Source organism: Anolis carolinensis, chromosome X, assembly GCF_035594765.1.
Source record: "Anolis carolinensis isolate JA03-04 chromosome X, rAnoCar3.1.pri, whole genome shotgun sequence".
Lineage (NCBI taxonomy): Eukaryota > Metazoa > Chordata > Lepidosauria > Squamata > Dactyloidae > Anolis > Anolis carolinensis.
Genome location: NC_085847.1, coordinates 3574221 through 3641974, shown reverse-complemented (window position 1 = coordinate 3641974; position 67754 = coordinate 3574221). Strand labels below are relative to the sequence as shown.

The window sequence follows — 67754 nt, the reverse complement described above, 5'->3', positions numbered from 1 at the left end:
CCCTTGCCGTTTGGGCTCCTTTTCTTTCCCTTTGGCTTCTCCTTCCTCCCTTCCTTAGGCTGTAAATTATAATCTTTTATGATTTATAATAGTCTTTTAGAGTTTATTGAAAAACCGCGAAACTGTGAATCCGCGAAAAGTGAACCGTGAAGTAGTGAGGGAACACTGTACATACATTTCGGAGATGAGACCCAAACCCTCCAGTTTAGTTCTATGCTACCCTTCCAGCTCAAATATATAAAAATATAACATGGTTTTAGGTATCTGTCAGGGGTCCTGGAATGTATCCCTCATGGATACAGGGTGGGGTGGGGGTGTCGCATGGAAATGGATTTGTTTTCAAAATGAGATGAAAATTCTCCCCCGTCTCCAGTTATCAGGACTAAGAAACGGCCATTAAATGGGTTCCAGGAGCACTTCCGAGTTTCAGCACCACTACTGACCTGGCAGAAAGAAAGAAAATGGCCTGTACCTGTCGGAAAAGAGCCGAGAGTGGCGGCGATGACAGCTAAATTACAGCATAGAGGTCAGTCTCCCTCCTCCCAGCGAGTGAGTGGCTGTGAATGAACCTGCCATTAGGGGACCTGAGGAAACGCCTTGGCATTCCAAAATTAATCGATATAAATCTTGAGCGCTCGCATTTGTCCACCAATTACATGGGATATTTATCACAGCCGAAAGGGACACTGATCTTTGACCCGGGGACGTTTCCCGCAAATGAATCAATTAGTTCCGAAGCCCTTGAGCCAACCGGGAGGGCTGCAAGCGAGGAAAAGCTCTCATTGGGGAGCAAAGGGAGGCCTGGGATTCATAGTCTTCCAAACTGGACTAGAAAGGCACCAACGCTGGACCCTCTCGCTCCAGAATCCACCAGGAAAACCCACAGACATCCTTTGCCCGAAATTAAATTGTGTGCCCATCAAGTTGTTAAGCATTGTTTGAATGCTTAACTTAGCTTCTTGATCATTTTTTAAAAATGTATTTGCAATGTATTACCTCACAACCTCTGAGGATGCCTGCCATATATGTGGGCGAAACATCAGGAGAGAATACTTCTGGAACATGGCCACACAGCCCGAAAGACATACAACAACTCAATGTATTTGCACCGTTATACACAAAAAGCCATTTGGTTCTAGGAGACAAAAGCAGGATAGGAACTCAGAATGGACTAATGAACATTTTTCCTAGCAAAATGTTCATTTCACTGCTGAAAAGTCACTGGTACAGTAGTCTCACTTATCCAAGCTAAACGGGCCGGCAGAAGCTTGGATAAGCGAATATTTTGGATAATAAGGAGGCATTAAGGAAAAGCCTATTAAACATCAAATTAGGTTATGATTTTACAAATTAAGCACCAAAACATCATGTTATACAACAAATTTGACAGAAAATGTAGTTCAATACACAGTAATGTTACGTTGTAATTACTGTATTTACAAATTTAGCACCAAAATATAATGATATATTGAAAACATTGACTACAAAAATGGCTTGGATAATCCAGAACCTTGGATAAGCGAGGCTTGGACAAGTGAGACTCTACTGTAATATTAATTACATATTATATATTAAATGTAATATTACTAATAATATTACCATATAATGATATAGTGCAATATAGTAATTTAATGTTTATACTGTATTATTTTATGTTTGTGAGCCACTGTGGCATAGTGAACCACAACTCCGGAGACCAGGGTTCGAATTGCCACTCAGCCATGGAAATCTACTGGGTGATCTTTGTCAAGTCACACACTCTCAGCCTCAAAGAATGGCAATGACAACCCCCCCCCCCCGAACAAAACGTGTGAAAAAAAACCCATAACAGTTTCATCTCAGGGTCCGTTTAAGTTGGAATCGACTTGATGGCAAACAACAACAACAACAACAACAACAATTGTGTCTAGAGTAGTGCAGCGGAGTTAATTTCCCCCCTCCTATCAGAGGCGAATATAAATCCAAGTTCATTCTCCTTTGAATTAAAATGGCTTCAAATATACTCACTTCACATTGTGCATGGCTTTTTGTGTTTCTTCTGTTATGGCGATTTGGAAAAAATCTCACACAGTCTAAACCCATTTTTTATTTTAAAAATCCCTCCTGGATAACCTAATGGGGGCAATATGGTAGTGTGTGGTCAATGGGAACTTTTCCAGCCATTACATCAAATGCACACAGCGAGGAAAATAAAACCCTGTTTGGACACCTCTAAACTTGCCTGTGTTTGGAGATTCGTCTGAAATGCTGGGGCAATGAGGCTGTTTTCATTTACATTCATATTTTTTTAAGAGTCATATACTTTTACACTTGCAACCCAATTAAAGAATTCCTGCATTCCAACTTGCCTTTGGCAGGTTTTGGTTTTTATTAAAGGGGTGTCGGTTGTAGAAACTGTGCCTTGCTCCAACTATTAAAAAGCAGGCAGGCTGTGTTATTTGACTTGTTCCCAGGTAGCGCGGAGGAGTGGTTAGCGTGATCTTCGGGGCTTTGGGAGATCTGGGTTCAAATCCCCTCTGAGCCACTTTGGATCAGGCTTTTTCTCCCACCCCACAGGATAAAAGAGAGAGAACCATAGCGGCCTCAAATCCCTTCGCCTGAAAATGGGATAGATGATAGCTACTAAAGAACAAGCTTGCTGCCCATTGGCTTGACTTGCTTGGTGCCAACAGGTGACATCCTGTAAGACATGCGTAGCCAACGATTCTTCAGTAGCTGTTGGACTACAAATCCCATCAGCTTGGGCCAGCAAAGCCAATGATGAGGCATCCCTGCATGTCTAAACAGACCCTAGGCCCACTCATGTTTTGACCAGCAAAAATTGCTAGTGTCAATCAGTAAAAATACCATTTCAGTTTCATCTTGAAGAATGGACCAACATTTGCAAGTCATGTCAGTTGGATGAGGAACAGTAATAATAATAAAATCACGCAGTCCAAAAACGCTAGTCAAACATGAAGAAAAATGAGAGAAAGATTCCCTAACTGCTGCGATAGCGGCGGACTAAAGGAACTGAGGCAATAGCCCATCCCAATGGCTATACACTCTATGGGGAGAGTGGGCAGGGCTACAGCCAATATTGTATCTAAGAGCTTTCTAGAAGATTCCGAAACTGACTGTGCAGGCGCAGGTAATAACATATGTGCATATTTCACAGTTGACCATGATGGAGAAGTTTAAAACACTAGGAGAAAATGACACTGACCTCGTCAACAACATTTTTCCTCTCGTCCAAGTTCTTCGAGGGAACCAGTGGATCTTCATACGCTGCCACACTGATGGATGTCTCAAGCATCTTGAGGGTATTCGATTGAAGACGGTGGACTTAAATATTCTATTTCCATTGCCAGGATTGGTCCTGCTCACAGAAGAATATCCCTGTAAATAGAAAATGAGCCAAACAGGCTATACTTTTCTCCTTGACCTTCTTCGCTTGTTTATTTCCAGGAGATTTTTTAAAGGTGAAAAAGCCTTCTTATATTGAGTGAGATTTCTGATATACGACTGCCAGCAATTCTCTGGGGTTTCCTAAAGTGGTCGTTTCAAGGCATACCTAGCAATATCCAGGGTCACACCAGGCATTGTCTGCACCCAAAGCAAATCCTCTACAACTGAGCAACAACCTTGCACAATGCAGATCGCATTGCCATTACATGTTCCTTGTACTACATAGCTTTTGTGTCGAGTGCAACTGAACCAAACTACCAAACGCACAACCAACTGATAGGATTCTACAGGATCCATAGCATCACTCCATGGTAATTCAAGCAGTGTGAAAATACTCTGAATGTGAAGATCATCATCAGTGTGGAGCTGGACTTTAAAAGGTGTTGTTTTCTGGTAATTTTGTTTTAGCTGCAATGTGTGTAGGCCTAAGGGAAGGGGGATGCCCACTCCATGTCCCTAGGTTGGAGGCGACAGCTCCAATAACTTCGGAAAGGGCTGCGCTGTCTATAAAAACGGAGAGACGGCGCTGCTCTTTGCTGGGATGGTGGGATGCCCCCTGGAACAGCTCTTTTCCCACAGAGCTGAGCTCTACAGCACAGCTGGATTCAAGCACCCGGCCGCCATGGCCCTAAGAACATGGCCGGATATATTTCATGCCATTAATCACATGGGCCAAACCCTTTGCAGCCTCCGCTGCCTTTGGTTGCTTACAGTCCCAACCGTGGGCTTTTCATACATTAAAGTGCCAAAGGCTCTATGATGAATAGCACCGGGAGGGAATAAACCTTAAGCTGGAAAAAGCTGGAAAGGCAACCCAGTCGCAGAAATGTTCAGTTGAAGCCCCAGACTCATTTCTCAGGGTCTGTTTGGGAAGGGGAATGCCAGGCAGGGAGACAGACGGACGGATGGTGCAAACAGGCTGACTCAGACGGTACCCACAGGCCCAGTTGAAGCTATCAAAGAGCCATGGGGTATATCCTTACTATTGAATGGATGCAGTTTGACACCACTTGGACTGGCACGATTCAATGCTATGTAATCTTGAGATTTGTAATTTGGTGAGACATCAACACTCTTGTGCAGAGAAGGCTACAAACCTAATGAAACCATAGTTCCCAGGTTGCCACAGTGTGGAGCTTGAGCAATGATGGGCAACCTTTTGCGCTTGGTGTGTCAAAATTCACCAAAAAACCTAGCATGACTTGGGTGGTGTGTCACTTCGAGAGAAAAAACATAATTTCGCAATATGTATAGTTTAAATAAGAAAAATATATAATTGTAATATATAACTGTATTTAATAAATCTAAAACTATGTACTATCATTATTTCCATGTACAACAATCTATGGTACCTCTTGCAGTTTCCACGCTGATTTCTCTCTATTGTAGTTTCAATGTAGTCATGAATAATGAATAATATAATAATAATATAATATTAATAATATAATAATATACTACATTAATAATAGAATGATTATATATACACACACACACACACACACACACACACACACACACACACACACACTAGCTGTGCCCGGCCACGTGTTGCTGTGGCGAAGTATGGTGGTATGGGAAATAAAGTATTGAGGAATTGGTGGTAGTTAAGGTACAGGGTAAAGGTTTTCCCCTGACATTAAGTCCATTATAAATGGGTTATATAGCTGTGTGGAAGGGCCTTGAGTCTACACTGTCGTATAATCCAGTTAAAATCAGATAATCTGTATTTTATAGGCAGTGGGGAAGAGGCCTAAGTGAGGCCTAACTCGGCCTGTCCCCTGGGCTGAGTGGGTTGCTAGGAGACCAAGTGGGCGGAGCCTTCTAACTGGCAGCAATTGGATAAAAACAATTATTCCTCTCCCTCTAATTATGACTTTATTTTTCTTTCCTTTTTGTTGTATGAGCGTAGAGGCATGGATGAGGGGTTGTGCTGCCAAGTTTAGTGTTTCTGGGATGTGTAGTTTTGTTGTTTTGTCCTAGGCCGAAATTTCATTAGCCTTTATATATATATACACACACACACACACACACACACACACACACATACATATACACACATACATACATACATACATACATACACACACACACACACACACATATATATTTATCATCATCAATCCTTAATAAACAGTCCTAGTGGAGGAATTAATATACAATTGTTGGAAAAACAAGGAACTTTTACACAAACTTACTTCTTATCTATGCAAGCTAAAGATTATCTATGCAAGCTAAAGCTAAAGGAATCTCATCTATATATATAAAAATGTAATGTGCATAATTCCCATGGAGTAAACAACAAAACCACTGGACCAAATCACACCAAATTTGGCCACAAAAGACATAGTCATCCTATCAATCTGCATGCGGCAGCGTGTCAGCAAAAATGGCTAGGCATGTCAGTGCTGACACGCGTGTCATAGGTTGGCCATCACTGAGCTAGGGCAGTTCAAGCAGTGTCAAGCTGTAGGAATTTATTTATTTATCATGTCAGAAGCGAATTGAGAATACAGTTATAATGTTTTTAAAAACACAAAGTTAAAAACCTGGCATTATACTAGATTTCCTTTGATCAGAAGTTGGCCATTTGGAGGAATATTTGGTATCTATAGCGGAGGAGAATCTCTTCCCTGAATCCGATTTTTTTCTCATTCTGAATGTTATCTATCCAATTGGAGGGGAGGAAGACGGAGAGCTTGAGAATGTTTCTTTTTGGAACAACCACTCCCAGAATCCCACCAGTAACTTTCCCAAGCTCTAGAAGAAGTTGAATGAGATGGACCTCTGGTCTGATTCACATCCGGGTTGGATCATCTTTTGTTTGAATCCTTCAGTTCAGTTACCAAGATGAGTGACGACAAAACATCTCAATAAATACAAAATCCATTGAGATCAAAGATGTCTTGGCCCATTTGAAGAATATTCGAAATTCAACATAAATTTGACACCTTGTCCTGCAACAAATACAGTAGAGTCTCACTTATCCAACGTTCTAGATTATCCAACACATTTTTGTAGTCAAATTTTTCAATATATTGTGATATTTTGTGCTAAATTCATAAATACAGTAATTACTACATAGCATTACTGCGTATTGAACTACTTTTTCTGCCAAATATGTTGTCTAACATGATGTTTTGGTGCATAATTTGTAAAATCATTACCTAATTTGATGTTTAATAGGCTTTTCCTTAATGCCTCCTTATTATCCAACATATTTGCTTATCCAACATTCTGCTGGCCCATTTATGTTGGATAAGTGAGACTCTACTGTAGTTCCGTTTTGGTCATTTTAATTGTCCTCTAAGTGCCTACTTTGTTTGCTGAATTTTTTGCCAATTTCACGCCCAAGTTCTGTTTCTTGTAATGACTGTTGGTCTGGTGCCCACTTTATGTTTAATCAGTTTTGGTTGTTTCTGTTATTTGCCTCTCACGTGGTTTTGTTCTCGTTTCAATCCGGCGGCATTATTTAACCAGCTGTTTTGCATTCACTTCTTAACGGCCCATTCTTTTGCATTCACATCCTTGGCATTTACTACTTGGGCCTCTGTGTTTCTCAATTCATAATTATATCCAATTTGTGTTGTTTTTGTTAAAGAGAATGTTTTACATTACTGTACTTTTTGCATTTTTTTATTGATCCACATTGTGGGCTGTTCCACCAATTTCTAATCATAAATAGTTTCCGCAAATGTTTTGAAAAGTGAAGAAAGTGATGAGTGTCAGCGAGGCTAATGAAATCTGTGTCATATTGTGCTACCTATTCTGGAAGGAAATCACGGCATTTTCTGGATTTCTGAAACAAAGGTAGTTGTTTGACCTCCATACCTTCCAAGTGTCCCAATTTGGCTGGGATGAATTCATCTTCGGCCAATCCACTTTTTCCCTTTGAATCTGGAACCTAGCTTTAGAATTCAGTCTGATCTCAATTTCTTTCCAACGTGCTTTTGTTGTTTTGGATTGTGTTTATTTTTCATTTATTTTTAACATGCTTATTTGCTTGTTTGCCTTGCCTTTTTGCCAGCTTCGGAAGCAAAATAGAGACGTTGGCATGTTTTGAGTTTTATCTCATCAGCTCATCTGGTTTGAAGTAGCTCCCGACACACAGGAAAGGGAATTGAATCAAAGGCGGTTGCTGCCGTTGCCGAAATGGGATAAATATGTGAGGTGGTGCTTAAAAGGATGCCAGGAAAAGGATGCCTGCTCGACACAATTGCATACAAACACGCACTTTGTAGTTTTCATCTCTTTGAATGGACCTGATGATTGTGATATGGGGAGACACTGAATGTGCCTCTGACAGGTCCAAATTAGCAATGTTTGAACCCTTGATGGGTGCATCTACACTGTGAAATTATTGCAGTTTGACACCACTTGGACAGCCACGGCTCGAGGCGATAGAATCCTGGGAGTTGTAGGTTTTTAGCCTTCTTTGCTAAGAGTGCTGATGTCTTGCCAAACTACAACTCCCCAGAAGAGATTTGTTCACTCAAAATGCTGTTTATTTATTTATTTATTTATTTATTTATTTACAGTATTTATATTCCGCCCTTCTCACCCCGAAGGGGACTCAGGGCGGATTACAATGAACACATATATGGCAAACATTCAATGCCAACAGACAAACAACATTCAGTTTTAGACAGACACAGAGGCATTTTTTAACATCTTTCCAGCTTCACGATTTCCAGCCACAGGGGGAGCTGTTGCTTCACCATACATTGGTGGCTGTTCTTCCTCTTCTTTTCCTCGTGAGCAGTTTTATGGTGTTGTAGATTAGTTAAATTAGCCTCCCGCATAAAGCGTCCCTAAATTTTCCCTACTTGACAGATGCAACTGTCTTTCGGGGCTGCTAGGTCAACAGCAAGCCGGGGCTATTTTTTTTATTTTATGGTCGGAGGCTTAACCCGACCCGGGCTTCGAACTCATGACCTCTCGGTCAGTAGTGATTTATAGCAGCTGGTTACTAGCCAGCTGCACCACAGCCCGGCCCCCTAGTAGGTAAAGGTAAAGGTTTCCCTTGATGTTAAGTCCAGTCATGTCCGACTTTGGGGGTTGGTGCTCATCTCCATTTCTAAGCCGAAGAGCCGGCGTTGTCCATAGACACCTCCAAGGTCATGTGGCCATTGGCATGACTGCATGGAGCGCCGTTATCTTCCCGCCACATTATCTTCTACTCACATTGGCATGTTTTCGAACTGCTAGGTTGGCAGGAGCTGGGGCTAACATCGGGCGCTCATTCCGCTCCCGGGATTTGAACCTGGCACCTTTTGAGGGGAAGTCATAGGGAGGAGGGAGCAAGCTTGTTTTCTGCGGCCCCACAGACTAGGACACGGAACAATGGCTTCAAACTATAGGAAAGGAGATTCCACCTGAACATCAGGAAGAACTTCCTCACTGTGAGAAGGGCTGTTCGGCAGTGGAACTCTCTCCCCCGGGCTGTGGTGGAGGCTCCTTCCTTGGAGGCTTTTAAACAGAGGCTGGATGGCCATCTGTTGGGGGTGCTTTGTATGCGATTTCCTGCTTCTTGGCAGGGGGTTGGACTGGATGGCCCATGAGGTCTCTTCCAACTCTACTATTCTATGATTCTATGATTCTATGATTCTAAGTTCAGCAGCTCAGCGCTTTAACACACTGTGCCACCAGGGGCCCCTTATTCCATAGTACGCCTTTTCAAATTATTTTTACAATCTTGATTGATTGATTGATTGATTTTAATATGTATTGGTTTTATTTGCTCTTTTATCGGATGTGTTGGTTGCATTATATGTCGTTGTTCCTCGCGTCGATCTGCAGGGAAATGTCCATAAGAAAGAAGTAGTATCATCTCATCTCATATCAAATAAGGAGGCCACCTCTTGCTCGCGCTTCATTTGTCCCATTTCTCTTCCGTCTAGACTTTTTTGACATCATGCCCAGAGACACTCTAATGTGTGGTTTCATAGAGCTCTATGGGGACACCTTGGCACCCTCTCATACCAGAGACTCAGTAGCTACCACTGAACCTTGGCAACAACTGCAAGAAGATGATTCAATTCTTAAGGATAGCTGCTCAGTTTCTTCTCTCTATCACCCCCCCAAAATTTGCCCACCCTTGAGCTACCGCATCATCATGAAACTAAATCATCACTGGAGTAAGGATGCCGAATGCAGAACCTGCCGTGTGTCTCCCGAGTCAAGTTTGCGGTCCCTCTCTTCCTTGTTCCATCTGCAGTTATTTTAAAAATGTATCCACTTAATGGAAATAAATGAGAATGATGTATTGTAATTATTTTAATATAGGCTGTGCTGTATATGTTTCTTTTTCAAGAAAAATCTGGAAACACGTTTCCTTTCCCATCTGGAAGAGAAAAAAGGCCACATTTATCTTCATTTAGTCAGAGACGGGTCAGCTAAATCTGTTGTCCGTATATGCAAAACAGATGTGACATATACAAAGTGTGTGAGTGTCATAGGCTATGAAAGGGGATATAATAGGTATATTACACACACATATGTGCCTCATTTGCAAGCGGGTGGATTTCGAGCTGTGTCAAGGCGAAACCTGGGTTAACATTCGGCCCAAAGAGATGGTCTGGATGATCTCGCTGTAAAGTTCTGGACCATTTCAGGCAGGATTAGGTCTTCGGATTGCACACCAAAATACTTGTTCGTAGAAATGAGTATATCAGAAAGAAGACAAAACTAGAAGAACACTCTTCCTCTCTCTGACTTGATGTCTGTTTATGTTGGCCAGAATCCAGATCTTTGTAAATAGACTCGTATCGGCACCTTTCCTCTTCCATTCTCTGAGCTCTCTCCCGCCATACGCTCTTCTGCTTTTTGCCAGGGAGAATGAACAGGATTTCTGTTGGTCTTTTGGATTATTTTATTATAAAATAAGAGATATACAAAAATACATGGGAGGAAATAGACTCTTTGTTGTCTACGCACATTACAGTCCGTTCATTTTGGATCCCATGGACAGAATCCCACGTTCACTGTGCCTTTACATCTTCTGCTTTTCCCTAGCAGGCATCTCGATACCGAACACATGGAGGAACTTAAACATAAGCGTCTGCTTATGTAAACCCAGTTAATTTGTGTATATAAACATTTTCCTTATCCAATTAGATCAGAGATCTTTACTGGGCTTTCTTCTGTGCCTTCACACATAGGGACCAGAGATTCCTGGTTGCCTTCTGTCAGATTGTATGAGCCGTCTGAGACTGGTAGCTCTTTACAGTTAGTGTCCTTATTCGTCCATCATCCTTTTACAACTCTTCATGGGCTTATCTGGAATCAAGGCCTGTGCCCTTGGCATTATCCAACATTTCACAAAGCTTTATGCTTTACTATCTTTATCCTTTTTAGGCTTCAAGGGCTGACATTTTGCAAAATATGTACCAAATTAGTGCTCGGCAAGATTCATGCTAGAGCAGTTTCCTGATTTTAGATTTGTCCAGCAATCCTCTGCTTCGAAATTATGCAGCCAGTGGGGAGAGTGCCTGTTATATACACAAAGATTCTGGGTTCAAAACCCATCACTATCAGTTCCACATGGTTGGTGATAGGGAACAACCCTGTTTAAGACCCAAAAGGCTTATATTGACCATAGTCAACATGACTACTGTACAATATCTTCCTATTTAATGGACGACCCTATCAAGAAAAGAGCACATTTCCTGAAAGAAGAATCAGGAAAATAAGATTTTGTCGGCAAACAGATGGTCAGCTGCCTGTCCTCCCATCCTTTTTGCCTTGTTTTTATTTATGTTGCACTTTGAAATGGTCATATGACTGGTCAAACAAATAAATTATTATTATTATTAATTAATAATGGAAGACCCATGGGTGGGTAGCATGGGAAATTGGTACATGATGTGGGCGCTTGCAAGATGGATTTATTTATTTATTTATTTATTTACAGCATTTATATTCCGCCCTTCTTTCTCACCCCGAAGGGGACTCAGGGCGGATCACATTACACATATAGGCAAACATTCAATGCCTTTGTAACATAGAACAAAGACAAGACAAACATAGGCTCCGAGCGGGCCTCGAACACATGACCTCCTGGTCAGAATGATTCATTGCAGCTGGTTGCAGCTGGGTTGCTCTCCCACCTGCGCCACAGCCCGGATTGAGAGCAGGAGAGCCACTGTTCACTTGCACGGCATCCTAGGCTGCCGTGACATTCACAGATATCCACAAGGACTAATCTTATGAGACAGACCATGTAAAACACTGCTTGGAGCACCTTTTAACCTTTTAGAATCTGAGCGGTGGCCAGAGAAATGAACCTCCTGGACTGGAGGCCAGTGTGTATTTGTGTGTTTGTGAGAGAGTGAAATCTGTTGATGTGGCTAGTGCTGGAGCTTGAAAACTGTCCCCCCCACCAAAAAAAAAATCAAGTTTGACAGTAGTTGTTTGGGATAGTAATGCATTGTTTGCTATTTTTGTTGTTGTGATCATTACTTTCGGATTACTAACAGACAGGCAGAAAGCTTGAGAAGTTCCTACGGTGTCTCTGAAAAGGCCCTTCAAAGCTAACTTTGACCTCATATTCATGGATTTGGTATTCATGTTTTCACTTACCCACCCTCCAAATTAGTATTTGTGGGCCTCTTTATGTCCTCCAGTGTTATTCCATTGTATGTTTCTATCCTAAGTATAGTCAAAACAAGGCTTGCTATTATCTGCTGTTTCTAGTATCTACTGTGTATGTGTGTGTCTTGGAATGTATCCCCTATGGATATGGGGGCCGGACTGTAGAAAATGTCACTTGTCAAAGTGGGCAAAATGTAGGCCTCCAGATGATGATGGACTGCAACTCCCAGTATTCCTCCTCATTGGTTTTATGTGGCTGGGGCTGATAGGGACTGGAGTCCAACACCATGGGTGAGCTCTTCTTTACGACCACAATGTTGCACCCATAGAACAGTGTCATCTTTTTATGCCACTTTTGACATGACAACCTTGTTACCAAAAAAAAGGCAATGTATCGCAGCCAAGAGTGTACATTGTAACACATTGACTTCCATGTTCCGGTTTTAATGTTATAACACGCAATGATATACAGGCCAGTTTAAAAGACAACCCAATAAGACAAGAGATGGAGAAAGGAGTAAGACGAATACCTTTTATAAATGTTATGGTTTGCCATCTTCCCCCTTCCCGCCAATGTAACCATGGTAAGCTCATCTATACATTATCTACACATATCTACAGATTATCTACAGTTTTTGCAGATATGACTCTTTGGTTGAGTTTCATTTTTCTCTCTCTTTACACTGCAACTATCCAGGACCAAAACAAAAAACAAAAACCCAGCAACAACAACACCATCATGACTTGCAGAACTGCTAGGGGCAGGGGGGGGGAGAGAGAGAAACAATTCAGAATAAATATACCCACATCACAATAGGTATGACCAAAAGCTTTGGCACACATCCATGTAACAGAAAGGGAGAATCCAGTCGACCATCCAGTGGCAATAGCAAAGCAAAAGGTTGCACAGGCAGAGCATTTTTGAGCTCGCAATGAGACAAGGTACGTCAGTCTTTTGAACAACAGTCACTTGACAATCTAGTACGGCAACCAAAAGAACTTACAATTCCACTGCAAATATCAAAATAATGCTTAAAATGTATCCCCCCCCCCTTTGCAAAATACTTTCGCTTGGATCCAGGAGTGTTGTGCAGTTTTGGGTGACAGAACCTTACCAAACTCTTCTGGACTCAAAGAAATTTTTGCTGAATGTGAGGCAGATATTAGTCACAAATATGGTGAGGGAATAAGGGATGTTTGTGAAAAGGAGCAAGAAGCAGCCTGCGGAACTGAAAGTGCGGGAAAGAAATAAGGAGGAAGCCACATGCAAAGCCTAAGTATGTTTAAGCGAGATAGGGATTGTGATGGTACAATGACCTGAACAGACCGAGACTATATTCTTATGGCCCCTAAAGCCATATCCCAGAAAACCAAATATCTATGGATCACTTTCTCCATGGAGTGAAGAAGCATCTCCTGTTCTGCTGAAGGTTGGTTTTGAATCAAGAGATTCAAATTCCCAGAACAGACTGGACTCTGGCACTAAGAGATGCAGAGCCAATCTTAGGAAATGGGGGCTACAAAGTGGAGTCCGCGACATGCGAGTGTAGAGAAAAGCAAACCACAGACCACTGACTATAATGGAGCCTGAGCCCTGCCACATGCACAATGAAGGATCTTCTTATGGCAACACCATCTTCTGGTCAAAGGAAATCTAGTAGAATGCCAAGTTTTAAACTTTGTTTGTGTTTTTAAATAAATTATAACTGTATCCTCAATTCGCTTCTGAATTGATAAATAAATAAATTCCCAAAAAGGAGATTTCATTTCAATATTAGGAAGAACTTTCTAATGATACCAGCAGTTCAAGGGTGGAAGAGATGCCCAGGAAGGCCATCGATTCTTTCTTCATTGGAGGTTTTGAAACACAGGATCCATGGCCTCATTATTGTGGATATTGTAGGAACAGGTAAAGTATCAGGAATGCTCTTCAAAAAATCTATTGGGGATGCTGTAGCGATTGATGGTCTATATCAGCAGGATTTTGGATCAAACTGTCTTTGAGATCTCTTATTTCTCACAGGCAGCTGATGTACATCTTAATCCACAGAATCTTCTTATGTCTAGCAAATGTGTTATCTGAGAGCTGATATAGATAATGTTGTCCACTTTGGTGGTATAAACTAAAAGGGGACACTTAAGCAGCAACATAGAGAAAAGACTCCAAATAGTCACTGAAAACATCACTTGGCATCTTCCTCGTTTTAGCTCTCCTTTTTCACCAATGGTTAGGAACCAGAGCTACTAAATTCCAGCAACATCTGGAGGGCCACATGCTCCCTATCCCTGGTTTATACCACCACAGACAGCCTCGGGTTAGCGTTAGCCAAAACAGAAATTCTACCCTCTTGGTCTGCAGTCCCATTGACAAGATGGCCTGACCTACCTATAAACTGTGGTGTTCACTGGGCACTCTGAAGAAGGAAAGAAGTGCATAGTCACTGAAAGGTTACTATGATGACAGCTGCAAGGGAATAATGCAACATATGGCTTCATTTAGAAAGCAAAGGAAAAGAGTCCAGCTGCCAATCACTGTGTCCAGGGAAAGGTTGGAGAAAAGAGAACAGCATCGTTCAGATATGGAAGCAGGTGGAGCAGAACACTTCAGCGGAAGCCCCAGCCTCCATCCATCACACCCGCCTGGTCTGCCAAGGAAAATGGGCTGGTCATTTCATCCCCCGGGATGAGGAAGGAAAGAAAGAAACCCAGTCTTGAATGATGAATCTGATGGTGCAAGTGGGAACAAGAAGGAAGAGGAGGAGGAGAAAACCTGTGTGAGAGAGGAAGGAAACAGGGAGTCTAGGGGGCCGGTTCTTTTGACAAAATAGTGCTCTCCAAAAAAACCGAATGCTACTGAGCAACTCAAACCATGCAGAAAGCCCATCAGAGCTCCAGGACCTGGCTTCAGAGATGTTATCTTGGTCCATAGTCATAACTGGTCGGAGCGCCCGCAGTGGAATACATGTTGGCCGCGGCCGCAGCTGCAGCCGCTGCTGCAGCAGCAGCTGGATTCATGTGGTGGTGGTGGTGATGGTGGTAACTGTGTCCCCGGATACTGGGCAAAGGGTAGGGTGTGGGCCGGCTCTTTGCTCCCAGGTAATGGTCGTAGGCCGAGACTGGGTGTTTGTAGGGATGGTGGTGAAGGGGCTCCGAAGCCGAAGGCTCCAGCCGCAGTTCGTGGTGTGGGGGGCTGGGCCGGCTGCCCGCTGGACTGGGGAGTGGGACCAGGCCTCCTCCCCCAGGTACAGGGAGCGCCGGGCTCAGGACCCTCGACATGAGCTGCTGGTGGGCGGGATCTGCGTGGAGAGGGGTCCCACCGGCTGCTTCCCGCTCATATTCCCTCCGACTTTCTGCTGCATCTGCAAGGCATGCCAGAGAAGGAGGAGGAGAATGCAGAAGAATCAGTCAGTTGTCAGGGAGTTGGTCAAATCCAGCATTGGGAGAGAGAACCAGACAACACAAAGAAAAGTCAAGGAGCTCAGTGCTGTCTAACTTTGCCACAGATGCAGTTCATGGTAGATTAGTCCTCTTACAGTTCTACAGCCCTGATGGCCCGTATTTATGGAGACCAGGGCAATCTGTAGTCCAAAAAATGAATGCTTCAGAGCTGATACAACTGGTGCTAACACCTGACTGGTATTGTTGAGACACTACAGGACACATGTGATTGCATTTCAAAAGTTACAATTCAAAGCAAACATGACCACTACAGTGTATTTGCAGCCCAAGAAATCTACAAGATTTGTAGAGTGTACTGTTAGTGGATATTGCAATCGAGAATTAAGTGTGGGACTTACACAGACAGAAAATAGAACTGAGCAATTTTGCGATGTCTGTATTCAACCAATGGCCACCATGATGTTGCAACATGGGAGTCAGCAAAGTGACCCTTATGTGCCAATGTGCTAGGCACTTCCAATGTCCAGCTTGCCAATGTAGAGCCCAAAGCATATTGGGACACGTGCTGGTGCCTTTATATGCACCTTCACATATGTGAAGGTTGGAAACTGTGCAAATGGTTGTGCAAGTAGACTGTGATACAGAATCACAGCATATATTTCTTAGTCTTAGACCAGGGGTGTCAAACTCATTTTCACTGAGGGCCACACCTACCTTATGGTTGCCTTAAAATGACCACTGAATACATAGAAGGAGATTTTGTGGATACAGAGAGCCAACTATATATATATATTTTACATGGTGATTGGTGCTCTTTAGTTTTTACCCAGTTTGGTCCCCAGAAGTTATTAAATGACAACTCGCATCACTTTTGATTATCTGCCATGTTCTAGTCATGAGATCTCATAATGAGAAATACAGGAATTGTAGGCCAGCATCGGGAGGGCCACATAAAATGATATGGTTGGCCGGATTCAGCCCACAGGCCTTGAGTTTGACACATGTGTCTTAGAGGAATTGCAGCTACTCCAAAAGGACTAAAGGAGGTGGTTGGTTTTTTATTTCTTTAAGCACAGCGTCAGGTTTTAGACATACCTTCGGCACACATGCACACCCACCCACCTATAGAGACTACTCAGGTCAATGTCACCCTGTTTTTAAACAAACGCAAAACAAAAGGAGAGCTTTTCTGTTGTTGTTCCTTAGTGCAACGATATTATGTTAACAGAGACAAGGAGAGGAATGCCAGAAATAGCAGCTTTTTAAAAAACTTTCTTTCTGAAATGAAGTGTTTAACATTGCGTTCGGCAGAAATCTGCCCTCCTGGGACGAGACATTCTGACTGTGATAAATAGAGCTGAGTTGAGTGACAAGTTTGCACACGCTTGAAATTTTTGCAATTGTATAACACTAAACAAATAGAGACTTCTTTTTATTCTAAATCGGCCTGGAGTGTGCTGGGGAAAAGGGCCCCCAGCTTTCTCTGTGCAATTGTTTACTCTGTGTAATGGAAATGGAATCAAGGAAAGATTCCTAATGGGGAACTTGGGGAGGGGAGTAGCAGGAGGTGAAATCTACCTACTGAATCGCATACTTTTTGTTGATGTGGTTTTAAAAAGGTGTTTGTTAGGGTTTCATTTTTATTTTTTTCAGAAAAAATATTTAGATGGAAAATGGTATTACATTCACCAGAAGCAAACGTATCAGTAATAAACACATATTTTCCCCCAAATTCCTCGTTCGAGATATTTTACTCATTTGATTTTTTAAAAATTAATCCTAGTTCAACATTTCAAAAATCAAGTGTTTGTGCATTTAAACATAAGATACAACATTAAACACTGTAAAGGCAAGCCATTATCAGAGCTGGAAAAATTACTTTTTGGACTGTGGCTCCCAGAATCCTTTAGGTAGCATGATCAATTATCTATGTTGTTGCTGTTGTTTTTTTTGTTTTTGTTTTTTGCCTTTAAATCATTTCCAACTTACAGCAGCTCTAAAACAAACCTCTCACAGGGATTTCCTGGCAAGATTCATCCAGAATCTGAGTGACCTTGAGTGGGTCACACTCTCTCAGCCTCAGAGGAAGGCAAGGGCAAACACCCTCTGGGCAAACCTTACCAGGAAAACCCCATAATAGGGTAGTTTTAAGTCAGAAATGACTTGAAAGCAAACAACAACGTAGGCGTAAGTGACTTTAAACTAGCAGTACATAAAATGAATGCTGTGTAAATGACGACTACTATGCCACAGTAGAGCAGCTGCAGAATGCACCCACTATTATTGCAACTCTTGTTGATTTGTTTTTTAAACGCATTCTTTGATGTCTTAACTGTTGATTTTATGATATTATATGATTGTATTGGGCTTGTCCCCGTGTGAGCCGCTCCAAGTCCCCATTGGGGAGATGGAGGCGGCATACAAAAAATATTATTATTATTATTATTATTATTATTATTATTATTATTATTATTATTATTATTATCTGGCCTTTCAAATTGTGTCAGACAGAAACTCCTCTCAAGATTTAACCAACACAGCTAAAAATGAATGATTGTGGAAAATGAAATACTGTACAACAATATCAGGATGTCCAATGCAGTATCTCATTGCTGGGAGGCTTCTTTTGCACCCAATACAGAATATTTATCATGTTTTTATGCAAACTGAGAGCACTAGACTGAGGGTACAGCTGTGAAGAACAACTTTAGGCCCAGTTGCTTAAAGAGGATAAATAGTCCATTTACACAGCTTGCTGTCTCAAGCAAGTAAGCGCTTGGAATGTGTCTGCCTTAACAGCAAATGCCTAGAAGAATCACCAGAGTGACCTGTAGAAACAAAGCAAAGGAGATACGGCTCCCAAGCTCCAAATCCCTCTTCAACTCCTTTCCCTTTGTGAATGAGATGTTTCTTCTTGTAAGCCTATAAACCATACTGGCAAATATCCAGGCGCTGTGCCTCAACTAGTTAGCAAATATGACTATTAATCACCCTTAATTTTCAGTTCCTATGTGTCACACCACTGAAAGCCAAGTGAATATTTAAAAGATTGGGTGCAGGGTGAATTCCCTAGCAGAGCGAGGTCCTTGATTCTAAAATCCTATTGTAAAACTTAACAGCACCCAGGGAGGATCTTCTGGCACCTGGAGGGGCTAGCACAGTTATTCTAACAGATGTTCTTGGCAGACAAGTGATGCCACGATTGCCCAGTTTAGTCTTCAATGTGCCAAGGGATCCCTGGGGGAGGGATTTATTGTACGTCTGGCAGTGCTAGGTAATAGCAAGGCTGGTACTCTGAAAGTTGTTGCCATGCCAAAGCATGAGAAATAGTGAGTTGTAGTTATCAGAGTGGTGGACTGGAAAAATCCAGGTGCAGGTTCTGACTAAACCATGACATTCACAGGGCAGCCTTAAACCACTCACTCTCTTTTCTAGCAGGGATGCTCTAAGGATTGATCGGTGAGCTGGAGAGCATTGTATGCTGCTCATTTGTGAAAAGGCAATATATAAATTAACTAATTAGTGAGAAAGGAAGGCTATGTTTTAGCATCATGTCACCTAGCAATGTTCAAATAAAAATGACAGCTTACAGTAGGAGGGAGAAAGATGTTTCTCCCTCCACGCCATCATGAATAGGGCCTCCCTGGTTTGAAGGACGGAAAATCCAGTTTCAAATTGTGCCAGAAATAGAGAAATTGTGCTTCAAGAATGTCCCAAGCAGGAGAAACTCAGGAAATTGTTCAAGCATTGACATAATGTATATGGACAGAATATTTGGAAACAAAGAGGGGAATTACACAGCTTCAATAAGCCTTCAAACGCCTCCTTCCAAAGGAGAGCAAAATCTGGATGAGCACAGGAAACTCATTATTTTGAGGTGTATGAGAGATAGATTCAAGGACTTTGGAATGGGGATAAGGGAAACAGGGGAGACTTGGACCCCCACTCTTGACTTGGTGGGGTCTAAGCCCCCTGAATTGCGTTGTCAGAGTCTTCACAATTAACAATTTATCCTCCCCTAAGAAGGTCCTGCAAATAGGCAAAATTAAGAACAACCTGCCTGCCAATGTAAAGTGTCCTCCCTCGAAAAAGAAACAATGCTGGGGTCCCTTGAGATGTTAAAAGTATATTTTCCACCAAAACTCACCTTTCTCAGTTCCATTCTGATGCACTGGAGAAGACACAGGGTTTCGGGATCTGGCAAAGGCACTCATGAGAGGGAGGGCCCCAGGTCGGTGATTTCTGGGCCTATAGTGGAGGGAAAGAAAAGAAGAATGAGGTTGTCCTGCATTGTAAGAAAGGGAAATGCTTTTAAAATGGAAAAGGAAAATCAGTCGACCTTAACCTGACACCCTCAAAATGGCCAACACCGCCAGGGAGATGGCAAAGCTGCCTGGAAGTTGTAGTCCAATGTATCTAGTGAGGCCAGAATGGAGGAGGTTTCTCCAAATAATGTATATATCAGGCATGGGCAAACTTCGGCCCTCCAGGTGTTTTTGACTTTGACTCCCACAATTCCTAACAGCCCCAGGCCCTTTCCTTTCCCCGCTCAGTCGCTTAAGCTGAGGGCCCTAAAACCTGCGATTTGGTACTGTCTGGAAGCGCCCTAGGTCTTCCAAAGCAATGCTATGATAACATTTGACAGAAGTCATCCATTTCAATAGGGTTTGCTATTATCTATGCCTTCCTATTTCCATGGTAAGTTCAGGAACTTATACCCTGCCAACATGTTATTTAAAAGGTTCGGATTTTGTTTAGGATCTGCCTACTAATGAAACCATTTTCAGAAAGACACTTGGCTGTCCTCTTGCAGCATTGTGATCCTGTTCCAGTTAAGATTCAGACATTCAAAATAGGTTTGAAAAACTCTTGAAAGACACCTTAAAATAACTGCATGAGGTTTATTCTTTAATAGATTAAACCTTTGGACCAGTTTCAAATATGACTAGAGATTTGACCATGGAGTTCCTGCCATCGCATTCTAGAGACCCATCTTGCATCAACTCCTACATCTGACTCACACATCCAGTCAGGCCCTATTTTACTCCAATATCAGCATAAGAAATGCATACATCATAGCCAGGATCCCATAAATGTTCTGCTTCTGCAAGACTCACCATTTCATTCAAATGGCCCCCTTCCATAGGAAGTTGCCATGACCATTAGAGTGGAATATAGCATTAGAATTGTGTAGTGTGAAACGGAATTTAGTAGAGGAATGCAAAAGGGTGGGAGGACTCAACAGCCTTACCAGTCTTCAGGGTCACAGTCTCGGAATCCTTTAGCAAAAGGGTTGCTGGCAATCTTGAGCTGGGTGATCTGAAGAAAGAGATTTGAGGAAGGGGAGAGACTTTAGAGAACTCGAGGAACAATGGTATCAATTAAAACAGAGAGTGGAAAGGTTTCCAGCCTGTATATTTATACATCTGTTTCACTCTGCCCCATTAGCCTGCAAACTTGTTTCAAATTGGCATTAAAATGAACATTGTGAAATGTAATTGTCTCAAGATATACATTTATAAATGGCTCTGAAATCGCCCAACACCCTTCTTGGAACCTGTTTTAGCACCAATAATTGTATCACAGGGACATGAGAGAAGCCTCCCACAAGGATGGTAAAAAACATCAAAACATCTGGGCGTCCCCTGGGCAACATCCTTGCAGACGGCCAATTCTCTCACACCAGAAGCAACTTGCAGTTTCTCAAGCCGCTCCTGACACGAAAAAAAATGTATCACAATAATTCAAACATGTACATCATCCAGAGGACAAAATACTATCCAATTTTCCCATTCACTTAAGAATTGTGGAACAGGTTGGTTTGGATCCAATTCCTCTTATGATCACCACCATCTACACTGTAGAATTACTGCAGTTGACATTGTTTTAACTGCCATGGCTCAGTGCTATGAAATTTTGAGAGTTGTAGTTTGGTTTTCTCTCTGCTCCCAAATGCAGCACTGTATTCTACGTAACACAAATTCACAGCGCTGGGAGAGAGGCAGGCCCCGAGCTGTGATCTACCTGAAATGTGAACACGTTTGTAAGAAAATGCCCCTTTCTATGCCTCCCTTCTCCAGCCATTGCTAAGTAACTTCCCTCATGGCATCATCTCAGAGTAACCATGTATTTTTTGAATGCACCAGGGAGAAAGGCAGGGCAATTTCCCCCCTTATATTTAAGCAAATCCATGGATAAAGTATGTGATTGTGAGTTTCCGGAATGGGTTGAAAAACAAACTTTAAGCCCCTTAGTGACAGTTCCAGCCTTAGAGGTCAAAGTGATAGAAAGCAGAAGAGAAGACGCAGCTGTCCTGAGCCATCATGCCAAGGCCCGCCTGGGAGGGCCCCAGAGCCTCTTAAAGGCACAGCCGCTTACTCTAAGGACCGCTATTTGCTGATCTTCTGATCATCAAATTGCAATCGCACAACTCCCTCTTGATTGCTCTCCTCTACTGAAACAGAACAGACAGAGACATATTTCATCAACACTCTTCCACTTGCCTCTGTAAGTCGTGGCACTTTTAACCTTAGAAAAGTTTCATAAACACCTATCCAGCCAGAGCCTCGAAAGACACTCTGTGGACAAAAAGTCCCTGAATTCCTCCAATACATGGCTCACCGATGGCTTTTCAAGGTTTCTAAGAATCGCAAGTCCAAAAAGTAGCCTTTCTGAGATTGAAAATGAGTCTTTTTTGTACTTAAAAGCTCCACATTTTCTGCAAGTCGACTGGTGACTTGAAGACATATCACACCAAGGCTTTAATCTGCATCTTATTTTACTTATGGATAAACCCATCACTGATGCAACCTAAGGCTTTGCCATATTGCATGGGTGCACTCTTGGTGCACTCCTTCCTAAGTGCCCACATGTTTCCAGCTACCTTTAGTGTTTTGCACATCCTTATATATCTCCAGGGAAACTAATCGCATGTAAGAAAATAGATTAAACTTGTGATATTCATGACCACATGAGAGGTAAATTCATTTTGTCCTGGGATGGAGACATAATTTCAAAGGCATTCTCCAATTTGAGAGGCATTTTAGAAGGTTAAAGTGCTAGTGGGTTAAGCATTGGGTTGAACAACATTATTATTTTGGCCTTAAGTCAATCAAGTGTATGTAGGTAAAGGTAAAGGTAAAGGTTTCCCCTGACGTTAAGTCCAGTCGTGTCCAACTCTGGGGGTTGGTGCTCATCTCCATTTCTAAGCCGAAGAGCCGGCATTGTCCGTAGACACCTCCAAGGTCAAGTGGCCAGCATGACTGCATGGAACGCCGTGGTGTATGTACCACATCATTATTTATTTTGACAAGTCATCTTCAAAACTGTCTTGTCATTTTTCTCTCGCCCATGCACACAAACAAAATGTAGTATCTTTTTCTGCAATGTCATTTCCAGTACATTAAGATATACTAGACTCCTCCAGACTGATATTTGCTGCAAGACGAAAGGATAACCAAGCCAGTTCTGACTGAGAGTGGGTTTCCAGACCAGCCAGTTTTTGAGAATTGCACAGTCTGGGGTGTGTGCTGCTTACACTTCCTCAGATAGGTCTGGAGCTGTACAGAAGCCATGATGTCTCTCTGACTTCCATGGATATTTTTTGCAGGATTTGAAAAAGGAAAATGGCAAAGCATAGAACTCTTGCCAGCTTCTTTTGGAAGAATAATACAGCAAGGCCTCCCAGGGTGATCAAATTCCTTCAGAAACCAAGCAACGGGTTTAGCAGACAAACTGTGAGAGAAGGAGCATATTTCCCCAGACAGTCTGCAGAACTTGCACTGAGATTGAAGAGGCTGAATGCAATGTTATTCAGGGGGAGGAATTGCCAGCCATGCAGAAAGGGATGGCTGGGCAGGAAAACAGTGAGATGAAGCTCGCCACGTCATGTGGATTCTTTTCTCACAAGAGCCCTCAATAGGTCACTCAAACTTTAAAAAATAATCCCGGTTCAAACCTATAGTTTTTATTGCTTCCAAAGCTTGGAAAAGTTACTTTTTGGATTATAACTCATGGTATTCCTGAGCAAGCCTAGAGTGGTTTAGAGATTCCAAGAGTTTATTTTCCAAGCAGTCATGGCTTCCCTTGACCCAAAAGATTCTGGAAGTTTTTTTTAAGTCAAGATGTCGACAATTCTGTTAAGGCTATATTTCTTTAGGCAGTTTAATAGGCAAAATTATTCTTTAGTAATACTTGGAAAAACCCACAAATCAGGCATTCTTTGGGTTAGTCTTATTGAACCTAAACTGGAGTAAGCAGTTCATATGATTATGACTTTGGCACTTCTTAAGTGCCAAGAAATATGCAACTGATTTTGAATAAGTAATTGAGGTTCACAGCTCAACTAGAAGGAAGCTACTCTGATCAAGTCACCCTTTGAAACTAAGTTGCTTACTTGACTTTTGTGGGGTTGCTGCTCTTTCTATCTTTTGTCCTTGTTTGAGAAAGAGCAGGACACAAATGCAATTGAATTTGAGTCAAATCTGAGAATTCATTAGGGACGTTACAGAGCATAATTCAGGCTCAGTTTCTATTTCAGCATAGCTCCCATTCTCCTTTTGATCACTGTTTGGATTTAAGAGTGGCCATTGGCTGGAGAAGAAAAAACCTGAACTTCTCGAGACTATTATTAGCTTTATTGGAAGAGGCAGCATTCCATTTGTGAATGGATGGATCCATTTTAAGCATTTAAACCCAGTGTGTAGATCAGTTACATTTTACTTGGAAGTAAATCCCACCAGTATCATTAGAACTTCTAGAATTGCTTGGAAACTTTTGGAGGGGAAGTGCAATTCCCAGAATTGCTGAGCAGTTATGTTAACTGAGAGGAAGTGGGTGCTGTAGTCCAAAACTGTCAGCTTTCCCAAGTTTTGCCTGCATAAAAGTGTCCAGAAGCAGTTTTCAGCAATCTAGCATAAGTGATAGCATTTTGGCATATGAAACCTGTGAATCTCACAGGAGGCTACTGAGTGCAGACCTCTTGACAGCCCACTGTTAAGAATCTGCGTAACACTGCAGACACATCTGCTTCAACTTGGATGCAGTCATTGTATAAGTCCCGTGGATATAACTTTAGCCTCGGCTTGCAAAAGACATTTCAGTTTGTGCAGCCAGAGGGTGTGGACAGGATGCCTGGAGAGGTGCAAGTCATCCCAACTGTGCTGGATCCTTGCCATTCCTGGCTCATAAATGTGACCAGAGGGGAACTGGCCAAGTGGGAAAGGCCAGTGGCCAAGGACTTGTTCCAGCAAGGCAGGGTTTGGGTCTTTTGAATAAAGATGGTGGAAAGGACGATGCTGAAAAAGATGTCCCTGAACTTTACTGTACTAGGTGATTACTGACACGGAAAAAAAAAATGAGCAAGTTTACAATGTCTCATTCTCGGGCAAGTTGTTGGAGAGAATGGCGACCTCCCAGCTTCTGAGGTTCCTGGGTAAAACAAAAAGTCTAAAATCATAAAATCAGAGTTGGAAGAAACCACAAGAGTCATCCAGTCCATGCAATAGTCTAGATCTATTGCAGTCTGTTTTTAGCCTTGATTGTGGGATGGAAACAGCTTGGTTGCCTGGCTGGACAACATGGTCCAGGAGTTTGGACAGGAAGAGTCAATTGCTATTGGTTCTCCTGAACCTCCATTTTTAAACTGTGGGATTTTTCCTGAGCACTCTCTGGGGTTAGAACTTAAAGACATGGTTTTAAAATAGCTCCAGTCCTTCTTGGAGTGTCAAGGTTAGAAAATTTTCATAACTTTCAGTGATCAATTGTCTGTGACGAGACTTGTTTACAAGGAATGTTTAATCCTCCTTTTACAACTCACTGGAATTCACTGCCTTGGAGCCTGGTAGAGGCTATTTCACTGGACGCTTTTAAGCAGAGGCTGAATGGCTATCTGGCGGGAGTGTTTTGATTGTGCCTTACTTGCATGGCAGAAGGGGATTGGACTGGATGGCCCATGCGGTCTCTTCCAACTCTTATGATTCTATGATTCTAACTGCTTTACTGGCTACCACTTTCTTGGTGGCGACTTCTTGGGTCATGGAATTCTGTCCCATCAGAAACTTGGTTGGCTCAGTCCCAGTTCTCATTTCACTGGCAGGAAAAAGTCTTATCATTTTGACAGGTTTTTGGCCATTAACATATTGCCATAGAATGAGTGCTATATTTTCCCTCGTTCATAAATTTTAAATGCTTTTAAATGATTTTATTTAATTTTTTAAAATATCATATTATGTTTACTCTTCTGATATTTTTAACAGTATGATTGATTTTGTGCTGTATTTGGCTTTAATTTATATTACAAGTTGCCATGGTTCTTGTACAGAGAGAAAGGCAGGATATAAATGAATAAAGAAAAAAATACTCAAAGTCATAAGGAAAAATCATCGCACATAAGGAAATAAATACTGTAATTTCCTTCTAGTGCCTTTTGAGACTTGGCTTCTTGTTTTTCAGGGTAGACAGAGAAAAAGGTTTCAAGCCAAATGTATGAATATTGTTTCATATGACTGGTAAAAATGGAGCCTGCAAACCATTTTAAGATACTACATTTCCATCTAAACTAGCTGAATCCCCTCTGTTTAGTCTCATCATGCTGGAGCAGATTTTTTTTTCTTTTTGGAAAAAAACTGAAACACGTCACCTTAAAGCACTTTATGGATCATTTTTTCTCCTTTTGGCATCACTGATTGACTGCTCTGAACAATCTCCCTCTCCTGCCGTCTCTTTTCCGGCCCGCCATCCATCATGTTGCTGGAAATTCAGGGTGGGGAGGTGGGCTTTTTGTTGTTGATAAATGAAGTACGAGAAGGTTTGAGTCTCATTAATGAGCTCCAGATACTCACTCGATGGTTCTGGTAGGCGGTCACCGCCGTGAAGCGGGTCTCCTCGAAAACAAAGGTCTTAAAGTTCTCCTCGGCGTACTTTTCACTGTCTTTCCTTGGATCCACATAGACAACGTGGAAGCGAGGCTGGTATCTGTGCATGGAGTTCAAAATGATCTGAATGATAAAACGAGCAAGGGAGATCATTTAACTGATTCATTCTACTGCAGTATAACTAAACCAAGATGAGAAAAGAATTCCCATGCAAGCTCCTGTCACCAGATCAGAGAGTATCAGGGTGTGAACAGGCTGGGAACTTATGGTGGCATGAGACTCAAAATTCATCTGTTTGCTTGCTTTGAGATATTTTCTGAGAAGGACTCAAAAATATGGACAACATGAATAAGGGTTTATGGCAGCAAGCTACTTTAGGAGGAAGCCAGAGATGTCTGCTGCAATCCTGCAGCCTTGTAAGTGTATGAACATCCTCTTGATTCTTCCAATCTCTATCTTGCCTGTTTTATTTTTTTTATGTTGTTTCCACAATATTCTTGCTTTGTTTCTAATAATACATTCCTGTAATTTACGTATATCTTGAACTGCTAATCTCAACTATAATAAAGACATCAAAAATAATGTTGATTTACCACCCAGTAATTGATTCAGTGGGTCTACTGCAGTTAGCATTTGCTAACTAAGGGAATGAAGTTGTAGCACAAACTTTCATAGGCCTAGTCTACTTCCTATGTTCACAAAAACTTATGCTACGATTTCCTTCTCTCAGTCTCAAAGGTGCTACAAGATCCCTTTGCATGGGAATCGAAGTAGACGTGTATACAGTTATCTCATAATTGATTAAGCTTAGCCCTAAGCCTAAGTAAGCATGCATATATATCCAGTTTGACTGAACAGTGTGATAAATGAACAGCGTGAACTGCAGAGGAAAGCCTAGATGCAGAGTCCCTGCTCAGCAATAAACTATGGGACACATTGCGCAAGGCAGCCTCTCGAGGCCTCAGTTTTCCTTCTGTGAAACGGGCTCTAGGGATAATTTCATTATCCGATCACAGCATTGAAGTCCTAGCCACTTCAAACTGTAAAGCTTCCTTTCAAGAGAGACTAAGTTTCAGATAAATATCCCCTGAATTACATTAACTATTCAAAGGTTCAGCAGAGGAAATAGATTGGGGTTTTATTACAGTAATAAAAGCATTATTATTTTAATGATTTGCAGTTCCAAATTTTGGATGAGTGCAGTATTAGTTGAGCATCCTTATCCGGAATTCCAAAATCTCAAAATTCTTCACATGGGTGGCTGAGAGAATGACATCTTTGCTCTCTGATGGTTCAAATGGACGCAAACTTTGTTTCATGCACAGCATTATTTAAAATATATTTTTGGGTTAGGGATACATGAAACATACATGAATTTCATGTCTGGACTTGGGTCTCATCTCCAAGCTATTTCATGATGTATGTATATGTAAATACAGGTATTCTAAAATTCATATTTCCCAAGAGCCTCCTGCTTTCCCCAGATAAGACTTACGTGTCCATTGTCATCCAGCAAATTGTTTGTCAGCTTGAGTTTATCAAAGGAGACTATCTGCTTCATCCACTGGGCGCCTCTAGCTGGGGAATCAGGGTGGTAATGGACTCTCCCGGGTGTTGCAGGGTCTGCCTTGCCAGCCACCAGCCAGGAAGAACTGTGAAATGCATAGCTGGGTCGGGGAAAAGCCAAGACTGGGATAACCATCAGGCTGTCGGTGACAGAGTCAGACTCCAAGGCAGTCTAATTTACATTCATTTATCTATTTCAAAACACATCTTAGAAAAAATAAATGCAAAATGATTTCCAAAACAGTACACAAACAACAGTATTTTTAAAAAAGATTATTTTAAAATGCAGCCAAGGCAAACAGTATCTGCGAATAACAATAAAGCAATTGGTAAAAGAAGAACAAATAAAATTGGGGGGGGGGGGGGAGGGGGAACAATAGTAGAAGCAATAAAAAAACCACTGTTCTATAGTGACCTAAACCTGTTATCTGACCTTAGGACAATTGGTCTCTTTTGGCCTACCCTATTTCACAAGGTTGTTGTGAGGATAAAAATAACTGAAATTAATTGAAGGAAAGGTGGAATAGAAATGTGGTATCCCACCTTTCCTACAATTTCACTCTGTACTTTCCACCCAGGTACAGAAGATTAATTTGAATTGAGAGGCCTTGTGATGCCACCAGGGGAGGAATTTAGATCATCATCATCTAAACAACAATATTTGTATTACCTGACTCTCCTCATTTTATCACAGGTATCAAAAACCCTGGGCCCCACTTTCCATGTTTTGAAGGAACTGAAATAATTCCTACAGCTACATGATGATGGTAACCTCCAGGATCAGTTATTTAGAAGTAGAAAGACAGCATAATGTGGTGGTTTGAGGGTTGTACTATGACTCTGGAGACCAGGGTTCAAATCACCACTCAGGCGTGAAATTCCCCTTGGGAAAACCACGCTCTCTCAGCCTCAGAGGAAGGCAAAGGCAAACCCTCTCTAAACAAATCTTTCCAATAAAACCCTATGGGCTCATCACAAGTTCAAAAATAATTAAAGACTCAAAACAATAACAACTAACTGATGTGAGAATGTTGTTTTGGATTGAGCTGTCAAGAATATCTGAACATCTTCTATTGATCCAAAGGGTGTGTTTGGATCAAGACAGGAGCTGTTATTGCCTTCGTTTCTATGCAAATCTTTGGTTTGTGCCATGACTTTTACTACATTGATTAATCAGCTTCGATCAGGGTCACATCCCTGGTTATCATGATTCACCCAAACTAGGAAGTGCTCTTCTTATGAGCTAAAAGTGCCAGAAGGGAAAAGGACTCTTTCATGGAGGAGATCTTACATCAGAACTTATTGGGAAAAGAGGGGAGGGCATCTTGTAGCTATTTGTCAGCAAGAGCATAACATAAAAGGAGAAAGAATGAGACTTCCCAGGGGGAGTATTCTCTGAATGTGCTCTTATTCATGTATGTCTCCTTGAGGTTATCAGGGTGTTTTGTTTTTAAAAGCCATGACTAGAGTCACATAAATGTGATGTAATACAGGGAAAAACAAAACTAGGAATACGCTACCATCTATGCTTGTCTGTTGTTGTGCGCCTTTGAGTCATTTCTAACTTATAGAGATCCTAGAGCAAACCTATCAGGGCCATAGACCGGGTGCAGTGGGGGTTGACATTGTTTTCCTTTGAGGCCGAGAGAGTGTGACTTGCCAAAGGTCACCCAGCAGGTTTCTGCAGCTGAAAGGGGATTCATACCTAGTCTCCCACTGAAGCCATTACACCCTGAAACCTCTCATTAAAAAACTGGCTGCCCGAGGCAAAGATCAATGAATTTCAATAGGATTGATGTCTGTAGGAAAGCAGCCTTACAGTGTAGTTTTCTGACAAATAAGCCACACGGATGTTTATGTATTTATTGGAAACCAGACTTCTAGTCTGTAGAAGGATTTCTTTTAAAATATGCCCACAATATCAGGCATAAAATACATCTCGCATGTATACCCTGCTTCCTTCCAATGAGCACAGTGTGATATATGTGGCTCTCTCCCTCCCTTTTGCCTCACAGTCCTGCACAGTAGTGTTGACTTGAACCTTCACACTAACTTCTATATCACAGAGAACAAAGCAATAAATAAAAACATTTAAAACAATAAAGGATAAAAAAACATTTAAAACAGTAAATAAAAATAAATAAAAACATTTTAAACAATAAAAACAAATAAATAAAACCATTTTTAAAATAAACACCGTCATGCGAGAGAGAACCCTCATCTGCTTGAGACAAGTGGGAATGTTGCAATTAATCACAAATCAACAGAAAAGAAGAAACCATGAAAATGAACAAAATCTTGCTCCCAGTAATTAAAAAAAAAACTCTAGAATCAGGACAGTAAATAAAGAGCAACACTCAGTAAACAAGGGAATTCCAGACAGGAAACAATCAGGGCCAGCTAACACCTTCCAAGACAGGATGCCTTCAGGCAGGAAGCTGCCAGGCTTTGAAGCTGCAAGGCTTTTCAATGCTAATCAAGGTGATTAATTGCAACATTCATACTTTAATAATAATAATAATAATAATAATAATAATAATAAACTTTTATTTATATCCCGCCACCATCTCCCAGAGGAACTCCGGATGACTCACAGAACACTCAAGGTGTAACATGCAAAATACAAAAAGTGCAAAACAAAACATAAACAATAAATAGTCAACATAACATCACAAATTCACAGTAATTCACTTGCCTCCAACAGACAAGAGTTCTTTCTCCCACCCTGGACATCATTCCACAGATATATAAATACACCCCACTTGCCTAGTTTCCAACAGACCTCACAACCTCTGAGGATGCCTGCCATAGATGTGTGCGAAACGTCAGGAGAGAATGCTTCTGGAATATGGCCAAACAGCTCGGGAAAACTCACAGCAACCCAGTTTCCTGGCTTTCTTGCTTTGCTTCCTTGAGGACAGTCAGGCCCCTTCTATACTACCCCATATCCCAGGATCTGATCCCAGATGATCTGCTGAATTATCCCTCCTCTTTTTGGGGAGCAAGGCTCTCATTCTGCTCTCCTCCATCTCATACTTCCACATGCCATGAACCCACACTGACCAGCCATATCATGCAGTTTCAAAGAAAGGGAGGTGGGATATGATATACTTGCCGGTATCTCTTGTCATCCACCGGGACGAAATCCATCAAGAGCATATAGTCCGCCATGGGGTCCATGCCGAAGATTTTCACCTGGAAAGTGGGGAACATCCTCCTGAAAGAAAAGGAAGAAGGGAATCAGGCCACATCCGTCAATCCAGCAGTGTGAAAGACCTCCTTCCTTCCCACCTATTGAAGACTTCTTTTCTCATTGGGCTAAAGAAGGAAAAGGGGAGACTAGAGAACCCAAAGGAGAAGTCCCTTCCAAAGGGATGCCATGCCTTCCCAGTATGACACCACTAGGCATGTGGGGGTTTATATATATATATATATATCCCTGTGGAATAATGTCCAGGGTGGGAGAAAGAAGTCGGTTGGAGGCAAGTGGGAATGATTCCATTGGCCATCTTGATTAGCATTGAATAGCCTTGCAGCTTCAAAGCCTGGCTGCTTCCTGCCTGGGAGATCCTTATTTGGGAGGTGTTGGCTAAACCTCATTGTTTCCTTTCTGTTTTCTGAGTGCTGCTGTTTATTTACTGTCCTGATTTTAGAGTTGGGAGCCAGATTGTGTTCATTTTCATGGTTTCCTCCTTTCTGTTGAAATTGCCCACATGCTTGTGTATTTCGATGGATTCTCTAAAGTCTGACATAGTGCTTGTTAGAATTTCAAGGAACCTGAAAGGCACTGCAGACTAATTCAACCACAGAAGTCAGCCATAGCTGAGCACTTGATGAACCAACCTGGACACAACATATGATTTCAGAACACAGAAATGTTGGACCACTTTGACAACCAACGTGTCAGACTACACAGGGAAGCCATTGAAATCCACAAGCTTGTGGACAATTTCAACAGAAAGGAGGAAACCATGAAAAGGAACACAATCTGGCTCTCAGTATTTTAAAAAAAACCCTCTAGAATCAGGACAGTAAATAAAGAACAATACTCAGAAAACAGAGGAATTCCAGACATCAATCAGGGTTAGCTAACACCTCCTAACAAAGGATTCCCCAGGCAGGAAGCAGCCAGACTTTGAAGCTGCAAGACCATTCAGTGCTAATCAAGGTGGACGACTGCAACATTCACGCTTGCCTCAAACACACAAGAGTTCTTTCTCCCACCCTGGACATTATTCCACAGGTTATTAAACCCCACTTGCCCAGTTTCCAACAGACCTCACAACCTCTGAGGATGCCTGCCATAGAGGTGGGCGAAACGTCAGGAGAGAATGCTTCTGGAACATAACCAGACAGCTCGAAAAACTCACAGCAACCCCAATGATTCCGGCCGTGAAAGCCTTCCACAACACAATAGAGGAAAGAGGCAGGCTTTTTAATGGTTTAATCTACAGTTACGTTTTTGATTTAAACATGTGATATTTTTCTATACATATGTGAGGCATTGAATTTTGTCATTTATTATGTTGTAAACCGCTTTGAGAAAAGCGGTATATAAATGCAGATAATAATAATAATTTAAAAAATGTATCGTTTTATCACATCATCATCATCATATTGTATATTATTATGTATAGAAATAAAATGATACAAGAATACGAAATACTACACCCAAGTAAGAAACAATCCAATTATAATCCAATCAAATAAAGACCAATAAATAAACAAATACTCCCTGCACCCAAAACAAAATTAGTTTTGTAAAAAAAATTAGTATTATATTGATTTTTTTTCAAGTGCAGGAATATATTGTCTGTTTTTCTGTGTTTATGAACTTCAGGCAAGCGGGACCGAAAGTGTGAAAGCCCAAGTCTACATCAAGCGACTTATTTTCATTGTATTTTATTAATGGAACAGTACATTTTTATATTTTTATATATATATATATATATATATATATATATATATATATATATATATATAAATGAGGAAAACTTCAGGGGCTATCCTATATATATATCTATATCCTATATATATATCTATATCATATATATATATATATATATATATATATATATATATAGGATATAGATATATATATAGGATAGCCCCTGAAGTTTTCCTCATTTGGTTTAAATCTGGAATAAATGCAGTTTAAGACCGCTGGAACTGTCAAATATTCCCGGGATTCCCTAACATTGAGGAAAACTTCAGGGGCTATCCTATATATATATCTATATCAACGCCTGATCGTTTTAGTGTGTGTTTCAGCGCCTTCAGTGCCATTCATTTCATAGAGTTTTCCTGGGCAACGTCAACTCGAATATTAATAATTAATATTAATATCAATACTTTAGTTATTATTATTAATAATTAAATCCAAATCTTTCTAACCAACCCGCAAACTAAAAGCAAACTTTGATTTGGCCAATTTTATATTACTATTGTCTATTTATTATTATTATTATTATTATTATTATTATTGTATGACACAGCAAACAAGATAGATATGCTGGAATTCGTATCACAAAATCACAAGTCGAACACTTCCCTATTATTATTATTATTATTATTATTATTATTATTATTATTATTAATATTGTATTAATATTATTAACAATACTTTATAATATATATAATATAATAATAATAATAACTAAATCCAAATCTTCCTAACCAACTCGCAAACCAAAAGCAAACCTTGATTTGGCCAATAATAATAAATCCAAATCTTAACCAACCCGCTAACTGGGGAATTCTGGCAGCTGCGGCCCAAAATAACGTTTTGACCCCCCCCCCTTGTCTCTTTTAAATATTATTTCTCCGAAATCTTTGAGTTCAGACTGTTTTGAAGCTTTTCGGGCTAGGGAAAGATCTGCCTATTCGTCCTGAGATCTCTTCGGGAACCGTAATAATAATAATAATAATAATAATAATAATAATAATAATAATAATAATAATAATAATAATAAACACTTGGGAACTGTTCGACTTGTGATTCTGTGATGCGAAATTCAGCATATAAATCTCGTTGGCTGTGTCATATTCTGTCTTTGTGTCAATAATAATAATAAACTTTATTTATAACTCGCCCTCTCAGATTCCATTTGGCCATTTTATATACAGGGCGCCATTTTCCTACGCTCTCATTGCCTATCATGGGACTTGGGAGATGCTTCAAAATAAAAAAGAGTTTTTGTTTTGTTTTGTTTGTGTCCCTCTGCATTTGCAACTGGACTAAGACCCAGACAGTTGACACTTTCCTGGTCAAGATCAAGGTTTCACATCTCGAAGGGAAGTAAACAAAACAAAAGTTGAAATTGTGCCGGAACGATTTCGAATCAAGTCGCCTTCGCTCACACTCAAAGTCGAGTCTCTAGGCTCTTGTTGACATTTCAAATGCTTGGATTTGGCTCTGCTAACACTGGAGGCACCACAATATGTTGCTGCTATATTTATATATCACAAGTTATATTTATATATCACAATAGTTCTATCCTTGGAGAAGACTTGGAAGGGGAATCGCGCCTAGAGAAGTTTATTTCCAAGCAACAAAAACGGCAAAAGAAAAACACACACGAAGCACAACTCTGTTCTGGGATATTCTTTTGCACATCATCCCTGGGAAAGGAATAATAAAATGACAGAATCCCAGAGTTGGAAGCCAGTCCAGTCCAGCCCCGTTCTGCCATGCAGGAAGAGCACAATTCAAGCTCTCCCGACAGACGGCCGCTTCAAAAACTCCAAAGTAACGGCGGAGCTTCTCCCGCAGGCGCTATCCGCCCCAAAGCCTCTCTGGCCAGAAAGAATCCAACGGGAAATGCCCGATTTCCAGTGTTTGCAACGAGCGGAAGGCCAAAGGCTGAGAAATGCTCTTTTTTGTGGGTTGTTGTTGCTCCTTGCATTGGAACAGGTGTTTCTGCACGCCTTCTCCCCGGAGGGGTTGAGGAGAAGGAGGGAAAGGAGGAGGAGAAGGGGGAGACAATGTCGACAAGGCCTTTTGAGTCAGAATGCCTCCGAGGGAGGGAGGGAGGGAGAGAGAGAGAGAGAGCGGCTAACAGACAGGCGAGAGCTGTCTGTCGGGCGGCGAAAAGGCTTCTTTCCCGTGGAGTCTTTCTTTCTTTCTTTCTTTCTTTCTTTCTTTCTTTCTTTCTTTCTTTCTTTCTTTCTTTCTCTCCTTCCTTCCTTCCTTCCTTCAGTTGGATCTTGGGCATCACTTGGGCATCACCGAAACTATAATATATTTTGAGTCTCGGATGAGGCCAAAGGACTGACCCTTCCGTTGTTTTGCCACTGATTTGTAATTACTGTTGCTAAATATTTAAATTAGACTCCATTAAGGGACAGATAACCCTCTTTGTGACCGGCTTGACTTTGAAAGAGCTGGGAGTCGTGGCGACGACCGACAGGGAGCTCTGGCATGGGCTGGTCCAGGAGGTCACGAAGAAGCGACTGAACGAATAAACAAACCCTCTTTGGATATAATCGAATATTTATACGTGTATACACACACATATAGATAATGATATCTATCTATCTATCTATCTATGATAATGATTATCTATCTATCTATAATGATAATGATAGATAATGATATCTATATCTATATCTATATCTATATCTATCTATCTATCTATCTATATATATTATAATAATTGTGTTGTTGAAGGCTTTCATGGCCGGAATCACTGGGATGCTGTTTCCAACAGACCTCACAGCCTCTGAGGATTCCTGCCATAGATGTACGCGAAACGCCTGGAGAGAATGCTTCTGGAACATCGCCAGACAGCCCGGAACATTCACAGCAACCCAATAATAATAATTATTTTCTTTATTTATACCCCGCCTTTCTCCCCGTGGGGACTCAAGGCGGCTAACACAATATGATCTATCTAAAATAATATACTTAAATCATTAATATATAGATATATATCTTTGGACTATCTATATTTGTAATATGTATCCATTATATATAACACACATATATATCTTTGATATAATCTATCCATAATAATATATCTATCTATACCTATCTATAATAATACATTATATATATCTATATATCTATATATCTGGACTCTATATCTGTAATATATATCTATTATATATAATAGAACACATTGGAGGCTTTTAAGCAGAGGCTGGATGGCCATCTGTCGGGGGTGCTTTGAATGCGATTTCCTGCTTCTTAGCAGGGGGTTGGACTGGATGGCCCATGTGGTCTCTTCCAACTCTACTATTCTATGATTCTATGATTCTACATATCTATATTTCATGTCTATCTATAATCATATAGCTAATAAATATATAAAATGTATATAATATATACCTAACTATAATATAGCTATTATATAATATTATACATATATGATACACCTATCTATAATCATATAGCTAGTATATAATATATAAAATGTATATAATAATACCTAACTATCATAATATAGCTAATATATATATATATATATATATATATATATATATATATATATATATGAATAATAATATCTTTGTATATATAGAAATATATTTTATATATCTGTATATATTGTATATATATTAAACTGTCTCTCATACACACACACATATATATTTTAAAGGGTCTCTAGAGTTATCTGTAAGTTTATTTTCTATTTCCTCGTGGAGATCTATCAAGAGATGAACAAACACGTGGAATCCTCTCCTTTTCTCCAACCCGAGCCGCGTTCATCCTGGGCTTCTCTCTGGTTCCCTCCTTTCCCTGGCCTTTCCTTTCGGGGCAATGTAAACACAGGCCCAGGGACGGCGTCCTTTCCCCGTCTCCCCACGGGCACCCGGGGCCTTTCCCCCCTCCAAGAACCGGGACAAAACCCAGAGCCTCCCCTTAAAGAAACAGAAATGACTGAAAGCAGATTCCCTTGGAACAGTGGAGTTTCTAAAAAATGCATTATTTTCTTCCAGAGCAGGCCTATAAACCGTTTTCCAGCCAGTAAACCCCGAAGGGAGTTGGGCTTCATTCCTTCCCAACGTGTTTTACAAGGCGCCTATTAAAGAACGAGTCATAATGGGGCATCCGGGTTGATTACGCGATATTGGGAGGAGAAGGGGGGAAAAGCCGAAACAAAACAATTCTGGATTTTTCATTTATAATTGTGGATTTCGACGGGTGGGAGAATGAAATCCAAAGCCGTTATATTTCGGCTCAAAGTGGGTCCTGCCCGCCGGGGCGCGTTTGCCTTGGGGTGAACTAAAATAGGGGGAGAAACTTATTCAGATGCGGCCATACAGCCCGGAAAACTCACAGCAACCCAGTGACTTCGGCCAGGAAAGCCTTTGACAATTATTCAGACTGTCACGCAAATGCAACGTGGGAAGAAAGTGGTGGGAAGAGAGTGCAATCCCTGGGAGAAATTCACCTCCGAATATTATTATTAATAATACGAATAATATTAATAATAATATTAATAATAATATTAATAATAATATTCTGTAAAACCGACTATTGCTCAGGGACATTTTAGGGAGGACTCAAAACCAACTTTTGAAGCAAGAATCTTCCTCGACAAAACGCACACAGACCGCTAATAATGTTAAGGAAATGTTTTAAAGGATAATCCACGCCTAGTAGCTTCATTTCTTTCCTAACGATTATTATTCCAACCTTCGCGGCTCTAACGGGGAAAGAGAAACAAAATCCAATTGCGGGTTGGACTAAACCTGGATCCCGTGTTGGGAGTCGAAATAAGGTCTATTCCGGGTTTATTTTGGATCGGGCCCTTTGTTGAATGCATTCATTTGGAAGGAGGAAAAACAAAACGAAAGGAAAAGTGGGAGCGTGTGACTGAAGTCAAGGCATTTCCAATGCTATTTCTCCCAAAACGCTCAACTCGGCTGGCCTTTCTGAAGCCGTGAAACAATCTACTCTGCTCCTGCTTCCAGCTCCTCATTCACTGCCCAGGGCTCCAGGCCACACAATCCCAGTATGTGTCGTTTTTGTGGGATATTTCCCCCCTCCTCTGTCACTGCAAACTACAAATCCCAAAATCCCTGGAGATTGTGGCACTTCAAGCAGCGTCCGACTGCTCTAACTCTACAGCGAGAGTGCCAGTCCGCTTCATCATTATTATTATTATTATTATTATTATTATTATTATTATTATTATTATCATCATCATTATCATTATCATCCCACCACTATCGCCCCAAAGGGACTCCTGGCTGTTTACAATGACACTCCCAGGGTGCAGCATATAACACAAAAGGGCACATAAGTATAAAACAGTAACACATAAAATTATAACAAACCACTACCAAGACACATAACGTAAAATAAAATAGCTCGATTTAAAAAAACATCTATAGATAAAACTAGCTGCCCTCAATTCACAAACTAAAGTGCCCAAGTGTCAACCTTAGCCTTTTTCAGAGGCCAGAATCCTACTGCTGGAAGAGACCCCATTCTGCCATAAACCCATCCAAACTCTCCAGAGAAGGAAGCTCCACCACACCAACCATATTCTGCTATCAAACTGCTTATGCCGTCAGGAAATTCTCTCTAAAGTTGAAGCAGAATCTCTTTTTCCTGCCATTTGAATCCATAGCTCCATTGTCACCCAGTCTCCAGAGCAGCAGGTGCTTTCCACGGGAAACCGTGCAAAGTTTCTGGAATCTCACTATGCCAAGGGATTTTGTAGGACTTTAGAGACTCCCTGTGCATCTGCATTGTGGAATGGTGACATTCTGACACCCCTCGAACTCCATGCTATGAGCTGTAGTTTGGCAGAGAAGCCTGATGACCGCATCGAACCACAACTCCCCGGATCCCATCGCACTTTGTCAGGGCAAGTCAAAGAGAAGCACCTTGTCAAACCGCAACTCCTGGGATTCCATAGCCTAGAGCCATGGCAGTGAAAGGGGTGTCAAACTGCATTCATTCCACAGCTTGGACGCACCCTAACCGAGGCTAGATCTAGCCTGATCACACAATGAACTTCGAAGTGCATTGATATGGGTCTACACTGATCATACAATGCAGTTTCAAACTGCGGTGTAGATCCAGCGGGAAAGAAATTGTAATATTCTTGGTTTACTTCCTCTCATGCATCAGTTTTAGCATACTTCTCAGTTTCACTCCAGAGGTGTGTGTATGTATTGTGTGTGTGTGTGTGTAAATATACATACATACATATACATACACTTACACACACACACCTCTGGATTATCATATAATATACCTATCTATAATAATACATCATATATATACATATTCACACACACACATACACTTACAAACACATACATACATACATACACACATCTCTGGATTATCATATATATAGATATATTAAATTTATTATAGATAGGTATCATATATATATATATATATATAGAGAGAGAGAGAGAGAGAGAGGTATAAAGAAGGTATAAATAAGCCTGAAATCATATACAGCACATACAGGAAATAAATTTACTATACGTGTGAATTGCAAATTATGAACCAAAATCAAGAAATTAACTATTGAGATTTTTGGCCCACTCTGAATATTATTAATAATAATAATAATAACAACCAACAATCATTTTGGGAATGATATTCCAGATTAAGGCTATATCCAATGGATGCCCTTGGACACTGACATGAAACGCTATGGCTTCAGGCTATGGCAGGCTGGGAATTGTAGTTTGTTGACAGAGTAGAATCCAGAAGTGCCACAACTCAGTGCGAAGGAATTTGGGGAGTTGCAGTTCCACAAAGTCTGTAGCCTTCTCTGCTAAAGAGGGCTGGTGCCACACCAAACTCCAACTCCCATGATTCCATAGCAGGATGCCATGGCGGTTCAAGTGATGTCAAACTAGCCAACACACATTTTGAGGTTTCAAACTTTAGCTCTGCATCTGGTCATATCTGACCTGCTGATTCCCAAACTGGCACCCACTTCCCCCTATAAGCTCTAGTTTTTGAGATACAAAACATATGTCATCTACCAGTCACCCATAGAAAACCAGGACAACTATATCTAAGGCCCCTTCCACACAGCTGAATAAAATCCCACATTATCTGCTGGAATATATGGCAGTGTGGACTCGGATAACCCAGTTCAAAGCAGATCTTGTGGGATTTTCTGCCTTGATATTCTGGGTTATATGGCTGTGTGAAAGGAGAGCTGATGAAGTCTATCCAATGCAATTTTCTGAATAGCAAGCAAGTAAAGGCATTTCTGTGCTAGGAGACACTTGGGGGGAGGTTGTAGGTGGAATTTAGAGGGGGGAGATGGTGTTTGAAATTGCATTTTAATTGTATTTATTTTATTTTATAACTGGATATTTAAACTTTATACCCATGCACTAATACTGCATTGTTTTTATTGTTGTTGTTGTGCTTGTTTAGTTTGAAATTGTGTTGTTCTTAGCCGCACTGAGCCCCTGAGAAAGGCAGGATAGATAACAACAACAGAATTATGAATTGTTGTTGTTGGCGGGATAGAAAAAGTTAATAAGCCCTCCAGACTCACCCTTGCCATTGAAAAAGTGAGCAGACTGCTGATAGATTGAATATGTTCAGGAGATGGAAAGCTAACTCTGAAGGACATTTTCTGTGCCTAGCTAAAAAAAATACTCTCTACTTTCTGAAACCATTTTTTCCCCAAGACCTTTTATTATTGTCTCTCACATTGTTTATTTTGGTGGCTGCCACAAACCCTGGCCCCTTCTCTATTGCCATATAAAATCCAGAAGATCTTCTGTGAGCTGGATTATGTGGCAGTGTAGTCTCATACTATTCGGTTTTGCTTTTTTCATGGTTTGCTTTTTTCAGATTTAGAATTTATTGTGGGAATATCTGTTTGGGCCAGTCTTTAAGCATGAATTCAAAAAGTGTGTCTTGTGTTTAATCTCAGTTTTGTGCCTTTCAATATGTATTTTATAGAAATATTTTTACTTATTTATATCCCGCTTCATCTCTCCATAAGCATCACAACTTCAAATATACACATATACAACAATAAAACAGCATATCATTAAAATACATTATTCTATCTGCTTAGTAGTATTCTATTTACTATATGAGTATTATTATCTTACAAGAGGATTTTTACATAGAGTGACTGTATTCCATCTTATATTATTATGAGCCTTCTATTGTATGACATGATAACATTATGATTCTACACTTTAATGCGTAGCTTTTGATGGAAATAACAGTTTTAATATGTGGATTTGGAGTACTTTTACAATGTTTTGATTATTCTGTAACACACAAAAATTGGATTATTATTCTTATTCTTAAATGGCAGTGAAGAAGGGGCCTCAGTCCAATTGATTGAGACTCAGGGCCTTTCCACACAGCTATATAACACACAATATCTGCTTTGAACTGGGTTATCTGAGTCCACCCTGCCATATATCCCAGTTCAAAGCAGATCATGTGGGATTTTATTCATCTGATGTGAAACAAAAAAATGTGCAGTTTAATACTCTTTCCCCATATTTGCATGATAGAAACAATTAGTAAATGATTATATATATATATATATATATATATATATATATATATATATATATATATATATATATAGTGTTATAAATTATATATAGTGTATAGAGCAAGCCTGGGCCAACTTTGGCCCTCCCTCCAGGTGTTTTGGACTGCAACTCCCACTATTCCTAACAGCCTGAAGTTGCCCCAGATCCTAGCCTGAAGAATCCTCTACACAAAACTACCATTCAACAGTCACCATCAATTTGTACACATTGGCCCCAACGGTTAACCCAGGCATCAAAACCATTTTGGAAAAAAGAAATCAGGGTTTTTGCTTTGTGACCCAAGGTTTTATTTATTTTATTTTATTTATTCATTTTAAAGGCTGTTTTAATGTCATTCAAGTCATTGAATCTAAAACCATGTCGGTTGTTTTTCAGAGGACCTCTGGCTTCTCTCTGCCATCTGACGCAGAATGAGGTTGAGAAGCAAAACCCTATTTGTTTCCAAAATGGTTTGGATGCCTGGGTTCAATGATGGCACCCATGTGCACAAATGGATGGATGGACCTCATCACATTAGAGCTTGGGTCCACTTTAAATACACTTTAAGGAGGGGGCTTTAAACAGCTCAGCCAGACAGGCCCTGGGCCCAGGGCTGTAGACAAGGGGGGGGGGTTAGGGGTTCAAACCCACCCACCCCCGAAATTTTTCAGGTTTAAAAAAACCCAGTTTACTCATGAATTTTAACAGATTAACCAAATCCCCATGAGCATCCAATAAAGTTTATCCATGGAGCCTGATTTCTAAATTATTTTGCATTATGGAACTACTCTTCATGGTTTGCTAAAAAAAAGTTTAACTCACCCTGAAATTTTTTTTCTGGCTATTGTGCTGCCTGGGTCTCACCAAACTACAATTCGCAGAATTCTGCAGGAGGCAGAAAATTGGATTTATAATGGATCTATGTTCTAGTGCAGGGGTCCCCAAACTAAGGTCATTTACCTGCTCCCCCCTCCCTCAGTTTTAGACTTAAGTCTGAAATGACTTGAAAGCACACAACAACCACAATCCTAATTAACTTGACTATCTCCTTGGCCAGAAGCAGGCCCACAATTCCCATTGAAATCCTGATAGATTTATGTTAGTTCAAATTATATTTATTTTTAAATTGTATTATATTGTTGTTTCATATTTTTTTGCACTACAAATAAGACATGTGCAGTGTGTGTAGGAATTCGTTCCTATTTGTTTTCAAATGATAATTGAGATGGTGGATGAGAAGGGATCTAACTTAATTGCTGCAATAACATGTTTCCTGCCTATATCTATGTTTATTTGTTTGTTTGTTTATGTACTACATTTATATCTCGCCCTTCTCACCCCAAGGGGACTCAGAGCGGCTTACAAATTAAATTTACATACAATATTATATTATTAGCACAGCACAATACCGGCATTAGATTACTATATTGTACTATATCAATATATTGTAATGTTTGATACTGTTACTGTTATAGTTGTAATGGTTTCATCTACAGTGATATGTTTTTTTATTTAGATATGTGATACAGTACAGTCTCACTTATCCAAGCTAAACAGGCTGGCAGAACCTTGGATAAGCGAATATCTTGGATAATAAGAAGGGATTAAGGAAAAGCCTATTAAACATCACATTAGCTTATGATTTTACAAATTAAGCACCAAAACATCATGTTAGACAACAAATTTGACAGAAAAATTAGTTCAATACACAGTAATCTTATGTTGTAATTACTGTATTTATACTAATAATACAATATAATAACATTAATTATATATTATATATTAAATGTAATATTGCTAATAATATTACCATATAATGATATAGCACAATATAGTAATTAAATATATTGTGCTATGCTAATAATATATTGTATGTTCATTTGATTTGTAAGCCACTCTGAGTCCCCTTGGGGTGAGAACAGTGGGATAGAAATGTAGTCAATAAATAAATAATAATAAATATTTATGCATTTAGCACCAAAATATCACGGTGTGTCAGGAGCAACTTGAGAAACTGCAAGTCTCTTCTGGTGTGAGAGAGAATTAGCCGTCTGAGTTGCCCAGGGGATGTTTTAATGTTTTGACCATCCTTGTGGGAGGCTTCTCTCACCCAGGGATGAGAAAAGTGGTACAGAAATGCAGTTAAATAGAAATACAGTAGAGTCTCATTTATCCAATGTTCTGAATTATCCAACACATTTTAGTAGTCAATGTTTTCAATACATCGTGATATTTTGGTGCTAAATTCATAAATAAAGTAATTACTACATAGCATTAGTGCGTATTGAACTACTTTTTCTGTCAAATTTGTTGTATAACATGATGTTTTGGTGCTTAATTTGTAAAATCATAACCTAATTTGATGTTTAATAGGCTTTTCCTTAATCCCTCCTTATTATCCAAGATATTTGCTTATCCAAGCTTCTGCCAGCCCCTTTAGCTTGGATAAGTGAGACTCTACTGTATATTGTAATGTTTGATGCTGTTATAGTTGCAATTTTTCATCTACAGTGATATGTTTTTTTGATTTAAATATGTGAAATTTGTTTTAGACATTGAATTTTGCCATGTATTGTGTTGTAAATCGCTTTGAGACCCCCCCTCCCCCCAGGGTTTTGTGTGTGTGTGTGTGTGTGTCAGGAGCAACTTGAGAACCTGCAAGTCGCTTCTGGTGTGTGTGAGAGAGAAGTGGCCTTCTGCAAGTATGTTGCCCAGGGGATGTTTGAATGTTTTGACCATCCTTGTGGGAGGCTTCTCTCACCCAGGGGTGAGAAAAGCGGTACAGAAATGCAATTAAATAGAAATAGAAATAAAGAACTCAAGAGAGTGAAGGATTGTGGGCAGGCCCTCTGTTTTAAATGGTTGAGGAATCCTGTTCTAGAGTGATGAGGCAGTCTTAGGGCTGAAGCATCATCCTGAAGCATTCCCACCAGCCCAAATTAACCTGGGTTGTTGTATGTCTTTCGGGCTGTATGGCCATGTTACAAAAGTATTCTCTCCTGACGTTTCGCCCACATCTATGGCAGGCATCCTCAGAGGTTGTGAGGTATGGAGAAAACTAAGCAAAGAGGTAAATATATATCTGTGGAAAGTCTAGGGTGAGAGAGGTCAGTGTGAATGTTGTAGTTAATCACCTAAATTAGCATTGAAAAGCTTATCTGCTGTCTTCTTCCTACCTCCGGGGCATCCTTTGATTCATGTCTGGAAATTCTCTGTTTTCAGAGTGTTGCTTTTTATTTACTGTTCTGATTTTTGAGTTTTTTTAATACTGGTAGCCTCCTTTCTGTAGGAAACATGATAGTCTGACATGATAGTTGTATGTCAGACTACCTAGAGAAGCCACTGAAATTCACAAGCATGTGGACAACTTCAACAGAAAGGAGGAAACCTTGAAAATGAACAAAATCTGGCTACTAGTATTAAAACACTCAAAAATCAGAACAGTAAATAAAAAGCAACACTCTGAAAACTGAGCAGACATGAATCAAAGGATGCCCCAGAGGTAGGAAGAAGACAGCAGATAAGCTTTTCAATGCTAATTTAGGTGATTAACTACAACATTCACACTGACCTCTCTCATCCTTGACTTTCCACAGATATATATATAAATCTTCCTTGCTGAGTTTCTCCATACAGCTATATGCACAGATGTCTATTATATACAGCAAAAAGGGGAAAAAGGAAAAGTGTGGTATATAATATACTTTAAAGTAAGTTATAGTTCTATATTTCCTCAAGTGATATAATCACGTATATTATGATTGTAATATCAGTTTATATATTCCAACTGTACAGATAAGTACATATTTCAATGTCCAATTTTAACAAATATAATCTTGATAATGTTCTTAAGGTTTGTAATACTCTTCTACCGGGAGACCAGTCATTGCTATTGACATGGAACTTTGATTTACTTTGAATGAGTTACTATTGACCATGTTTTTATGGTTTGATTATTGGTTTTATTGGTTTCTTGTCTTGTTTTTATTGTTCTATTCGGGCTTGGCCCCATGTAAGTCGCCCCGAGTCCCTTCAGGGAGATGGGGCGGGGCATAAGAATAAAATTATTATTATTATTATTATTATTATTATTATTACTATTGACATGGAACTTTGATTTACTTTGAATGAGTTACTATTGACATGGAACTTTGATTTACTTTGAATGATCGATTTTGAAGAAGAGTATTACAAACCTTGAGAACATTATCAAGATTATATTTGTTAAAATTGGACATTGAAATATGTACTTATTTGTACAGTTGGAATATATAAACTGATATTACAATCATAATATATGTGATTATATCACTTGAGGAAATATAGAACTATAACTTACTTTAAAGTATATTATATACCACACTTTTCTTTTCTTTTTCCTTTTTGCTGAGTTTCTCCATACCTCACTACCTCTCAGGATTCCTGCCATAGATGTGGGCGAAACGTCAGGAGAGAATGCTTCTGGAACATGGCCAGACAGCCCGAAAAACAGACAACAACCCTGTGATCCCGGCCAGGAAAGCCTTCGACAACACACCAAACTAACCTGCCGGCCTTGGTGACGATCATCTCGGTGCCCAGTTGGTTGAACTCGTCCCAGAGGGCCTTCATCTCCAGCTGGACGTTGACGTTGGCCACTTTGGGGTTCTTCTTGACGGGGGCCTTGGCCGGCGCGGCGCCCGGGTTGTTGTTGTTGTTGTTCCCGCCTCCTCCTCCTCCGCCCCCTCCTCGGCTCTCCTCAGGCGTCTCCGCGCCCGACGCCGAGGCCGGGTTCGAACCCGCGCCTCCCGCGAAGCCGTAGCCGTGAGGCGGCGGCTGAGGCGGCGGCTGGCTGCTGTGGTGAGGCGGCGGCGGCTGCTGAGGCGGCGGCGGGTGCTGCTGCTGCTGCTGCTGCGCCGAGCACGGCTCGTAGTGAGGCGGAGGAGGCGGCTCGGCCTGGCCGTACGGGTCGCCCGGCGACGGGGAAAGGTGGTGATAGCCCCCGCCGCCGCCCGCCGCCGCGTTGAGGCTGCTGAGGCTGTTGGCCGTGAAGGCCGCCACGTCGCAGAAGTGCGAGAGCTGCGTCAGCCACGGGCTGGAGATGGCTGAAATCATAGCGAGGAAGAAAAAAAAGACAGCCGCGAGTTGGGTTTTTAGTCAGTTTAGCGCGCGCAGGCGCTTTCAAGCCCCTCGAGTCAAGCGCGCGCGCTTGGCGCTTTCCAACCTCGGTCTGTCAGCCGACGCTTTATATATATATATACATACACACACACTATCTTTATATAGTCGGCTTCGCGCAGGCGCTTTGAGCCTCCCTGGAGCGCGAGCGCGCCTGCCCCTATCAGTATCTCCCTCTCACTCACTCTCTCTCTTCTCCACTTCCCGCCCGCTCTTTTTCTCCTGCCTTGGCCACGCCTCCTCCTTCCATCGCCCCGCCCCTTCTCCTACAGCCCAGGCGCGCGGCTCTGCTCTCCCCCCCTCCCACCCAATCACAGCGCGCGCCGCTTCTGAAGCCGACTTTTTTTTTCCCCCCTCCGGCTGATTGATTGACGCTTTTTCTCTCTCGCCCCGCCCACTCCAGGAGGCTCCTCCCACCTCCATCTCCCTCTCTCTTTCTCTCTCTCTCTCTCTGTTTGACTTCAGGGCTTTTTCTTATTTAGATTCCTTGGGAGATCCCAATCCATATCTAATAATAATATTATGTTGCTCCTGACACGAAAATAATAATAATAATATAGTATATATTATTATTATTTTATTTTATTTTACAAAATCCAGCATATCTATCTTGTTTGCTGTGTCATAATAAAATAATAATAATAATAATAATAATAATAATAATAATAATAATAATAATAATAATAATATACTACTCTGTCTCATCAAGGGACTCAGGGCTGTTTCCAACATAGCAAGGAAACCATACAACCACTAAATATAATACAATAATGCACATAAGTACACAAAGCATACAAATCAATCCATTACCAGCAGACTTAAGAACTAATAACAAAATCCTCCATCAACATCTTATTATTCTGATTAGGAAATAAGAAATGCATTATTACTATATTATATTATATTGTATTGCATTGCATTGCATTGTAATGTATTATTATTATTATATTATTATTTTTCTTATATTATTTATATTATATAATATATAATATATATAATAATGTATTACATTATTATTATTATATTGTATTATTATATTTATTTATTGTTTATTATTTTATTTATTATTAGACAAAGGAATGCACAATTTTCTTATTATCACTAAGGTTGCTGTGACTTTTCCGAGCTGTATAGCCATGTCCCAGAAGCATTCTCTCCTGACGTTTCACCCACATCTATGGCAGGCATCCTCAGAGGTTGTGAAGTCTGTTGGAAACTAGGCAAGTGGGGTTTATATATATATATCTGTGGAATGATGTCCAGGGTGGGAAAAAGAAAGAACTCTTGTCTGTTGGGAGCAAAGTGTGAATGTTGCCATTGGCCACCTTGATTCGCACCCAGGCTTTGAAGCTGCAAGGCTATTCAATGCTAATCAAGGTGGAGAATGGCAACATTCCCACTTTGTGTTAGGAAATGGTGAAATTGAAACTCAATCACCTCCAACAGAAAACAGGGGAATTCCAGACAGGAAACAATCAGGGCCAGCTAACACCTCCGAAGAAAGGATGCCCCCCCAGGCAGGAAGCAGCCAGGTTTTGAAGCTGCAAGGCTTTCCAATGCTAATCAAGATGATTAATTGCAACATCCACACTTAATAATAATAATAATGATGATGATGATGATGATAATAATAATAATAATAATAATAATAATATTTTATTTATATATCTCCATCATCTCCCAGAGGTGCAAAACAAAATACAAACAATAAACAAATAAAGAAATTCATAGCAATTCACTTGCCTCCAACAGTTCTTTCTCCCACCCTGGAGATATATTATAAACCCCACTTGCCTCGTTTCCAACAGACCTCACAGCCTCTGAGGGTGCCTGCCATAGATGTGGGCGAAACGCCAGGAGAGAATGCTTCTGGAACAGGGCCAGACAGCCCGGAAAACTCACAGCAACCCATCGTTGTTGTTATTATTAGAGAGCATGCTTTTTTCTTCTTCTTAGTCATTATTAGGAGCAGGAATAAATCATATTCTTTCCATCATCATTATCATTATTAGGATGCTTTTTTATTACTAGATTTATTACTAGATTTTATTACTGGATTTCCTATTATTATTAGACAGAATGGGCGCTTTTGATATTATTATTATGAGACAAAGGAGTTATTATTAGGAAAATAAGTTATCTTATTACTAGAAAAATAAGTAGGCGGGTTTTTAATATTATTATTATTATTATTATTATTATTTCATTGGAATCGGATTGCAAGGGTTCCACTATGTAGACTGCATTATTTTTCTCCAATGGCAAATCCCATTGAAATCCAAGGCATTCTCAGCTCCGTTCATTCTCACATTTGGAAGCGGAGCACTGTCTTCTTGAATCCCGAAGATTCGGAATAATAATAGTAATAATAATTAATAATAATAGTAATAATAATAATCCCGTACAAGTCGTGAGTTTTAAGACCTCGTTTTTCAAATCTGGATTGAACATTTGGAACCAACTGTGCAAAACTACAGCTCCCCGGATTCACTAGCATCCAGCCACTATAAAGCGGTATCAAACCGCATTATTTCGACAGTGCAGATGCGCCCTTCCGCGAGCAATTGGTACGCAACCGGCTTAATTCTATTCTATATATAATATTGTATATATATTACATTATTTATATATATAAATCTGATATACATGAAATATATATTCTGTTTTAATATATATTATAAATTCCTTTATATAGAAATAATATATGTTATAATATATATTATTATATATATGTGTGTGTGTTGTCGAAGGCTTTCGCGGGCGGCATCACGGGGTTGCTGTGAGTTTTCCAGGCTGTCTGGTCATGTTCAGGAAGCATTCTCTCCTGACGTTTCGCCCACATCTATGGCAGGCATCCTCAGAGGTTGGGGAGGTAATTGTTTATTGTTGTTCATTGCCTATTATTGAAATAATCTTATTGTAAATATAAATATGTACAGATAAAGCTCAATAGTAACAACAGCGGGTTGAGTCAAAAAGTAATGCCAGCATTGGATCTGAAAGTATAATAATGTTATCCAAACGGGTCAAAGTCCGGGGAAAGGGATCCACGCGTGGGGAGTGGGTCACGCGTGTCAACAACTTGGAGTGGATTTAAGCCTGGGACGAGCTTGGGACCCTTTCCCTTGCTTTCGTCTCGCTTTCCCCTTCCCTTTCCCCCTCCCCACGCCGTTTACCCCACGCGTGTACCTTCCATCTCGCGTGGGAGGGCGCTGAAATGCATCCTCCGCCGGGCCGCGGCCCGCACCTCGGCGTCCAGGGCCTCTGCGCCTTCCACCTCCTCCGCCTTCCTCCTCTTCCTCCTCTGCAGGGAAAGAGGCCACCCTCAAGTAAGGCCCAGGCACCCTCAGAGAGGAGGGGTGGCCTCTTCCGTCGATGGGGAGGACCCTCAGCACCCCACTGGCACCCTCTTTCCCCCCAAGCAGCTGAAGAAGAAGCCGGCACAGAGGATTCTTCCCCTCCTTCCCTCCTTCTTTCCTTCCCTCCTCCCTTCCCTTCCCTTCCCTCCAGGCTCTCCCTTCCCTCCCTTCAGTCAATCCTCTTTCTTTTCTTTCTTCTTCTTCTTTCCTTCCCTCCATCTCAGCTCTTTCCTTCTTTCCTCTTTTCCTTTCCTTTCCTTTCCTCTTCCTTCCTTCCTTCCTTCCTTCCTTCCTTCCTTCCTTCCTTCCTTCCTTCCTTCCTTCCTTCCTTCCTTCCTTCCTTCCTTCCTTCCTTCCCTTCTTTTCTTTCTTCTCTTTCCTTCCTTCTTTCCTTCTTCCTTTCCTTCTTCCTTTCCTTCCTTCCTTCCTTCCTTCCTCTTTCTTTCTTTCTTTCTTTCTTTCTTTCTTTCTTTCTTTCTTTCTTTCTTTCCTTCCTCCTTTCTTTCTTCCTTCTTCCTTCCTTCCTTCCTTCCTTCCTTCCTTTCTTTCTTTCTTTCTTTCTTTCTTTCTTTCTTTCTTTCTTTCTTTCTTTCTTTTCTTTCTTTCTTTCTTTCCTCCCTTCCTTCCTTCCTTCCTTCTTTCTTTCTTTCTTTCTTTCTTTCTTTCTTTCTTTCTTTCCTTCTTTATTTCCTTCCTTCCTTTCCTTCTTTTCTTTCTTCTCCTTCCTTCCTTCCTTTCCTTCCTTCTTTCCTTCTTCCCTTCCTTCCTTCCTTCCTTCCTTCCTTCCTTCCTTCCTTCCTTCCTTCCCTTCTTTTCTTTCTTCTCTTTCCTTCCTCTTTCCTTCTTCCTTTCCTTCTTCCTTTCCTTCCTTCCTTCCTTCCTTCCTCTTTCTTTCTTTCTTTCTCTTTCTTTCTTTCTTTCTTTCTTTCCTTCCTCCTTTCTTTCTTCCTTCCTTCCTTCCTTCCTTCCTTCCTTTCTTTCTTTCTTTCTTTCTTTCTTTCTTTCTTTCTTTCTTCTTTCTTTCTTTCTTTCTTTCTTTCTTTCCTCCCTTCCTTCCTTCCTTCCTTCTTTCTTTCTTTCTTTCTTTCTTTCTTTCTTTCTTTCTTTCTTCTTCCTTCTTTATTTCCTTCCTTCCTTTCCTTCTTTTCTTTCTTCTCCTTCCTTCCTTCCTTTCCTTCCTTCTTTCCTTCTTCCCTTCCTTCCTTCCTTCCTCTTTCTTTCTTTCTTTCTTTCTTTCTTTTCTTTCTTTTCTTTCTTTCTTTCTTTCTTCCTTTCCTTCCTTCCTTCCTTCCTTCCTTCCTTCCTTCCTTCCTTCCTTCCTTCCTTCCTTCTTTCCTTCTTTCCTTCCTTCCTTTCCTTCCTTTCTTTCCTTTCCTTCCTTCCTTCCTTCCTTCCTTCCTTCCTTCCTTCCTTCCTTCCTTCCTTCCTTCCTTTCTTTCTTTCTTTCTTTCCTTTCCTTCCTCCCTCCCTCCCTCCCTCCCTCCCTTTTTCTTTCCTTCCTTCCTTCCTTCCTTCCTTCCTTCCTTCCTTTCTTTCTTTCCCTTTCTCCTAGAGTCCCCCATCTATATTGCCATATCCATACTGCCATATAGCCATACATCCAGTCCAGATTATCTGCTTCGAAGTGCTTTGATTATATTATTATTCAATTAATCACTTGATCAATGCTCATATGTGTTGGGTTTCTTGTATCATCCATCAAGTTTCCAGTCCTCAATGAGTAGCACTACAGGAGCCCAGGGGATGTGATGTTTTTATCATGCTTTTGGGAGGCTTTTCTCATGGAGCTGGAGCTGACAGAGGGAGCTCATCCGCGCTCTTCAGGGGTTGGAGAAAACCTTCAGGTCAGCAACCCAACCTTCAAGTCACCAGTCCTGCCAGCACATCTATGGCAGGCATCCTCAGAGGTTGTGAGGTCTGTTGGAAACTAGGCTAGTGGGGTTTATATATCTCTAGGGTGGGAGAAAGAACTCTTGTCTGTTTTAGGCAAGTGTGAATCTTGCCATTGGCCAGCTTGATTAGCATTGAATAGCCTTGTAGCTTCAAAGCCTGGCTACTTCTTGCCTGGGGGGAATCCTTTATTGGGAGGTGTTAGTTGGCCCTGATTGTTTCCTGTCTGGAATTCTAGCTAACACATCCCAACAAAGGACCACCCCCCCTAGAAAGGAAGCAGCCAGGCTTTGAAGCTGCAAGGCCATTCAATGCTAATCAAGTTGACCAGCTGCAACATTCCCACTCGCCTCCAACAGACAAGAGTTCTTTCTTTTTTTCTCCCACCCTGGACATCACTCCACTTGCCTGGTTTCCAGCAGACCTCACAACCTCTGGATGTGGGCGAAACGTCAGGAGGGAGTGCTTCCGGGCCCTGCCATATAATCCGCTTCAAAGCAGATAATCCGGATTTAATATGACGGCGCAGAAGCAGTCTCCGGTCACCTGCAAAGCCCTCTTGCCGCAACCGGAGAAGGGCAGCCGAGGAAACCGGAGCGGCTCTGCACTGGGAACCTGATCCGCATTCAAACCTTTCTAACCTCGTTAGAAAGTTCCAATTGGAGTAGACTCATTCGCGGAATGGGATTTCCCTAAAGGCTGGCTAGATCCACATCTATCCTTCTACACTGCCACAGAAAATCCAGATCTGTTTTGAACCGGATTATATGGCAGTATAGACTCATATAATCCGGTTCAAACAGATCATGTGGATAATGCGATTTGATCATCTGGATTATATGGCCCTATATCTACAACCCCATCTATATCTAGATTATCTACATATAATACATATATTATACTGTATTTCTATGTTGATATATCATATTTTTGTAATATTCTGTGCCACATATATCATATATACAAATACACATTTCTTAGCTTGATATATAATATTCTATCTATTCTATACATATCTCATATATATATGCACACATACATTTCTTACATTGATATATATGCATACCTCATATATATGTGCACACGTATATTTCTTACATTGCTTTTTTCTATGCTATACATATATATGCACACATATCTTTTTTAGAGTGATATATAATATTTTATGCTATATATATGAGATATGCTATACATATCTCATATATATGGGCACACATATATTTCTCACATTTTATATAATATTATGTGCTATACATATCTCATATATGCACACATATCTTTATTTGATATATAATATTTTATGCTATATATATATGAGATATGCTATACATATCTCATATATATGGGCACACATATATTTCTCATATTGTATATAATATTCTGTGCTATACATATCTCATATATGCACACATATCTTTATGCCATATATATATGGGATATGCTATACATATCTCATATATATGGGCACACATATATTTCTCACATTTTATATAATATTATGTGCTATACATATCTCATATATGCACACATATCTTTATTTGATATATAATATTTTATGCTATATATATATGAGATATGCTATACATATCTCATATATATGGGCACACATATATTTCTCACATTGTATATAATATTCTGTGCTATACATATCTCATATATGCACACATATATACCTTATATATAATATTTTATGCTAACTATATATGAGATATGCTATATATATGAAATATGATATACATATCTCATATATATATATGCACACATATATTTCTTACATTGATATATAATATTTTTGCTATATATAAGATATATATGATATATATATGTATGAGACATGGGCATATACATCTCATATATATATATACATATATTTCTCACATTGTATATAATATTCTGTGCTATACATATCTCATATATGCACACATATCTTTATTTGATATATAATATTTTTGCTATATATATATATATGAGATATACTATACATATCTCCTGTATATGTGTGCACACAAAAATTTTGACATTGCTATATATTCTATGCTATACATATCTCATATATGTATGCACACATCTTTCTTAGATTGATATATAATATTTATGCTAGACATATCTCATATATATATATGCACACATATATTTCTTACCTTATATATATATGCATACATATCTTTCTTAGATTGATATATAATATTTTATGCTATATACACGTACACATAGATATTTCACATATTTATATCTATATAAATGTATTAAAATAAATGTATTTGTAGAAGTAAGCTTAACAAATAGTTTAAAAAATCAGTTCAAATCACAAGAAACAAGTCAAAACGGATAGAATAATTACAGCACATGTCGGGGAAGTAAGGAAATTTTTAAAAGGGATAATTCCGAGAAAAGCAAGAGTTCTTCCCCATCTCTTCCTGTCCTTGGCTGGGTTTCATCCCTTGTAGATTTTAACCCGGTTTAATTTAATCCGAAGGGTGTTTTCATTCTATTCTCTAGAACCCGAAGTTCTCTAAAGGAGAGGGACGCTTTAAAAAAATAATAAAGACACTAACATATTGCAACCCGAATTTTGCAAGGAAATTAAAAATGGTTTAAATCCGATTTTTCCTTTCAAATGAATATAGGATCCGAAGTCAACTTCTGCTTAAAAAAGGGTTGCAAATATAAATTCAGAATAAATTTGAATCCTTATCTGTCCCTTTATGTGTCCCTGTCACTGATTTCATCTCAAAAATATTATTTCCAGTTCAGGAGGGAAAGCATGGGAATAATACTAATAATACTAATACTCTAATAATACGAATATATGAATAATACTAATTTACTAATAATACTAATTTACTAATATACTAATAATACGAACAATACACATAATAATAATAATACCAAAATGCTAATATACTCATAATACTAATAATACAAATAATATGAATAATACGAAGATACTAATAATACTACTAATATGAATAATCTAATATACTAATATACTAATAATATGAACAATACAAACAATACTAATAAAACCAATATACTAATATACTAATTGTACTAAGAGTACTAATAATACAAATAATACTAATATACAAATAGTACCAATAATAGTAATATACCAATAATACTAATATACTAATTATAATACTTATACTACTAATAATACTAATAATCAGGGCTGCCTACAGTATTATGAGTTAGCTTTTGCCATGAACACTTTGCTTTCTTTTGTCAAAGCATTTGCTGTTAGAGATTAGATACATTTGAATTTAATCCACTGGTTTTTCTGATTATCACCTTTGAATTTGCGTACAAGATTTCAGACTGGAATAATAAATCAGAGCTACAGTTAGTTTCTAGTCCTAAACCCATTTAAAAGTGAGTTTCATGGGACTTCCTTCTCAATAAGCTTCTACATGATTGCATTTAGGTTTTAAATTTGAATTTGAATTTATATCTCTACATCCTGGCAGCTATGAACCTCCACATGTATTCCTCCTTGCAGCTATGAACCTATGGCCTGCCATATGTGTTTCTCCTGGCAGCTATGGACCTATGGATGTCTACATGTTGTCCTCCTGGAAATTATGAACCTATGGACCTCCATATGTGTTCCTCCTGCCAGCTATGAACTTAAGGAACTCCACATGTGTTCCTTCTAGGAGCTATGAACCTATGGAACTCCACACATGTTCCTTCTGCCAGCTATGAACCTATGGAACTCCACATGTGTTCCTTCTGGCAACTATGGACCTATGAACCTCCACATGTGTTCCTTTTGCCAGCTATGAAACTATGGACCTCCACATGTGTTCCTCCTGCCAGCTATGAACATATGGACCTCCACATGTGTTCCTCCTGTCAGCTATGGACCTATGGAACTCCACATGTGCTCCTTTTGGCAACTATGAACTTAAGGAACTCCACATGTGTTCCCCTTGCCAGTTATGAACCTATGGACCTCCACGTGTGTTCCCTCTGGTAACTTTGAACCTATGGAACTCCACATGCGTTCCTCCTGGCAGCTATGGATCTATGGATATCTACGCAATTTTAATTTTAATTTATTATTTTTAGAAGGAACTCCATGTGTGTTCCTCCTAGCAGCTATGAACCTATGGAACTCTAGATGCATTCCTTCTGGCAACTATGAACCTATGAAACTGCACATGTGTTTCTCCTCGCAACTATGGACCTATGGATGTCTACATGTGGTCCTCCTTGCAGCCATGAACCTATGGACCTCCTCATGTGTTCCTCCTGGCAACTGTGAAGCTATGGACCTCCTCATGTAGTCCCCCTGATAACTATGAACCTATGGAACTGCACATGTGTTTCTCTTTGCATCTATGGACCCATGGATGTCTATATGTGGTCCTCCTTGCAGTCATGAACCTATGGACCTCCTCATGTGTTCCTCCTGGCAACTGTGAAGCTATGGACCTCCTCATGTAGTCCCCCTGATAACTATGAACCTATGGAACTGCACATGTGTTTCTCCTCGCAACTATGGACCCATGGATGTCTATATGTGGTCCTCCTTGCAGTCATGAACCTATGGACCTCCTCATGTGTTCCTCCAGGCAGCTATGAAGCTATGGACCTCCTCATGTAGTCCCCGATAACTATGAACCTATGGAACTGCACATGCATTTCTCCTTGCAACTATGGACCTATGGATGTCTACATGTGATCCATAATTCTCCATGCAACATGGTTTCTCTGGTGTTTATAGTTCCACCTGGGTATCTCTGGAGCTTATAGTCCTACTGAGGTGTTGTGCATCCAAAGCCTATGCTCTCCCTCTGAAATGCAGCCATTTCCCAGCAGTTTTGAACTACAGTTTTGAACCCCAGGTCTCTTGAACTCTAAACAAAAAACAGACTTCTCAAGCCACAAGCCAGAACTTTTCTTTCCTCCTTCCCAAACATCTGGTGCATCAAGATCAGAAAATGCTGAGTGTGTTTAGCTAACCATTAATATGCTTTTAAAAACCTGAATTGATTCATGTTTATGTTGGAAGGGGAAATCAAACGATTAAATGTGTGACACATTGCCATTTAAATCTAAGCTATTTGCCTGTGTTGAGTCTCAACAGGAATAAATGCCCTCCGTGAGACTGTTCTCTAGCCACATTCTCATTTTTGAGACCAACAGGATTGGTTAAAACTTAATTTCTCATCCTACTCACACACACAAAAAATCCTTCTGGTTTTCCCTTTCTTTTCTTTATTATGACCCTATGTACACTATAGTTTGGAACTGCATTATATGGTCAATTGAATTGAATTGCATTGTATGAGTCTATACTAACTATAGACTCATATAATGCATTGTATGGCAGTGTAGATGGGCCTATCTCTTGTCTCTTTACTTTCCCAGTTTCTGAGGTCTTCTAGATTTTAGAGCTATTGAAGACTTCTCTTGTGACAATATGGGTAACCTTTGGGCACCTGAAGACCCTTCCTTTGGGACAATATGGATAATATTTGGGCACCTGAAGATTCTTCCTTTGTGACAATATGGATAATATTTGGGCACCTGAAGATCCTTCCTTTGTGACAATATGGATAAAATATGGGCACCTGAAGACTCTTTCCTTGTGACAATAGGGATAATATTTGGGCACCTGAAGGCCCTTCCTTTGTGACAATATGGGTAAAATATGGGCACGTGAAGACCATTCTTTTGGGACAATTTGGGTAAAATATGGGCACGTGAAGACCCTTCCTTTGGGACAATATGGATAATATTTGGGCACCTGAAAATGCTTCCTTTTTGACAATATGGATAATATTTGGGCACCTGAAGATCCTTCCTTTGTGACAATATGGATAAAATATGGGCACCTGAAGACCCTTTCCTTTGTGAAAATATGGATAATATTTGGGCACCTGAAGATACTTCCTTTGGGACAATATGGATAATATTTGGGCACCTGAAGATCCTTCCCTTGTGACAATATGGATAAAATATGGGCACCTGAAGGCCCTTTCTTTGTGACAATATGGGTAAAATATGGACACATGAAGACCCTTTTCTTGTGACAACATGGGTAAAATATGGGCATGTGAAGACATTTCCTTTGGGACAATATGGATAAAATATGGGCACCTGAAGACTCTTTCCTTGTGACAATATGGATAAAATATGGGCACCTGAAGACCCTTTCCTTGTGACAATATGGATAAAATCTGGACATGTGAAGACCCTTCCTTTGGGACAACATGGGTAAAATATAGACACTGGAAGACCCTTCCTTTGGGACAATATGGGTAACGTTTGGACATCTGAAGACCCTTCCTTTGACACAATATGGGTAACATTTGAACATCTAAAGACCTTTCCTTTGACACAATATGGGTAACATTTGGGCACCTGAAGACCCTTCCTTTCCCCTCTCCTCTTTGCTTTTTTGCAACCTCCTACCTGGGGAATGATCTGAAAAGCCCGAATCCTTGCCTCCTTCCTCTCTTTGGTGGGCTGACTCAATAATATTGCCTTCATATGGACTTGGGGACTTGTCTGCAGGCCAAAAGGGTGACCTCTGCTTTTGCTCCTGAATGCTCTCACTGTGTGCCTCTCAATGTTTATTACAGAACTTTTTTATAAAAAAAATCCCAGGCTGAGAGTATTTTCCAAGCCATCTCCATGTCAAGCTCTGTTTTTCATGGGATGCCCCAAACGATGCCCGGTTTCCTGGCAGACGCCTGGCTCTTTCAGAAATTGTAAATTCTCAAGGTCTCCAAAGAACACAGCATAAGGAAAGGGCTCCCAATGCCACAAAATATTCAGAGGAAAAAAAAACCAACTAGACCAGAAAAACATATTATCCATCTTCCAACACTCCTTTGCAGAGAAAGTGAAAGACCTTGCCAAACTACAACTCCCAGCTGCATTAATTCTACACTATAGATGCACTTTTTGTCAAGCTATATCAGACTGGTCAAAATGAAAGCTTCTACTGGATTATTATTATTATTATATTATGTAACACAATAATATTCCTGGGTTATATTATCATTCCTACTAGATCTAGAATTGACTAATTGCCAGGCCTAGAGGATTAAAAGAGAGCCTCTGAGCATGTTTAGAGTCAAGAGGATAAGCGAAAATGTTGGATAATACGAGGGATTAAGAAAAAGCCTATTAAACATCAAATTACATTATGATTTTACAAATTAAGCACCAAAACAAATTGACAGAAAAAGCAGTCCAATACACAGTAATGTTATGTAGTAATTACTGTATTTATGAATTTAGCACCAAAACATTGCAACATTTACTACAAAAACATTGACTACTAAACAACAGACTGCCTTGGATAATACAGAACATTGGATAAGTGAAGCTTGGGTAAGTGAGACTCTACTGTATCTATCTATTTATTATCTATCTACATAACTATCTATTTATTGTATATAACTATCTATCTATCTATCTATCTATCTATCTATCTATCTATCTATCTAACTATCCTATCTAACTATTTATCTATATAACTATCTATCTATCTACCTATCTATCTACAGTAGAGTCTCACTTATCCAAGCTAAACGGGCAGGCAGAAGCTTGAATAAGCAAATATCTTGGATAATAAGGAGGGATTAAGGAGAAGCCTATTAAACATCACATTAGGTTATGATTTTACAAATTAAGCACCAAAACATCATGTTATACAACAAATTTGACAGAAAACGTAGTTCAATAGGTAATAATGTTATGTTGTAATTATTGTACGAATTTAGCACCAAAATATCACAATATATTGAAAACATTGACTACAAAAATGCCTTGGATAATCCAGAAGCTTGGATAAGCGAGGCTTGGATAAGTGAGACTCTACTGTATCTATCTATCTATCTATCTATCTATCTATCTATCTATCTATCTATCTATCTATCTATCTATCCTATCTATCTACCTACCTATCTATCTATCTATCTATCTATCTATCTATCTATCTATCTATCTATATAACTATCTATCTATCTATCTATCTATCTATCTATCTATCTATCTATCTATCTATCTATCTATCAATATAATTATCTATCTATCTAACTTTCTATCTATATAACTACTGTATATAACTATCTATATAACTATCTATCTATCGATATAACTATCTATCTACATAACTATCTATCTACATATCTATCTATCTATCTATCTATCTATCTATCTATCTATCTATCTATCCAATCTAACTCTCTATCTACATATCTATCTATCTACATAACTATCTACATAACTATCTAGCTATCTATCTATATATCTATCTATCTACCATATATAACTATCTATCTATCTATCTATCTATCTATCTATCTACCTACCTATATAACTGTCTAACTATTTATTTATCTAACTATCTATCTACAGTATCTATCTATCTATCTATCTATATAACTATCTATCCTATCTATATACATATCTATCTATCTATCTATCTATCTAACTATCTATCTACAGTATCTATCTATATAACTATCTCTATATAACTATCTATCCTATCTATATACATATCTATCTATCTATCTATCTATCTATCTATCTATCTAACTATCTATCTACAGTATCTATCTATATAACTATCTCTATATAACTATCTATCCTATCTATATACATATCTATCTATCTATCTATCTATCTATCTATCTATCTATCTATCTATCTATCTATCTATCTATCTATCTATCTATCTATCTATCTATCTCACTGTCTGTCTATGGCTCTGAACCAAACTGTGGCCCACAAAACCAACCTGACCTGTTTGAGATACTACTAGGGTTGGAGCTGGGGAAGGACAGAGGGCGATGGGAGTTGCAGTCCACCCGACCGTCCAGAGAAGACCCAACCAGGACTCTTTGCTTCTCCTGCTTCCCTTAACCTGAGCATCTAAGCAAGGGCTTGAGAAAGTGGCCTCTTGGGGAGGAAAAGGCGCAAGGCGATGATGCCACCCCACTCGGGAAGGATCTTCCCCCCACTTTCCCCCCACCCACGAGAAAAGTGACTCCCCCGCCCCGGACTTACAGCCTACCGTATGTCTCCGTGTCCGTGGACCCGTGACAAAAGCGAGACCGCTTCGGAAGGCGGCTCCTTCCCTCTGCCGGGTTTTAAGGCTTGCGTGGGAACTTCCCTCCCGAGGGGGAGGAGGGAGGGGAGGGGAGGGGGGGAGGCCCAACCCGCCCCTCCTCCCCCGCCATGGCCTTTCCCGTGTCCACGCATCCTTGAGGCAGCTAAATCGCGGGTGGGTGGGATCTAGGATCCAGCAGGGCTCTTGGGAGACTGATAGTGTCCCTCTCAAGACATAAAAAAGGCATCCGATGCGAGAGAAAGGACTTTCTTAAATTCAGAGGCGCGGCTTTTCGGAGATTTACGGCCGCTAAACTCCCATAGGTGGCTCTCTTTCTATCTTTTCCTCCTGGCAACAACCTTGTGAGGTTGGCCAAGCTGAGAGAGTGTGACCCTTCATGCAGTTTATATCATCACCATTTATTATATTATTATAATTATATTATTATTAATAATTATTAATTATTATTATTAGTTATTAATAATTATTATTAATACTAATTGATCCTGATTAATCATTCTTCATAAATCTGTCATTCGTTATTCATTGTCGCTTCTTATCTGTTATGAATGATTTATCGTTATTCTTAAAGATGAATAATGATTCATACTCACCAACCGTTATTAATCGTTGTTAATAATGTATTTATTTTATTTATTCCAATATTTATATCCCGCCCTTCTCACCCAACAGGGGACTCAGGGCGGCTTACAATAAAACACATATATAAAAATTGCACAATGCACTATAAAACAGTTAAAAATTATTAATTTACATCGAACATTCATAAAACACATCCCAGTCCAGTTTTAAAGGACTGGGTCTGTGACTGTTGTTTGTTGTTCATTATTAATTGTTGCTCCTGGATAATAATAATAATAATAATAATAATAATAATAATAATAATAATAATAGGAGCCCCTGGTGGCGTTGTGGGCTAAAGCCTCTTGACTTGAAGGTTGGGTTGCTGACCTGAAGGCTGCCAGATTTGGATCCAATCTGGGGAGAGCGTGGATGAGCTCCCTCTGTCAACTCCAGCTCCATGCGGGGGCATGAGAGAAGCCTCCCACAAGGATGGTAAAAACATCAAAACATCCCGGCAACGTCCCCTGGGTAACGTCCTTGCAGACGGCCAATTCTCTCACTCCAGAAGCGACTCAGATTGCTCCTGACACGAAAAAATATATTATTATTATTATTAATAATATAATATAATAATAAATGATGATGATATCAACTGCATGAACGGTCACACTCTCTCCTGAAGAACAATGATAAGTAATTCAGAACAAATAGGAAGCGACCATTAATAACGAATAGCTAATTGATTAAGAATTATTAATCACGATTAGTAAGTATTAATAATGAATAATTCTTAATACATTTGTTATTCATTATCAATTGTCGCTTCTTATCTGTTATGAATTATTTATCATTATTCTTAAAGATGAATAATTATTCATACTCACCGACCGTTATTAATCACTGTTAATAAGTTTGTTGTTCATTATTAATTGTTGCTCCAATGATTTATCGTTATTTTTAATTCTTGATGACTATTAAGGCTTCCACTATGTTCTCAAGTCGCTTCTGACACCATAAAAAGCTTATTAATCATGATCAATCCATTTGTTGTGAGTTATTAATTGTTGCCTATTATTTGTTATTAATCGTTTATCACTATTTTAAATTCTTTATTATCATCAATACTTGCATTGTCATTAATGTTCTCAAGTCGCTTCTGACACCATAAAAAGCTAATTAATCGTTATTAATCATGATTAATACATGTATTATTGATTATTAATGGTTGCTTCTTATTTGTTATGATTTATGTATCACTATTATTCACTATTATTATTATTATTATTATTTTATTTTATTATGACACAGCAAACAAGATAGATATGCTGGATTTCATATCACAAAATCACAAGTCGAACACTTCCCAAGTGTCTAGGACTGTGTGATGTATTGAAAACATTGACTACAAAAATGCCTTGGATCATCCAGAACGTTGGATAAGTGAGACTCTACTGTGTGTGTGTGTGTGTGTGTGTGTGTGTGTGTGTGTATATATATATATATATATATATATATATATATATATATATATATATATATATGCACCCCACTTGCCTAGTTTCCAACCGACCTCACAACCTCTGAGGATGCCTGCCATAGAGGTGGGCGAAACGTCAGGAGAGAGTGCTTCTGGAACATCACCAGACAGCCCGGAAAACTCCCAGCAACCCAGTGATTCCTGCTATGAAACACACACACACAAAAGAAAGATTTGAACTGAATGAACAAAGGAGAGGTGGCTTTGTCTGTCTCTTCCTTCCGCTTCCCTTTGATCCATATCTCTCCATCAATCAATCAATCAATCAATCAATCAATCAGGCTGTCTTCGCGCCGGTTGGGACACTTCTTATCCTCATTCAATGGGTTTTGAGATTATACGGGTCGACACTAATGCGGTTCCAAGCCGCAACTCGATGCCAGTGTAGATGCAGCTCTTTTCCTTCTTAAGAGCACCCTTAAGCAGCCCAGGCGGCAGGGGATTGTTTTGTCTAAAGAGGGGGAAAATATTATTATTATTATTATTATTATTATTATTATTATTATTATTATTATTATTATTAATAATAATAATAATAATAATAATAATAAAAGAACAACAAGAAAAACCCTTTCCAAAGTAAGCCCAGCCGGACCCGAGGGAAAACTTCTCCCCCTTCAATCAGTTCCAACCCACTCTTCTTTGGTTTCCTTGCTGGTGCGGTTCTAAAAGAGTTGCATCTACACTGTGGAATGAATGCGCGTTTGAGCCCCGCTTGAACGGGCAAGGGTCAGTGCTATGAGATCCGCCTTTGGAACCAGAAATATCTTCAAAACCAAAATCAGCCGCTTTGGGTCTCGATCCAAAGAAGAAAGGGGAGTACAAATAATAAATATATTATTATTATTATTATTATTATTATTATTATTATTATTATTATTATTATTATTATTATTATTATTAATAATAATAATAATAATATTGTGATAACAAATAATTAAACAATCGTGGCTTTGGCTTCTGTGTCTTTCCTTTTTCCAAAAAGAGATCCAGGATCGGGGCGAGCGGGGTAATAAATCAGAGAAAGAAAGAAAAAAAGCTAGGCACTAAACCGCATTAAGTGTACAGTGTGGACGCCCGTCCTATCTAGCCAGTGCCGCAGTTTCCAATGAGAGGGAGAGAAAAAAGGGACTCTCTTTCTTCAAGTTCTGCCAAATTATCCAACAATCGGATTGAAAGGGAAACTTTTGGGCACCAAAAAAATCCGATTTCTCTTGACAAAGAGGTTGGAGATCATATTCTCTACAGTCCTGTTTCACAGCGATTTTTCTGATTTCTGGTTTTGATGATTTTCCCTTCGAAAGGTTCCTTTTCTCCCTTTATTTTGCAGGATTTGATGCTGTTTTGCTGCCTAGTCCAATTGTCGGATCGTTTCCTGCCTGGCTTGAAAACAAAAAAAACTTCAAAGCATAATAATGATGATGATGATGATGATGATGATGATGATGATGATGATGATGATGAACATGCCCTGGCAGAATATGTAAAGCAAAGTGAAGAACCTGCTTTGATTGAAGTCAAAAATCAGAAACCCCTCAAAGCACAGCAGACAAAAAATCAGTACAAGAAAACCGCACTACAAACTAGAGCTGTGTCAATAATAATAATAATGAAAATTTATTAATATTTATATAATAATACATTATTAATATAATAATAATATATGTATTAGTATAATATACTTTGAACTAGTTTAAAGTATAATAATAATTCACTAATATTAATATATATTATTAATATAATAATATAATTATTAGACAGTGTAATATACTTTAAACTAGTTTAAAGTATAATAATAATTTATTTATATAATATATATTATTATTCATATAATAATATACTTATTAGACAGTATAATATACTTTGAACTAGTTCAAAGTATGATAATAATAATTTAGTAATATTAATATATATTATTATTAATATAATAATATACTTATTAGACAGTATGATATATTTTGAACTAGTTCAAAGTATAATTATAATGATGATGTTTTAATATTAATATGTATTATTATTAATAAAATAATATACTTATTAGGCAGCATAATATACTTTGAACGAGTTTAAAGTACAATAATAATAATTTAGTAATATTAATATGTATTATTATTAATATAATAATATACTTATTAGATGGCATAATATACTTTGAACTAGTTCAAAGTATAATAATAATAATTTAGTAATATTAATATATATATTATTAATATAGTAATTTACTTATTAGACAGTATAATATACTTTGAACTAGTCCAAAGTATAATTATAATGATGATGTTTGAATATTAATATGTATTATTATTAATATAATAATATACTTATTAGACAGCATAATATACTTTGAACTAGTTCAAAGTATAATTATAATGATGATGTTTTAATATTAATATAATGATATATTATTAATAATAATACTGTATAATTACAACTTCTGAGATTACATAGGCTTGAGTCAGGGTAGTTTAAAGTGATGTTATACTGTGTTTGTTTCACAGTGTAGATGCACTTTGTGTCTGGTTGTGAAAGCCGAAAGGAAGGCAATGAAAAGAAGACAACTCACTTATCTGAAATGCTGATATTAGTATAATAAATATATTAATTAAGCTGCATTCACAGAGTGTATAGTAACAGCATTGGTTCTGCAACAAATGCAGAACACTTTGGCAACCTGGGAATGTGGAAATATTGGAACAGATAGCTGAAAATTCCATGTTAAGTGTCCATGTGCGTATCCGAATGCGAGAGATCTATATATGTATCTGACTACTATCTCTATGGCCTTTTAATCATTTTCCACTGGGAGAACACTCCCCAGACCAATGAAAACAGAGACGGGGAATTGAAACCGATTTATATATATATCTAGGCTGAAATCCGACCCACACTTACCTGAGGGCAATGCCCAGGATTGCCTGCTAAAGACACCCCAGAGAGAAAGGAGTTTTGATTTACACCTGGCTTATGCATCCCAAAAGATGGCTATTACAGGTTCAAAAAAACCCAAACAAATAACTCAAGATTTTTTTTTTTTCAAATGAGCACCTCGGGTTACTCTATTTTCGGAGAAGAGGTTTAAATATAGGACGCCTTGCTTAAAAAGGAAGGGAACAGAGGAGGAAGAATGCCGGGAGGGTATTGGAGGGGAAGGCCCTCGGAGTTGCCACCCATTTACTCTGGAGGAAGGAGGTCAAGTTACATGGGTTGAGATGAGCAGTTGAGATCCATGTTTATGTGTGTGCACATGAGAGAGGCCCCGCCAGGTCTTCCCAAATAAATCAGCATATGCAGGACTTACCTCATATACTCATGGATATACTCATGGATAAGTCTACCTCATATACTCATGGATATACTCATGGATAAGTCTACCTCATATACTCATGTATATACTCATGGATAAGTCTACCTCATATACTCATGGATATACTCATGGATAAGTCTACCTCATATAGTCATGGATATACTCATGGATAAGTCTACCTCATATAGTCATGGATATACTCATGGATAAGTCTACCTCATATACTCATGGATATACTCATGGATAAGTCTACCTCATATACTCATGGATCAGCCTACCCCATGTGCTCATGCATAAGCCTACCTCATATTCGTGTGTAAGTCCACCCTACATACTCATGGATAGGTCCACCACATATACTCATGGATAAGTCTTCCTCATATTCGTGTGTAAGTCTACCCTACATACTCATGGATAGGTTCACCTCATATACTCATGGATAAGTCTACCTCATATACTCATGTAGAAGTCCACCTCATATACTCGTGTATGTCTACCTCGTATACTCATGTATCAGCCTACTCCACATACTCGTGTTTATGTCTAGCTTATATACTCGTGTATGTCTACCTCGTATACTCATGTAGAAGTCCAACTCACATACTCGTGTATAAGTTTACCTCATATACTCATATATCAGCCTACTCCACATACTCGTGTTTATGTCCAGCTTATATACTCATGTATGTCTACCTCGTATACGCATGTAGAAGTCCACCTCATATACTCGTGTATCAGCCTACTCCACATACTCATGTTTATGTCCACCTCATATACTCGTGTATAAGTTTACCTCATATACTCATGTATCAGCCTACTCCACATACTCGTGTTTATGTCCACCTTATATAGTCGTGTATGTCTACCTCGTACACTCATGTAGAAGTCCACCTCATATACTTGTGTATCAGCCTACTCCACATACTCGTGTTTATGTCCACCTTATATACTCGTGTATGTCTACCTCGTATACTCATGTAGAAGTCCACCTCATATACTCGTGTATCAGCCTACTCCACATACTCGTGTTTATGTCCACCTCATATACTCGTGTATCAGCCTACTCCACATACTCGAGTTTATGTCCACCTCATATACTCGTGTATCAGCCTACTCCACATACTCGTGTTTATGTCCACCTCATATACTCATGTAGAAGTCCACCTCATATACTCGTGTATCAGCCTACTCCACATACTCGTGTTTATGTCCACCTTATATACTCGTGTATGTCTACCTCATATACTCATGTAGAAGTCCACCTCATATACTCGTGTATAAGTTTACCTCATATAGTCATGTATCAGCCTACTCCACATACTCATGTTTAAGTCTACCCCATATAATGCATGTCTACCTCATATACTTATGTATGTCCACCTTATATACTCATGTATAAGTCTACCACATATACTCATTGATCAGCCTGCCTCATGGGTAAGTGTAGGACAGGTTTGGGAGCCAACATTAAGGA

The 67754-nt window shown here is 39.5% G+C and overlaps 1 protein-coding gene across 1 annotated transcript; it reads right to left on the bottom strand.

Annotated features, from left to right (window-relative positions):
- Positions 1–12459: 12459 nt before the first annotated feature.
- tbx1 (T-box transcription factor 1) lies at positions 12460–46788 on the bottom strand. Its single transcript, XM_062958447.1, has 7 exons — positions 45922–46788; positions 30991–31092; positions 27805–27976; positions 26277–26432; positions 20687–20754; positions 19583–19683; positions 12460–15395 (listed from the first exon to the last, which is right to left on the bottom strand). Exons 1-7 carry the CDS (start codon positions 46467–46469, stop codon positions 14950–14952), a joined length of 1593 nt encoding a protein of 530 aa, XP_062814517.1. The 5' UTR covers positions 46470–46788; the 3' UTR covers positions 12460–14949.
- Positions 46789–67754: the final 20966 nt, after the last annotated feature.

Excerpts from the sequence above, each read along its gene's own strand:
- tbx1 (XM_062958447.1), bottom strand. The coding sequence starts at position 46,469 with ATGATTTCAGCCATCTCCAGCCCGTGGCTGACGCAGCTCTCGCACTTC. Across the intron at positions 31,093-45,921 it reads ATCGTCACCAAGGCCGGCAG|GAGGATGTTCCCCACTTTCC; the intron begins GTTAGTTTGGTG and ends CTTTTCTTTCAG. Across the intron at positions 15,396-19,582 it reads TCAGAATGGAACTGAGAAAG|ATGCAGCAGAAAGTCGGAGG; the intron begins GTGAGTTTTGGT and ends CATGCCTTGCAG.